The sequence below is a fragment of the Ipomoea nil genome, unplaced genomic scaffold, assembly GCF_001879475.1.
Source record: "Ipomoea nil cultivar Tokyo-kokei standard unplaced genomic scaffold, Asagao_1.1 scaffold3195, whole genome shotgun sequence".
NCBI classification, from domain to species: Eukaryota; Viridiplantae; Streptophyta; class Magnoliopsida; order Solanales; family Convolvulaceae; genus Ipomoea; species Ipomoea nil.
This window is the reverse complement of record NW_017619623.1, coordinates 4,100,978-4,173,066: the sequence shown is the minus strand read 5'-3', so window position 1 is coordinate 4,173,066 and position 72,089 is coordinate 4,100,978. Positions and strand designations below refer to the sequence as shown.

Here is a 72,089-nt window from a genome sequence, read left to right as displayed (position 1 = left end):
TGCTTACCTTTAGGCTTTTTGTAGACCGATCTTCTTTTTCCAATAGCTTCTCTTTTTGGTTGAAAGACTTTTTGTTGTTTCTTTTCCCACTCTTGATAATTGAAAGCTTCTCATTTTTGTGCTTTTTTTTTAGCAATCACTCGTACATCTTTGCTTTAACCTGTTGAATGCTTGTCTTGATACACCACTCTTGCAACATGAATTGGATTTGTTTTTGTTGTGACTGAACTTAGATAATTTGATTTCTAAGCTGCCTACGTACTCCTATGAAGGAGATCAAGTCAAACGTAGTTTAAATGATTTTTTTTTTTATATAAAGTAGAGCCGTTCACATTTTACACTCATGCAGGCCAGGAGCTCTATGATTTAGGCCCACTCATAGACAAAGTGAGATGCATTAGTTGTTTAACCACGTACAACATTTTTGGTGGATGAGTCATTCATCATATTTCCATGACTTGAGTTGACATCCTAAGTTTAAGGGTGGTAAAGCTTTAGAAACCTTCCATTAATTGGACCGATCTTCAAAACATCTTCACTAATTAGCTTATAAGCTCCACCAGTGTAAACTTCCAGAACCACGTAGGGACCATCCCACTTTGAAGTGAACTTGTGGCCAGTTTTTCTCATGACAATGATGGGCCTGCGAACAGCTAGAACTTTGTCCCCAATTTGAAAGGAACGAGTCCTTACCCTTTTATTAAAAGCTCTAGACATACGAGTTTAATAGCACTCCAAGCTTTGTTGCGCTTGCAGGCGTTTTTCATCCAAGGCTTCTAACTCAGCCAAACGTAACTTAGCATTTTCTTCATCAGTAAAGCCCTCTTATATAGCCAACCTTAAGGAAGGTATTTGGCACTCTAGAGGCAATACCGCTTCTACACCATATACCAAAGAGTATGGGGTGCTTTGAGTAGGTGTGCGGTATGTGGTGCCCACAACGCCTCTTCCATTCTGTCATGCCAGTCTCTTTTCAATTTTGAGACCACTTTCTTCAACAAATTGCATAGGGTCTTATTAAACGCTTCGGCAAGCCCATTTGCAGCTGCATAGTAAGCTGATGAGTTTCGCTGCTTAAAGTCAAAAAGCTTACAGATCTTGTCCATCAACTTGTTGTCAAAGGGTTTCCCGTTATCTGTCAAGGTATATCGCGAGATACCAAATCGATAGATGAGGTGTACACGGAGAAAGTCTGCAACGTTTTCTTTCTTCACCTCTTTCAATGCCACGGCTTCTGCCCATTTTGAAAAGTAGTCAGTGGCAGCTAATATGTATGCATGGCGTGCAGATGACTTGGCCGTAACTGGGCCAATCACATCAAGTCCCCAAGCATCAAATGGCCAAGATGCAACTGTTGGGTGTAGAGGTTCTGGTGGCTGATGGATAAAGTTTGCATGGAATTGGCAAGCTTGACATCTTCGAGCATAGTCTATGCAATCACTTACCATTGTAGGCCAATAATAGCTCATTCGCTTAATGTGGAAATGTAACTTGGGACCGGATTGATGTGCACCACAAACCCCAGAATGAGCTTCTTGCATAGCTTGTAAAGCTTCCTCTTCCCCTAGACATCGGAGAAATACTCCCTCAAATGAACGACGATACAACGTCTCTATAGTAGACGAAGCGATGAGCTTGACGCTTATATCCACCATCTTACGAGGATCTTCGGGTAACTTTCCATTAGTGAAGTAGTCAATCAGCGGTTGCCTCCAGTTATCCCTTCGTATATCATAAACTAAGGCAGTAGGGAGTTCAACAGTTTCATCAATTGAGCCATCTTCGTTGAAGATTGGTGGAACTACCCACTTTTGACATACTTGTACTCGGGCTGCAAGATGAGCAATAGTTGAAGCCAGTGCGGCTAAGGCGTCAGCTTGCTTGTTTTCTTTCCTCGGTACATGTTCAATTGTGACGTCCCCAACCATTGCATGAGTATCTTTGCATATAGTTGTTATATGGGCCTAACTCCGCCTTTTTCACTTCATATAGACCCAACACTTAGTTTATGATCAGCTTTGAATCTCCATAAATGTTAATTCTCAATTGTTTCATGTCAGCCGCTATTTCGAGCCCAAGTATCAATGCTTGATACTCGGCAACGCTGTTTGAACATTGCTCTGTCAAGGTGAATGAATATGGCAACACTTCACCTTCTGGAGTGACGAAGACAACTCCAGCTCTTGCCCCTTCTCCGTGCACAGCTCCATCAAAATACATTTTCCATGTGGGTAAGACCTCAATTACAAGCACTTCTTCATCGGGCAGATCATCAGACAACTCCCATTCAGTAGGTATTGGTGATTTGCTAAGAAATCGGCTAAGGTTTGCCCCTTGACAGACTTGTGTGGCACATAGATAATTTCAAACTGTTAAACAATAAGTACCACCTTGCAAGGCAATCGGGGAGAACAACCTTCGCCATAACATACTTCATTGGGCTCGCTTTGGAAACAAACCGGATGGTATGAGCCTCAAAGTAGTATTTAAGTTTTTTGATAGTGAACACGAGTGCTAGACATAGCTTCTCAATTGGGGAGTACTTTAGCTCGTTCAGGGTCATCATTCTACTAAGATAGTAGAGAGCATTCTCTTTCCCCTTGTCGTTTTCCTAAGCAAGCAAGGCACCCACAGAATTGTCTTGCGTGGAGATATAGAGGATTAGTGGATGACCGTGAACAGGAGCAATTAGCACAGGCGACTTCATCACGTATCACTTGATACTCTCAAATGCATTCTTGCATGCCTCATCCCATATGAACGAGATACTCTTCTTCATCAACCGACTAAAAGGTTGACATCTTCCTGCTAGGTTTGATATGAACCTTCGGATCTAAGCCAACTTCCCTTGTAAGCTTTTAAGCTCATGAAGGTTTTTTGGCTTAGACATCTTCATTATAGCGTCGATTTTAGCTTGTTCGATATCGATGCCCCTGTGTCGAACAGTAAACCGGATGAACTTTCCAGCAGCGACCCCGAAAGCACATTTCGAGGGGTTCATTTTGGGTTGAAACTTCCGTAGGTGGTCAAAGACTTGCCTTAAATGCACCAAGTGATTTGTATGCAATTTCGACTTCACAACCAGGTCATCTACATAGCATACCACCATTTTGTGAAGCATGTCATCAAATATTGTCTGCATAGCCCTTTGGTATGTAGCAGTTGCATTTTTCAAACCAAAGGGCATTACTTTGTAACAATAGATGCCTTTTGGCATTCCGAATGCTGTCAACTCCTCATCTTCCGGCGTCATGCGAATTTGATTGTATCCAGAGGAGCCATCCATGAATGACATGATCTCGTGTCCAGATACGTCATCTATCATTAACTATGTGATAGGAAGCGGGAAGTCATCTTTCGGGCATGCAACATTAAGATCCTAGAAGTCTACGCACACGGCGATCTAGCCATTCTTCTTGCGCACAAGCACAATGCTGGATATCCATGTTGGGTATTTAACTTCACGAATGAAGCAAGTCTCTATAAGCTTATTGACTTATGTTTCAATCGAGGGAATGAGCTCGGGGCGAAAGCGTCGTTGAGCTTGTTTGACTGGACGGCACCCCGTTTTCGCTGCCAAGCGGTGAACAGCTAACTTTGGGTCCAACCTTGGCATCTCCTTGTATGTCCACGCAAAGACATCAATATATTCCTTCAGCAATGTGACATAGGTTTCTTCATCTTCATCAGAGAGGAGTGCACTAATGAAGATAGGCCGATGATTTTCAAGAGTTCTTATATCAACTTCTTTCAATTCATCCACTACGGGTCGTACCCCTTCTTCTAACTCATGAAGTGTCTCCTCTGCATCTTCCCCCTCGATCGGGATCTCATCACATAAAGTGATATGGAACGACGATGCCACCTCGCCCTGAGTAGTTAGTGGTACGTCATCACTTGAGCCTACGCTTTCCTCATTTTCTTCTCTACATACACGAGTGTCTACAATGGTCTTCAGTTGGACTTTCAACACTTCACCACATGAAACATGGATATCCATTTCTCGTCTCATACAAGAATGAATCATGCTTCTAAGCCTTTTGGAAGATTTCACGTCAACAGGAAGATTGGTATTCTCTTTCGTAACTTGGACAGCTCCAAGTCGATCATGTATTGACTTTCTCTTGGGGGCTTTAGGATTTGACCCAGTCTGTCAAAGACTGAGCGTTGAGAGTCCGCCTTACCCATTCTATCGAAGACTAACTTCTTCTTGTTTTGCCCATTGTCACTGGCAGGAGTGAGTTTTGGATCATACTCACTTTTATCCGCGGATATACAATTACTTGCAGCCCTGTTTATAAGAATTCGCACGGGTTTAGGGGGACATAACCCAACCCTTTGCACGCTAGAGGTTCTTGGTGATTTGCTCTGCATTTACCACCTGCTTTTGGGATAAGTTTTCCCAATTTCTGTGGCTCATTGGGATTATAGCCAGCTTTGGCTAGAAGCTTATAGGCATTAGGTCCGAAACCCTCAGTAGGCTTGGTCGGGAGTACTTGGTCCGCCTTATCACCTCTTTTCCCCTCGGATAATTTTGCTGCATTTTCTTTTAAGTGTATCAATCCTTGCAAGCGGGGAGATGAGTTTTGTGTTGTATTGATCCTCCTCTACAACTTGCTTTTCCTTTGACTTTGGTTGGAAAGGTTGGTCGTCATTGCTTTCCTCAACATCTTCAACGATAACTTGCCTCTTAATGTAGAACTTTGCATCTGCAAAGTAAGACTCAGCCTCTGTGAAATGGCTTTCATCGGCGACTACCTTTTCAACCACGCCGTTCTTTTCAAACATGAGACACTGTTGCCATTATGAAGGTACCACCCCATTTTCATGTATCCAAGGCCTCCCAAGTAATAAGTTATAAGATGTCCTCGCATCTATGACATGGCAGAGGACACTTGAACTTAGGCCTCCAATCCTTAAGTCAAGTATGATGAAGCCGATTGCTCTTTGCCCTCCTTGGTTATAGCCTTGTATCATTAGAAGAATTTGGGTGAGCTCATTTGTAGACACGCCAAGATCCCTCACAGCTCGAAGGGATAAGATGTTGACGGCTGAGCCTTGATCAACCAGAACTCTTTTGAGCTTTTGCCCACAGGTGTAGCCTTCAACAAACAATGGGCGATTGTGTGGCGTGCTTCTAAGTAACAAGTCTTCATCCTTGAAGGTAATTTCTGTGGAGTAGGAAGCAGCCATATGCATTTGCACTTCCTCATCCCCGATGTGTTTAGGAAATGAACATTTTTCTCCATCTTCTGGCTTGTCATTTGTATTTAGGCAAGAGCTAGCATTGCCTGCCCCTTGAAGATTAAATCATTTGGGCATATATTGAGCCAAAGGAATTGGCGCTCGTGGCTGCTTGACATGCTCCTTCGTCTTTGATCTGTAGGCATGGGCATTTGTTGAGGTTTTCTCAACCCAACTTCTCTTCATGTGCTTAAGATGTCTCCCAGGCTCACTTTTCTTCTTTCTATGAGTGACAATCACCCATTTTCCTTCAGATGTGCTATCATTTTGCTGTGGTTTTGAACTTTGACCAGCAGCATGTTTAACAGTGAATGGGAGTGGACACCTCTGTTGCTCCCCATCTTCCTTCTCAGTACACAGCGGAGCGAACCATCCAAGTTAAATTGAGATTTGATTTGAGCTTGCATTAGCATCAGCAAGCTCAATTTTTTCATCCCTGGCAAGTGCCATGACTTTATCCTTGAAGATGAAGCACTTCTCAATCAGATGACCAAGAAGACGATGGTACTTGCAATAGTTTGAAGCATCCACCCTTGAACCTTCCTCAAGACGTTTCATTTCAGGCAACTCAATGATCCTAAGTTTGAGTAGCTCATCGAACATGGGAGATACGTCAGAAGCCATGAAAAGATAAGTCTTCTCCTGCCTTTCTTCAATTGTCGGCCTCCTATCACCCCTTGACGGGCAAGAAAATGATCTTGGCCTAGGCCTTTCAGTTGCCTTAGTGAAGACTGTCATTGGTGTAGGCGTGTAGCCTTCACATTCATCACTTCATTCTTTTCTTGCTTTGGAAATGGTTTGTTCCCTTTTTTGACTTCTTGTTTTCCAAGTGCATTGTAGGAGCTAAGAAAGATTAATATGTTGATTCCTCCACTAGCTTCGATGCTCAATTCCATATCGTGAGCATGACTAGACAACTCCTCAAAAGCCTTTGGCTTAATCCCTTCAGGATGTAGGAGAGTTCGAAATGCATGTCTTGGATGCACATCTCAATTGCATAACTTTGGGATATTCTTTCTGTGCAATTTAGGCATAGTTCCCTCCATCTTTCAATGTAAGCACCAGCGCACTCGCCCTTCCATTGGTGAGTTCCAAGAAGCTGATCGTTCTCCTTATACTACAAAAGCGAGTTAAGAACTCAAGTTCCATGTCATACCAGCTATTAATGCAACCGGGCTCGAGGTCGGTGTACTAATCAAACGTAGTTCCCTTTAATGAACAGACAAATTGCTTTACCAACAGATCGTCATAAGTCCCTGCATCATTGCATGTTTCCACAAAGTGGGCAATGTGCTGCCGAGGGTTTCCCTTGCCATCGAATTGCTGGAACTTAGGGGGTTGATAGCCGTAGGGCATTTTCAACTCCTCAATTCTTTGTCTGTAGGGCTTAGCATAGGAATATGAAGGTTGGCATTCATCCAACTTGCTTTTTATAGCTCCCATTATGTAGTCCTTCAATTGATCCACGGGTATCATACCTTTGGTAATTGGAATAGTTTTCTCAATCGCAGGTAAAAGGGAAGCAGCTTCTCCCATTGCATGGCTAACAGGGGTGGTGATTGCAGAGCAACCTCTTCTTGCCCCTCTGGTTGCTTTCCCGGACCACGACTTCCTTGTCCCTCCATGATGCTTCCCACCCTATCATCAAGGGTGTTAAGCCGTTTCTCTTGATTTTGAAGGATGACAGACATTCCTTCGAGAGACTTGGCAATTCTAGCTAATTGCTCCTCCACAGATTCTGTGTTTATCGTCATGGAAGGCATGACAATGTAGACATGCAACCACTCAGGTGCAGCCTTCCATAATGGATGTGGTAGAGATATAGGATAAGTGCTCCCACTACTGGCGTTCCCTTGCATAGAAGTTGGACTACCACCATCGGTAGCTCCCTTAGGAGAGGGTGGACTTCCAGCATGAACCGTTGCCTTTGAGGCGATAGGGGCCTTTTCGAGCCTTCGAACCACTCGTCGAGCCATGGACTGAGGTTAGGGCAGTTGGACCCCCAAGTTCTTTGCGCGATTCCTGGTCAGTGGACCTTGCATTTTTTGGGTAGTGCCAGAGCTAGCAACAAGCGTAGACATGGACTTGGTAGCTTGCACATAGGTTCTCCTCAACATGGGATTGTTCGATGCCATTGGATGCGCAGGTAGAGGTATATTGGTAGTAGAGAGATGAGAGTCAGAGCTGTCCCACTGGGCGTGCCAAAATATGTAAACGCGAAAAACTTGAATTTTATATATTCAAAATTTAAAGTATCGGTTACAAGTTACAAGTAGTATGTATCAAATGGGAAGGGGTACAGTCTCTGTATAGGAGAAGTCATCTGATTCTCTACTAGGAGTATTCCTATTAGAAGTGTGCCGAATTCAGAGTATGCCAAATTGGAGGTGTGCCGAGTTCAGAGTATGCTGAACTGGAAGTATGCCGAGTTCAGAGTATGCTGAACTGGAAGTATGCCGAGTTCGGAGTATGCCGAACTGGAAGTATGCCAAATTGGAAGTAGTTCCTTGTTGAAGGGCCTCTGGAGTTAAGTAGCTTGTTTTTCAATGAAGGGCTAATATGCAGCTTGATCCTCAAAGAAGGGCTTCCGGTGTTCAAATGGCGTGTTCCTTAGTGCAGCATAAGCAGTATAACTGTGGACATGTTCCTCAGCGCAATATAAACAATATAACTGCGGGTGTGTTCCAGACGATCTCCTAGCGTGACTCCGGTAGAGCTTCGGTATGCAGATCTTCAGAGTTCCCATTCTTGAAAATGAAACCACTATTTATAGTGGTGAGTGCAGAGAAGAAATCTCTAACCAACTCTATCCTTTGGATAATTCCCAAGGTTGCAAAACTCGGCCGCCTAGCCGCTAAGCGGCCCCGAGCCTTGGAGTTTTGGCCAAAACTCGGCCAAAACTCGGTCGGCCGCCTAGGCGGCCTGGGCGGCTGCTAGGCGGCCTAGGCGGCCAAACTCGGCCAACTCGGCCGAGTCGACCGATTTTGTCCGATTTTGACCGTTTTTGACCGATTTTGACCGATGTCGTCTTTCATTAATTATTGATTTTAATATTATTATGACATTATGACTTATAGATTATCATTATTTCATTTATTTAGATGTGTTATTTGAGTGAACGTTGAAAACAACCTCATTAAAATTGTCGAACTACAAGTCTGTTACTATTTTTTTTAATTTTTTTGGTGCCCGCCTAGCGCCGCCTAGAATCCGCCTAGACCGCCTAGGCGCTAGGCGCTGCCCGGCCGCCCGACTAGCGCCTAGCGCCTACTGCAACCATGATAATTCCTAATTTAATTTAATTATTTGAATTAAATTAATGAATGTATCGGGACACCATTGCGTCCAGATTTATGATTTCATCAAATTTCAAATAATATCAAATTATCTAAATTACCAGAACTATGTGGTCTAATGGTACCCGGGTTGGACTTCCATTTGGAAGATTATATGTTCGAGCCTCAGTGGAGGCGTTATTGGTTTTCAGTAGGTTGAGAACGTATATGAACAGATACTACAATGTAATAGAGCCAGTAGCTTTCAAAAAAAAAAGAAATCAAATTATCTAAATTCTTCCAAAATTATATAATCCACATATAATTTTGATGGGTCAAAACCAAGTCAAACATGCTAATTAGGCAACCCAATCAATCGTTATACCCTGCACCACGGCGCACATAGCACTGTGCGCCCCGCGCCTCCCAAAACGACGTCATTTTGGTAAATTATGTAGGGAATTGACGTGATTATGTATATTTGTTTATACAATTGTGTACATTTTTTATACAATCATGTATATCTTTTTTATACAATTATGTACATCCGAAACAGGAATTTTATGTGTATTATGTTAAGAGTTGATGTTTATTATGTTAAAGTTTATGTATATTATGTATTATGTTAGATTATATGTATTATCTTTTAAAAAAAAAAGTTTGTGTATTTTGTTATACAATTATGTATATTCATGTATATAATTATGTGTATTCTAGTATAAAATTATGTACATTTTTTAAACATGAGATTTTTTTTTAAAGAAAATTAACCGCCAATACAGGGTAGCGAAATTTCAAAAAAAAAAAATCTGAAATGTCGTCGTTTTGCATCAGGGCGCACAATGCAATGCGCGTCCTGGTGCAAGATATAAATTGCCCAACCCAATTAATCCAAGCAACCTGGTCCGACTTAATTAAATATTCCACTAACTTGGACCGGATAATCCAACATTCAATTACATTTAATTAAGTAATTAAACCAATTTATTATTCAATGGGCCATTTAATTAACCCAATTAAATAAATACTAGTCCAATTAACTTAATTAAAATAACCAATTTAATAATCAAATATCCACCACAGCCCAGTAGCATCATTTAAATTTTCAATGCTAACAAATATACATCATAGGATGAAATCATCTTACAGATTCGGATGACTAAATCGTAAATAGGTGTGGAAATACAAAATAAATTATACACTGTGATTTTGAAATAGGGATAGGATAGGTTACTTAGCTTAGTAGACATCCTTCGCTTGATTTGCCAACTGTTAACATTAACATCATCGTGCCATCGCCGTCAATACTAATTTAGACCTAAGAGGTAGACAACACCTCGCGTTTAGATATGCGATTTGGTGTATAAAAATCCATATTTCAGATACCAGATCATCAAAACGGAAAGTAGAGACAAAGAACACCGCAATTCGGACAGCTCTAGAGAGAAAGTGAGGTAGGTAGAGAGAAGACGAACCAACGATGTTAGGGGAGTAAACGATAGGTTAGATGATTTTTAATTGTTCATGGTTCGGGTTTGGTTTTGGGCTTTATTTTTGGGTTAGTTTATAGCCCAGAATTTTTTTATTATTATTATTTTATTGATTTTGAATGGGTCTACCACGATTGTAATGTATATATATATATATATATATGTTGTAAAAATTGTTAGGCGCCCCCAGACGCTCGGGGGCGCCTAGCGCCTAAGCGGCCGATTTGAGTAACAAGGAGTTTTCATGCAGCTAACTGGCTCACAATGCAAATTTCAATATTTCATCCATAATCAATTCATCATAGGCTCACAGCGCCACTACATTTTCATAGTCTTCAACACATGGCAGCTCAAATAAGCTAATATTTCACATCCTTGACACGTGCCCCTAGTGTTTCACTAACGTGGTAACGTGTAATCATTTTTCACATCAAATACTGCAGCTCGCATCCACAAATCACAATGCAGCTCCTCATCCAAATCTGGACTCCTCTCTTTAAATTATCAAAAATTCAAATCTGAACTCCTCATCGGCAAATCGATTTTGTCGCCGGCGTCTTCTTTCTAAAACTCCATCGTACATCTCTTCGGCTGCTAAATCGGCGACCACCTCTAGCCAACGTCTTCTTTCTAAAACTCCATTGTACATCTCTTCGGCTGCGAAATCGGCGACCACCTCTAGCTGGCTTCTTCTTTCTAAAACTTAACAAAGCCTCAAAAGACGACGATTTCTTATCTACTCAGTCTGTCTAGCATATGGTAGACTGGCCGGACTGGCGGAGTGGATTCAAAGGTAGAGGACTGGCATGTGGCGTCTTGCACTCGCGTCTGGCAACTCCGGCAACTTCGGCGAACAGATATAATCGGCCGGATAGGCAGTCTAGGCGGCGCCTAGACCGCTAACCGGCCGACTATGCGCTCGGCTGCGTAAATTTCCGATTCAAGCCTTATTCGACTCGGCTATATATATATATATATATATATATATATATATATATATATATATATATATATATATGGCTATTATTTAATTATATAATATATAATTATTAGCATATCGTTTTATAGTATACATCATATTATAAGATTATGGACATGTAATTATTAATAATCTTATTATATATGTTTAACTTGACAAATTACTGTATGGACAATAAGAGATTTATTATGCTTTAAAAATTCTAATAGTGATGATATGACTTTTGGGGGGAAAATTGTTGTCCTCCTATCTTTGGAGATCCTATAAAGTACTGAGGCTAACTAAGAATCTACGCCTAAGAGGCGTATAATCAGAGGTTGAAGCGCTAAAGAGATTGAAGAGTTTGCAAAATTGATAGCTAATATAGGCGATGAAGTAGTTGGTAATTCAACTGATGGTGAAGGAGATATTACAATTTCAAATCACTTATTGCTCAAGTCTAACGATGATCGTATTGGCTATTGTTGCAATTGTTGATAGCACATTCCCTTTGTTTCGATGCGGTATAAGTGATCTGTCATATCTTAAGAATAGTGCTATTTTGACTCTAACATTAGATGTTGTAGATAACATAATCAATACATGAATGATCATAATCGGGCCAAAGGTAAGACTTATTTGAGTTGTGATTCTGTTTGTATGTCCAATTCAAATGTAGATATGTTAGCGAATTTGCACATCCCAAAATTCTTGAATGGTTTGCAATGCTTCGAGTATCAAATCATGCTTTGACTTTAAAAGTGGGTTCACCTGTTATGCAAATATTGATCACACTCTAGGACTGTGTAATGGTATGAAGTTGATTGTTACAAGGTTGGCTAATCACGTGTTGGAAGCCTTCATGTGAGGTACAAATGCAGAAACAAAAGTTTTAATTCTCATCACTAACACCGTCAGATCCAAGATTGTCTTTCAAATTCCAACGAAAGCAATTTCTTTTGATGCTATCTTAAGCCATGACAATAAACAAGCACTTTCAAAAGTGAATTTTTTTTAAAAGACATCTTTAACCATGGTCAAATGTACATAGCTGTTTCAGAAGTTAGTAACCTAAAAGTTTAAAAATTTTAATTTGTGACAAAAATATACCATGTCTAAATACGACTAAAAATATTGTGTACAAAAGTCTTCAAATGTGTAATAAAATTACAAAGTTTATCATTTCAAATTTATTAAGTTTTCAAACGGTATATTTTTTCATCTGATTATATTATACTGTATATTCTATATACTATATATATAACCGTGCATCGCACAAGTACAACTACTAATTTCATATATAATCAACTGAAAGCAAACAACTAATTTACTAAATACATTTTTATAACCAACTAATAAATAGCTAACACAATCAGCTAAAGCTTACTGTCAAACACCCCAACTATCAACTAATTACCAATCATCCCCTATATATGTGTGCAAACTCTGCAACCCGCTAGGCATCGTAAAGTAAACAATTTACACAATAGTTAGGGGGGCCAATTTAGTATATTCATCAAAAAGACTGAAATCTGAACCTCATCAATCAAAATATTCGACTAATTTACAAGAAACAACATTTGATAATTACAAGCTTTGCAGTTGTTGATATTTGGAATGCAAACCTTCATTCACAAAAGAATTCAACATAGCTAACTGGCTGATAATTACAAGCTTTGCAGTTGTTGATATTTGGAATGCAAACCTTCATCACAAAAGAATTCAACATAGCTAACTGGCCTTGAAGCCGCACAACTGCTTCACAGGAGCACTATTGAGGCCTTAAGTACTTTTTTGTTCAAGCACAGAATCATCACACCACAAATTCAGTTGATGATTTATGTGCACGATTTTAAAATGATGCATTTTAGAGTGCTATATCTTTAAAAACTACACTGTGACAAGTGATACAAGGTTTGTGAGTATCACCTGGCATCATAGCCCTCTCTTTCTACTCAATATTTCCTGTTCTTTAAGCCGGTGTTGAAACCTTGCAAGGCAAGCTTGGAGGCTAACCAGGCTTGCAGCTTTGCGTGAGAGCACAATGCTCAACTGCGTCACATAATTATCAATATGACTCCCAGGCTGATCAACTTCAGCCAACAGTTTCATCTCCTGGTGGTAAAGGGAAAAGAAATAAGGTGGTGTTCACCTAAAAGAGTACTATGTACCCCTATAAATTTGTTGCATGACTAAGATGATTGTTGAATGTTTATGCAATCTATTAAGCTTACTTCACGAACAATCTCCATGGTGTCTTCAATTTCTCTTCTGTGGGCAGCAATCAAGGCCTCTTCTTCCTTTACAATACACAGAAGAAAACAGTTAATTGTGAAATATTCATAAGAAAATAGTTCTGGAGCAAAAGGCAGTAGCTTATTCATGACCAAACCTCCAATATCTCATTAATACTGTCATCCTCTGGTGATGACCCGACTTCTTGTTGTTTCGATCCCACACTTTTTATGCTAGGGATGCTTGTATTTTGTATGCTAGGGATGCCTGTACTTTTTGTACTAGGGATGCTTGTACTTTTAATGCTAGGGATGCCAGTCACGAAGGAATTTGAGTTAGAGACATGGTTTTTTGACCAGTTTCCTGGCCTTTCAGGGTTTTCAGGTTTTTCGTCCCTGAAAGCTCTCCGTCGTGGTGGAGAGACTTTCTGAGTTTTCTCTTCTGTATCCATCGAATTTTGTGAATATGATGTTGAAGAAGCCTTCTGACTAGGAGGACCACCATAAGTATTCTTAACTTCAAGCCTTTCCCTTTCTGTAACATCAGAAGTTGCCCCACTTTCCTCCAAAATCCTTCTACCCATATCTGATACTTTTGATCCTTGGACCTGCTTATTGATATCACCAGCATCAGCAGAAATGGCCAAAGACGGTGCTGAAGAAGTTTCCTTGTTCATAGGGGGTAAAGTGCTTGCATTCTGATCTTTCTTTGTGTTTCCACTTTTAGAGAGGCTTTTGACCCTGTTAATCAAATCTAGTCAGTTTAAAGCACCAAATGAGAGGTTAAAAGTATTGGACTAACCAAAAAAGGCAGACCTATCAGCATATCTCAATGTGTTGAGGGTGTGTTCGCATGAACCAGCATTAGGTGAAATGCAGGAAATCATGACAGTCCTCGAGTTACCAACAAATGAGTCACGAAGCACCTCGGTGAGTTTGCTCCCTCGGAATGGAATATGAATCTGGTCATTGTCAAGAGCTCGGATACACTCTTTAAGAGCTAACAAACTCTTGTTAATTTCTGCTCCCTCAATCCTGAAATGTAATTTCAAGGATATGACACCATCATGGTCATCATATTGCTTCTCCACAGTGCAAAATGCATTCCAATCGTATCAAATGTAAATCCAATAAATCAGGGAGAAGTGGGAAGGAAAGGGAAAAGCAAAGAGAGCAGTAATTTGACTATACTGCATTATTGCATTACCTATATTAGGATTACAATAAAGCATGTAAATGCTACAAATACTACACACACTACTAAAATTATTGACACTTCATTTTTGGTAAATACCAATTTGAAAATAGTTTGCACAACTGCACATGCATCATGGTTCAAAACAGATTTGGTTGTGGAGAAGTAGACAAATAAGTGAATAACACATGCAAAATGAAGCTTAGTTTCTAAAGAAATAGGAAGGTGCACTAATGTGGTGCCTCTTCCAGACTTCCAGTAAACCACCAAAGATTAATATGTCAAGAGAAATGAAAAGTTACAGTAATGAATGCTTACCTTGTTTGTCGGTCATTATCCGTTGTGTCAGCACCTCTTTCACTGCCAGCAAGGTCAATGAAAGAAATCTTCCCCACAACCTTTCCGCTCTTCATTTCATTTCCATCGTTATTTTGACGGGAGTCTTTTCCTTCAGTGTGCTTTTTGACAGCAAGCTGTAATATTGCATGTGATCTTGATGATTCTTCATTGGCACCAGTGGAACCAGTACTTCTTGCAGTGTTTCCCCTTTCAATATACTCTTTTACTATCTGTACATCCGAAACTTCAAATTCCTGTAGCCCAACAATGCAAACCTGTTGCCGCCCATCTTCTCTCATACAGAGTTTCCTACAAAATATTTGAGTAACTGGTATGAAGCCCGGGATGTAATTACATTTCAACTATCAATTTCACATTAATGCATGCATATATGTAGTTAAGACCCACATGCTCAAACATATTTAATAAGCAAGATATTATGCTCACAATCACCACACCTACTTAAGCATCAATCTACCAAGGATAGGTATCAAATTTCTTATATGTAGAAGTGTGCCTGTCAAATACTATAAAAACATATTCCAGGGTGATTTAATCATTCTTGACTAAAAATTCATATTGAATCAGCAAGAAGCATTTCACAAGGCCATAATGGAAAACCTAGGTTGATTAACATAGGAGAATTATTGGTCCTATGAAATAGTGCTAAATACTTGTACAAACTTCACAGTTCACATAGAAGTCACATTTCATCAAGAAATAAATCCACACAAGGAACAAGACTCTTAAGTCTTAAAGTGAAAAATTGAACATACTGACTTTCGATCACTGAGAAGATCAAAGAGTTTTCCGCCATATATTTCGAAGTAACTAAGCCACAACTTGAACCTCTGATTACAATAGATTGGCTGATGCAACAATCTAACAAGGTGTTCAGCTGCCCTAAGAGGTAATGGTTGCATTGTATATGTTTTACCACTTCCTGAGCAAAAAGGCAGTAAAACACGAGAAAAGGGGGTTAAGGGGAGTACACTAGCCCTTGAAAAAACAAGGTAAATATCTGCACTTCATATACAGTAACTAGTGGAGGAAGGAAGATCAACTTACCAGTCTGACCATATGCAAAGCATGTTGCCTTTGTGCGCTGAAAAATGGTTGGAATAATTGGTTCCACAGTGACACGATACACCTTCCAAAGATAGATGAGCATTCAAACACTGAGACACAGTACAATCTAACAGAATCCTTTGAAAACAGAAAAATAAGAAATTAAAGCAGACAAGTCCCAGTCCACAAGTAGGGGGAAATAAGAAGGAAAAAGGAGGAAGACATAGAGCAGTTTCTCAGTTATATCGGAAAGTGAAAGATCAAACAAGACATGTTGGCACATCTTCCACATGGAAAAGAAATGGAATATTAAGTGACTTTTTCAAATGTTACCATAAGAACAAATACATACCTCATCATTGGTTACATGCTCATCCAGAACAGCATCAAAACAAAACTCATGCTTCTCCACATAAGCAGTCAAGTCAACCTTCCAAATTAAAATGGAACTTAGTACACAAACCAATCAAGAGAAGTTCAAAGAAAATTTCAAGTACTCATTACCTCCAACCTCATATGTGATATGACATAAATATACGCCTTAAGTGCCAAATAGCATTCTAACCTTGAGTTTGGGCTCATGCACAGTGAGACAACAATCATCAGATGATACAGTGACAATGTCATCCTCCTTACGAGAAATTTCCTTCCTATTTAAAGGTCTTTTACGCACCTACAAAAAATGGCATTGTTCTATTAAAAAAATTCAAAACAATATAAGCAATTTCTAGTCAATGGTTAAACAATCAAGTGATGGCACAAAATGTTGGAAAATTTTGCTATGATATTAACAATGATTTAAGAGAATAAAACGAATAAGCCTTCAAGGCATGAACTTGGTTCACTTTGCTAAAAGTTTCTTATCAATCTTTTATCAAAGCAACAAAATAACATATAAGAACTTTTGAGATACAATGAATGTGTTACAATTGAATTTGGTTGCTTGACAAATTCAATCACAAGAGTGAAGCTAGAGGATATTTGTCAAAGTATGTTCTACAAAGAAGTACTAAGACTTCAATTACAACATTCTAGGCAAAGAATAGGAAATAAGAAAAAATAATTTCCCTCACAACTATTTCCTCTTAAGGAAATAAGGAAAAATAATTTTCCCTTTACATTTCCTCTACCGCGGTATTCTTTTGCCATTTCTGAAATGCATGAATGGACCACCTATTTATGGGTGTCAAATATGGCAATTAAGGGTTAATCAAAGCCACCACTGGACAAGAAGTTTAAATTATGAATTCAAAAAATATGATAAAATCTTATCCTTACAGTAGTGATGGCGATATGGGACCCCGGGGGGCCCATTTTAGTGGTAAAGGCAGCCCAACCGCCCAAACGGGGTGTCCATCTTTATGGGTGATGTGTTGGCCCAACAAGAATACTGGAATTCTATCAGGATAAGGAAAAAAAGGAAGTTTGGATCAAAATATTATTAGAATTATTACTAGGGGTATCGAACCCACGACCTCAAGCATAACAGCACAAGTCCCGAACCACCAAGCCAATCAAGATCTTATATACTAAAGGGTAGAAAGCTCCACTTATTTATGGGAGTGCGCTGGAAGCAAGGTAGTGGGAGGACACGTGTGTGGTCCAAAATGAAGGCGGCCAAATGCCGTCCATTTGTAAACCATCCGTAAATCCCTCAACAGTATAAACAGGCACCCTTCTCTCCCTTTTAAAGGCACCCCTTGGCTCACCAAACCCCTCCTGGTCCATTGGTCTAAGTCTTCAACCCCTGCTGGCATACCAGGGTTCGAATCCTATCGCTAACATATTTAGTTTTATTTCATTTATTAGTTCCCTTAGCTTGTTTAGTTATTATTTTGGGCCGCCATTCTGGGCCTGTACCTCGGGCTTTATACGTACTATTTTGGGCCTAGCGCCCCGAGTAATAAAGCTATTCTTTGCCTACCTCCGTTTTGTATTTCTATATTCGGTTTATGGTGGACCCGGTCCTATTAAAACCACCATTGGCGCCATCTGTGGGGATCGTTACGATTAGCCCATGTCTGTAGTCTCTATTATCTGAGCAAGATTTCGAGGTAATGCCCAAATAGCTGATTCGCAGGATGAGCTACCCTACGAGGTAACACACTTAGCACATTAAGACGCTATCCTGGTGAGTGCACTTTTACACTTAGTTCAGTAAAGATTATGTTTATTTTCCCGGACTATGTGCTCCTATGTGCTATGCATGCTTGGCCTGAGGCCACCTCAACGATGTGCTCCTATTTTCTATGCATGCTTGGCCTACGGCCATCTCAACTATGTGATCCTATGTGCTATGCATGCTAGGCCTGCGGCCACCTCAACGATGTGCTCCTATGTGCTATACATGTTTGGCCTACGGCTACCTCAACTATGTGTTCCTATGTGCTATGCATGTTAGCCCCACGGCCATTCGAATGATTGAGTACCGGATTCGCATGGCAAGGTAGGCAGTCCGTGTACAGTTGGTGGTTGGGGCATGTGGGTTATCGCAACCCACATGCGCGGACTTGCCGGACTTGGCAATCCGCATGGCGTTTGGTGGTTGGGGCATGTGGGTTATCGCAACCCACATGTGCGGACTTGGCAATCCACATGGCGTTTGGTGGTTGGGGCATATGGGTTATCGCAACCCACATGCGCGGATTTGCCGGACTTGGCAATCCGCATGGCGTTTGGTGGTTGGGGCATGTGGGTTATCGCAACCCACATGCGCGGACTTGCTGACCTTGACAATCCGCATGGCGTTTGGTGGCTGGGGCATGTGGGTTATCGCAACCCACATGCTTGGGAAGCAACAGCCAACAAATATCTGGAAAATTTGAGTTTGGAAAAGGGAGGAGGTGGTGGTATTGAATTATACTTCCTTCAGGATCCAGAGAAAGTGGGGGATGGCGATATGGGACCCCGGGGGCCCATTTTATTGGGAAAGTCGGCCCAACCGCTCAAACGGGGTGTCCATCTTTATGGGTGATGTGTTGGCCCAACAAGAATAATGGAATTCTATCGAGCTAAGGAAAGGGGAAGCTTGGAGCAAAATATTATTAGAATTATTACTAGGCGTATCGAACCCACGACCTCAAGCATAACAGCACAAGTCCTAAACCACCAAGCCAATCAAGATCTTGTGTACTAAAGGGTAGGAAGCTCCACTTATGCATGAGAGTTCACTGGAAGCAAGGTAGTGGGGGGACACGTGTGTGGTCTAGAATGAAGGCTGGCAAATGCCGTCCATTTGTCAACCATCCGCGAATCCCTCAATAGTATAAATAGGCACCCTTCCCTCCCTTTTAAAGACACCATTGGCTCACCAAACCCCTGTCGGTCCATTGGTCTGAGTCTTCAACCCCCTGCTGGCACACCAGGTTCGAGTCCTATCGGTAACATATAAGTTTTATTTCATTTATTAGTTCCCTTAGCTTGTTTAGTTATTATTTTGGGCCCTATTCCATTCCTTGGGCCATGATTTTTGTATTCGGGCCACCATTTCGATCATCACATGCACCATTTCCTCTCTTACTAAACTGAAGAGTTAATTACCAAAATGGTCCCTTGACTATAGCGGAATTACCAATTTGGTCCCGAGTAAAAGTACGTAACGGCTAAACAAACGGAAGACCAAATTTGTTAAGATTTTTAAAGTTGAAGACTTAATTAGGCAAAAAAAATAGTCAAGGACCAAATTGATAATTTCGCTATAGTCAAGGGACCATTTCGGTAATTAACTCCATTTCTTTTACTCCAACATTCGAGCATCAAATTGTTAAGCGATTTATTCAATGAAGATAAATTCCCTTGCAATTTCACAAGCTTATCGTGATAAAATAACTACCTCATGATTATAACTTCTTATTCATCATCTAACATTATATGTGATTATTTACACACAACACAACTCCAAATAACCACACAAATGTTAGATCACATGCACATAATTCATGAACAACATTTTCTCTATAAATTTTCCAACACAAAGTTGCCAAGGAAAACAACGCATAGAGGCAAACAAGGGGTCTTAGCAACCGAATTGACATACCACTACTTTGATCTTTGCCACATTGTTTTCCCTTGTAATGTTATCTTTTTCACTTCCAGGCACCCCAATAGAAGCATGTGCATCTATCTGTTCCTTTTGTTGCTGACTGTTCAGCACACCAAAGTCACTATCATATGCTTTGTTTACAGCAGGCATGAAAGGTGAGGGTTCAAATGGCTCAGTAACCACATTCTAAAGAAGCAAATAAACAACTTATTAGTCAGAAGTAACACATGCCCTAATGTCATGAATATGAAACCAGACATTCAACCTTATCAATATGACCAATTTAGGAACCTATGAATATAGGATAGCTTCAGAAGTGATTCCCTCTAAATAATGTCTGTTTAGGGTGTAGGAGGTGAATATTTTTTACCCATAAATTAAACACTTCTTTGAGTTCTTTCAGCCAAAATAAACATGTTTCATACCTCAGATAAGAGGTCTGTGTCATCCATAGCATGCAAATCCAAAAGTCCAGCTCCAAAATCACCCCTGAACTCTGGAGAATAAAAACCATCTGACACTGCAATAGCACCTGAACTTTGGGCAGTTGGAGTATATGGCTCAGACCCAGATTCACCATTAAAATTGAGGTTTCTCATTAATTTGAGAAGTCTCTGTTTCTCTTCTACAGATTGTGCTCCATATCCCTGAGACGGCATCACAAGGTCCAACATTACTACAAAACTATCAATATGCCAACATGCACCAAACATAAATGATATTATAAATGATGGTTTAATAATCCAAAAAGCAACAGTGTCAAAACTAAATAAAAAAATAACCCAACTACAATCACTGATTCACTGTGAAATTGCAGGCAGCCAAAACTATAACATAATTTTGCAGGAAGATATGACCCTACTACTTCAACCATAATGCACCTGACCATAAATCAACAATACATATTTATAACAAGAAGAAGGTTCACTGAGAGGAACAAAGTGCAAAATGCAGCACCATAGAAACAGTTGAAACAATCCAAAGTAAAATCATACTAAAGGAATTTCTCAAGTCCTATTCTACAACAGGATAAAGTTCCACCACATAATTTAAGGAAAACTGATGCTAATCATTGCCATATGTAAATAATTCAGAGACAATTTAGAACTAAGACCAATAGTTCAATACCTGCATAAGAAGGTTAGGTAGCAGCCGGTGGTCGACACCAGTGGACGCCAAGGGAGAGGCCAGATGCTGCAAGCCGGCGGACTGAAGCCACCGCGCCATGACGGCGTCCCCTGCATCACCGGCATGGCCAGCATTGCCGGGGTGATCGTACAGAGCTGTCGCTGCGGCACTGCTTTGCTGCATCTGGCCACCCATGTGGCGCTGAGACCGACGTTGCGGAGCCAATTTCAATATTTGCAATTCACTAGTCCAGAGAATCGAAAACTCCATCACAATTCAGATCCTAAGAATCACAGATCACCTTACGAAAACTGATCTGTAAAAACAAATGCAACTTACAAGTGGAAGAAAAATCAAAATGGAAGGCGCACATTCAAGCGTTGGCACCCGGTAACCAATTCAACTCGACCGAATCCAGAAAATCAACACAAATTGCTGGCGTAATCCCCGAAATGCACCGACCGTCCTTCAAACCATACCAATGCAGCTACGATACAAAAACCAAATCAAGCCCCCCAAAAAAAAAACATATAGAAATACATAGGAACAAAGACGAAGCAAGCGATATAGAAGGGGAGAAATTATCCGTACAATCGAATTGAAGAGTTTTGAAGGCCGGAAATAGATCTGAGAGAGAAGAAGAGGAAAGCAAAAACCCTAATCTTTTATTAGATATTATAGAAGAAAGGTTGAAAAATATATATAGGAATTGCTTGGAAGCGAAGATGATGATAACAGAGGGAGTAATTCAACCCTTCTTGACAGAGTAACTCCATATCCATATATGCATTCAAGTTTGTTCTTTAAAATAGAAAAGAAATAAGCTTTGCATTGGCCACGGAACATAATCTGAAAATGCAAATTCAATTAGGTCATTGAAGAAGAAAAAAATGTGTAATTCGGTCACTTTTTTTGTGAATTCATTACTGCAGAAAAGGGACAATAAAGTCTGGAGGGACGAAGTCCCAGCTTGAGAAATGATTTTAGACGCTAAAGAATGAGCAATAAAATTAACATGTCTAGACACTAAAAACAAAGAGAAATTAACTAAAGATGCTAGAATAGCCTTACAATCCTCAATAATTATGCCAACAAACGAACGAGGTGAGCTCTCGGTACCAGTGATATAGCGATGCAAGACCGAACAATCCGTAAGAATTGTGACTGATTCAACCACACTTCCCGTAACCATGCTAAGGCCTCCTTGTAGGCTAAGCCTTCCGCCATAAGTGCACACTCCGAAAACGGCAGTGGTCCGCTAGTGGCCTTGACGAACTGCCCATCGGCCGAGATTAAAACCGCGCCAAAGGTCGCCCTTCCCGTATCCGCGAAGAAGGATGAGTCGACATAGCAGTGGGTTCCGAAGGGCAATTGAGGCAGCAGCTGCTGCTGGCCAGCTTGAGCAGGTGTCGTGTTCCGCAGTAGCTCTCCAACTCTCCACGGCTGCAGCAGCGCAGCGCCAGACTCGGGAAGGCCGCGGCATGCACGCCTCCCAGACGGTTTCGTTTCTCGCACTCCAAAGGTAGTATATGACTGCAACCACTTTAACAAGAAAATATGATGTTAATAAATCCATAGCATTCAAGAACCACAATCAATAAGGCAATGCATAACATCTTCATGAAACACGATGGAGCTGTACTGAGCATGGGATGGAACACGATGGAAGGTCTCTATTCTGTTTCTGTCCGGGAAGCGGAAGCTGTGGGAGTGCGAGAGGCTTTGAGCTGGGTCAAGGGAAAGGGGTGGTCTCAAGTTGTTATTGAAATAGACGCCAAACTTGTCACTACAGCAGTTGCTGGAGGTTTGAATAATGATCCTTTTGGCCTTGTTATTCAAGATATAAAATCTTTGTTGAACCAGCTGCATCTGGTAAGCATACGTTTTGTCAAGAGGGAGGCAAATGGCCTTGCTCATGCTATTGCCAAGAAATCTTTAGATTACTCTATGATGGGCAAAGTTGAGTTTGTTGATTGTATTCCCTACTTTGTTGCTTGTATTGCTGGTTCGAACATGTTGGCTATCTAATATATCAGTTCGTTTGTTTGTTAAAAAAAAAAAAAAATCTTCATGAAACAAATCACACATTGGGCATGCCGGACTAATCTCCACTCTATTAAAAAGGAGGGATGTAGTGGTGGAGAGGATACCACTAATAGCTCTTCACAAAAAGGTCTTCCAACGAGGAGGGTTTTTAATTTCCACAATGCTGGCCATTTATTAAAACTCTGTTGGGATAGATCATAATCACCCATAATGCACCTATAACCACTCTTCACAGAATATGAACCATTGGGTTCCTTGTGCCCGTACCAAGAGTCCTCATAAGTTGGACACACAGGCACCCTTAGAATACGATTAACATCCTCTGGGTCAAAAATATCATGCAAAATAGATAAATCCCATGTATGAGTATCCTGATCAATCAAACCTGACACCCTTGCACCTTGTAATTGGACTGGCAAAGGGGTATGAATTTTCGCATCCCCATCCAATAGCCATGAGTGGCCCCGGATGAGCGTAGACTCACCATCATGGGCTGCCATTATACTCCTCCAACAGTAACTGGGATTGTTTCCTACAGATGCATAAAAAATGGTTTTAGGAAAATACCTTGCCTTTTACACACGAGCAGCAAGGGAATCTAGCTTAGTGATCTGTCGGGTTCTTTTTGTTACGGTTCTCATTTAGATTGCGTCGCCAAAAGATTAGATGTGCAAGGGTCGTGTAGGAATTTAAGATGTAATGTGAATAAAATGGGGGGAGTGAGAACCACCCCGAGTGTCGTACTCAAGGAGTGATAACTTGAAAGTGGCGAGTAAATTTTATAGTAAGGTCGTTTGGGTTTGAGGTTCTTGGTTGTGGAAGTGCATTAATTGGTTTAGGAGGAATGAGTGAAGGGGGGATAGAAAAAAGTGAAACAAAAGAAGTGAAAACGGGCTCGAATTGTGTGTCGATTATATCAAACAGGTGGCCATACCGAAGTATGAGTGATTAAAGAGTGTTGAGACACTAGTCGAGAGGAATGGCGTTGCTAGTGCGTAGCCAATTCGGTCTACACGCCGCTCGTAGGAATTCTCATTCTCTATGAGACATTTCATCGGACAGCTTGCCTACATTCCTTCCCGATCCTTGCCCTCTTGGATCGAAGGATATGGAATGTAAGAGAAGGGGCTAGGATTATATCTCAATCTCTTGACGACATAATTATTCCTAAACCTACAAGTATGTGGTGCACTCACATACAAGAGTTACAAGAGATTCCTCTTCCAACAAGACATTTTAAGCCAACAACAACAAGAATCACAAGTCAAATCAAGCAATACAATCTACACAACAATCCTTGCCCCTAGAATTTTAGCCACACATTATAAAGATCAAGATCAAGCAATTGTAAAAAATAGGTGAAACAAGATAGATAATCAATAAAAAGTCAAGGAATAGATTTCACCCAAATCCAAGCTAGATCTCTTCAATGGCGGGTAGGAAATGAAGATCCAAGCTACAAATTACTCCAAATCTTCAATCCTCCTTGCAAAACAAGTAGATCTTGGCTAAAACCCTAGAAAGACAAAAATGTAAACTAACCTAAACCTAAAACTTCTCACTAGAAAATGTTCCACCCCCTCAAATCAGAATTTTTGCCCTTAAAAAGTCTATTTTCTTCGGCCTCCTATTCACGCATGGCGTCGCGACGTGAGGCCGGCGTGAATAGATTTGAACTCTCTTCTGCGTCTGGCTTTGTTCGGCATCCTTATTTCGGATTCACGCGAGTCTTCACGCCGTGAGGCTCCCGTGAATGAGAAATAAGTCTTCTCCCTTTGTTGCTCTGGCTCCGTGCTTTCCTCACGCTACTCTCACGCGTGAGGCAGGCGTGAATGGGAAATAATTCCCTTTTCTTCCTCCTCACGGTGTGGCTTTGTGGTCTTGTGTGCGCCTTTTTTCTCAACTTTACTTCTTTCGACCTTTTTACCACGTTTTCTGTCTAAAAATACCTAAAAACATATAAAATGCAATCAGGAAGATAATTCCGTACTAAATCGTGCTTTTCGGACAATTTCCCCTAAAATGCAAGACTTTCCTATCAAAACATGCGCAAAACTCCTTAAATTGGTTCCTAAAAACTAGCATATTTTGAGGCTTATCATGAGGAAACGCCATGCTTGCTTGCCTAGCATGGCCAAATTAAAAGCACGCAAGTCCTTGAAACCCAATCCTCCAACTGCCTTGGGCTTACAAAGCTTATCCCAGTCCATCCAATGGATAGAACTCCCATTGGCTCCTCCCTTAGACCACCAATACCTATTCATACATCTTTCAATAGCCAAACATAAAGAATCAGTTAGCAGGAAAACACTCATAGAAAAGGTAGGCATAGACTGAGCCACACTTTTTAAGAGTATTTCCTGGCCAGCTTGAGACAGAAGCTTCTTATTCCAGGATCCTATTCTTTGCTTAATCTTCTCCTCAATGTAAGAAAAAACCAATCGCTTATTTCTTCCAACAAACAATGGGAGACTGAGATATTTCCCAAAGTCCGATGCCTGAACAACCCCTAACATGCCAACCACTGCATTTTTCTCATCTTCCCCAGTATTCTTGCTAAAACAGACACTAGACTTATGATAGTTAACAGACTGACCTGAAAGGAGCTCATAAGTGTAACACCCCCTAATTTCCATGCAGAATTAAACCTTAAACATGCAGATAACTAACCAAAACATCAAACACAGCGGAAGACTAAACAAGGATTATATAAACAGGAAATAAAAAGGGTGATATGCCACGCCCACCCAAAGGTGAACGCACAGGCTAAACATCTGCATAATCCACAATCTAAATCCATACCACACAAGAGTACTAATGTCTATCCTTGGCTCACAGGCCACAACAACTCAAAACAAAGGGATCTACACTAACAGGTTCTAGACCGCGCTCTCGTCTACACATCACCTGAAAGAAACACATAAAAGATGGGACGACGCCCGGTCAGCGAATAATGCTGGTAACCCACCAATACATGTGAAATATCATACATAGATATGATATCCGTATGTAAAATCATTTGCGAAATGGAGTACATATATATATATGTTCAAAACCAAGAGCAGAAGTCAACACAAGGCTCTATGCACTCACCACTAGCATTCGGGAACACATCCCAAGACCACAAGAAGTACAACGACACAAAAGAACAACTCAAGGTATAATCTACCATCACACAGTAGATTAACACCCGACATGCATAACACAAGAGAGAGTAAAGACACAACCATTGGCAACACATGCCTTTGTGACATCACACGTCACAAATAAAGAAATACACAACAACGGTTACACAAGCCTTCGTGACATCACCCATCACGAATTGATATGCCTTCCTTATGCCCGGTTCCAACCTTATGGCTACCCCCAACCTTATATCTAGTTCCAACCTTTACCTCCAGGACCCCTATACACCAAGTCCAACCTTATCCCTCCGAGGACCGTCGTCCCCTCTCCAACAGGTCTCCAACAGAACCACCGATTTCATAGTACACGAGGGTACCGAACACACACGGCAACAAAAGCCTCCCAAGAAATACGTGAACCTTACACAAAGGTCACAAACTCCATAATCGCGTCATGGCCACCACGAGGACCACTGTCGTACCTTAGTGACTAGTGTCCCATACCACTAATCGTGCAATCCAGGTACAACCACCACACCACACCTCAACAGGAATCAATCAACGGATCACAACGAAGATATGAAACCATACTCAATCAAGGAATGGATCACAGTCCAACAACAACGATGATTAACACAAGTCATCATCAACAATAGGAAAGGACAAACAACACACACGCTAGCATTTAAACATCGAACTAGCATACTTATCAAACGGGTAAACCAAACATATTTCCGAGGAACACACAAGACTCATCATAGTTCAACGAATCACAATGTTGAACACTTAGCACGATTCAAGACACCAAAACCTACATGGATTCCTACCATATAGTTCTAGACACACGAAACATCAAGAAGACACTCAAATAGTTCCACAAAAGAACTTCGGGAAGTCAAAAGACCAATACTGAGTCAAAATAATCACGCGGGTCCAACATGGTTCCCCGCGGGTGAACCCACGGGTAGACCCCCACCCGTGGTTCCGCCCGCGGGTACACACCCACAAGCCACCTTGTACCCCACGGGTGGGGCGGCGGGTGGTGCACTACCCGCCGTTCCGCCCGCGGGTACATACCTGTACACCAAAATAATCCCTTCGGGGATTTTCAACACCAAGCTCAAATTCAAGTCCAAAACATGCCAAATCTCACCAAATACAACAAAATGACTTGAATCAAAGGAATAGCCAAGCAATGGCATACAAGAACCCTAAATACAAGCTCTAGATATGCATTTTCACAAGACAATGCATAAACACTCACATTTCATAGCAAAATCATATGTAGAATCCAACAAATCATCATATAGGTAAGCAAAATAGATTTTGTAGAGCATGGGTTACCTCATTCGCTTATCCAACCAAAACCAACGCCAACATAGGCTAGGCTCAACACAAAAACCAAGCTACCGGGAACCTGTGAATCAAACGGTCCTTTACTCATTAAAACAAGTTATTAAAACATTAATAGCCACTAAGGGGATTTGAACCCTAACTTATCTCAAAATTAACCCTAAGTTCAACCATCTAAGCTAAATATACTTTTGTTAACCTAATCACAACATTAACAAACTAATGATAATCCAATTAACCAAGACTTAAAGTAAAACTAATAACTAAAGCTTAACTAATTAAGTCAAAATAAAAAATTGAACCCTAGCTCACTCACTAATATAACCACCCGCCTAACCACCAGACAACGCTACACTTAGAAACCTTACTTAAAAAAATTCTCCTAATACTAAACTAAACATCAAAGCAAAGAAGCAACTCACCATCCATCATCTTCTTCGTCTTCTACAAGTTGTCTAAGCCGCGGGTGGAACCACGGCAAAGTCACCACCCGCCAGCACCTCAACATCCAAGCTGCACCATGACAACTCCAAAGCCCACACGAAGCCAGAGGTTCACATCGGAGCTGCTACCACACCTGCTGCTGCTTGTCTTCCGCCAACACCACTCCGAAACCCACCACCGGAGGTGGACTATATCGCCGGTGCAGCCACTGATCTTGATCATCGACTTGCTTAGTGTCGGGGTTTCTACTGGTTCGAACTCGACCGGTGAGAAGGGAGGTTGCATCTAATCTTCTTTGGCTTGGGGGGGGGGGGGGAAGCAAAGACCGAGAGAGACAAGATATACAAAAGAGGGTTGTTTGGTCTCGGTGAAGGAAGGGAGAAATGAAAGAGGTGCTTGGCTGCTGACTAAGAGAGTAACGAAAGGAAGGCAAAGCTTCATAGTGGCGGTGGTTGACGATGGAAGGAGAGACATGAAGGGAAGGGTTGCCGGTTGCTCGTTCACGCCAAAGCCGAGAGGGTGAGGGAGGGTGTTTGGCTACTGAACGTTGAAGTCTAGAATGGGATGATACAACACACACATTCACACTATAGGTAGTAGGGTTACTCAATGAGTGGGCTAAGTTAGACTTGGGTCAAAAGCTTGGGTTGGGTATCATAGGTTGGGTTTAAACACTTTGGGCTCACAAAATAACACACACACACACACACACACACACACACACACACACACACACACACACACACACACACACACACACACACACACATATATATATATATATATATATATATATATATATATATATATATATATATATATATATATATTATAAAGGCTTGATGTAGATGATGGGTCCAAAATTACTCACTCATAGGTTACACATATATTTGGGCTTAGGAACAATTACTAGGCTTTTAGGAATTAAAACCATTTTGGGTCTAGGCATATTTTGTACAAAAATATTGGTTCACCATAATAAGTAGACCCGAGCCCGTTTTAAAATAAATAGCTATATAAATATTTTTATTAAAATATTTAATATCGGGACTATAATTTATTTTTAGGAAAATACGGGGTGTCACAATAAGTCTGTAAGCACTATTTCACCACACCAGTTTCTGCAAGTTAGCTTTAAAGAATAGTAGACTATCATCTGCTAAAAACAGATGAGAGATAGATGGGGCTCCTCTGGCCACCCTACACCCATAAATCAAGCCCTAAGACTGAACATTCTACAATAAGAGGGACAGACCTTCTGCAAAGCATAATCAAATGAACCCACCTATCAGCAAAACCAAGGGCAACAACCATACGACGCAGAAAATACCACTCCATTTTGTCATAAGCTTTAGCCATATCTATCTTCAATGCACCCCACCCAACCTGGCCACATTGCTTCTTATTCAAGTAATGCCCCACCTCTGCGGCAATAAGGATATTATCCGTAATCAACCTGTCAGGGATAAAAGCACTCTGGGACTCTGAGATTACTCCATCCAATAAGGGTTTCATTCTATTGGCAAGCACTTTAGCTATTATCTTATACACCACATTACAGATAGCAATAGGCCTTAAATCAGACACCATCTCAGGGACTATTTTCTTGGGGATTAGTAAAATATTAGTTTCATTGAGCCCATCCGGGAAATCACCAGAATTCAGACAATCAAGCACAAAGGAGGTCACATCATCCCCTACCACATCCCAGAAATGCTGGTAAAAACCCGGGTTCATCCCATCCGGCCCAGGAGCCTTGTCTGGAAACATAGAGAAAAGGGTCGCCTTAACCTCATCCGCCTCAAAAGGACAGAGAAGCAAGTCATTATGAGATTGTGAGACTCTAGACGGAACATTAGCAAAGAAATCCTCCCCACCACCCGACATGCCATTAGATTTAAAAATATCCACAAAGTAATCCAAAATCACAACATTCATAGCATTCTTACTAGTCCACGCCCCATTAGAATCTTTTAATCTGTGAATTGTATTTTTACGCTTACGGGAGGAAGCATACCTGTGACAGAATTTAGTATTGGCATTAGCTCCCCGAAGCCAGTGCTGCTTAGCTCTTTGCCTCCAATAGATATCTTCTTATGCCTCAAGGCGGCTCAAGTCAGCCTCAATAGCTCGGTACTCATTCAGACCAGCCTCATCCGTGTGACCCCGCAAGGCCATCAATTTATCACGCATCAGTTTGATCTGCTTGCCAAATAAATGGAAACGATCACCCCACCCCCCACTCCTGGAGCCGATCACCTGTCAGTCTCACACTATCCATCAATCCGCCACTCCCCTTCTCAGTCCATGCTTGCTCAACCACTCCTCTACACCCACCATTCATCAGCCAGGCCATCTCGAACCGAAAACTACGCTTCCCACCCCCAACTCATCCACTTTGGTCAGAAAGACCAAGGAAAAGGGTCGAATTGTCAGATGTTCACGTCAATAAATTCACTACTCTGGCCTCCTCCATCAAACCACGCCAACTAGTACTTGCAACCAGCCTATCCAACCGCTCTTCCACCCAGGCATCACTACCACCACCCCGCTCCTATGTAAACAGATAACCAACCGTGGGTAATTGAGACATGCCACAACCATCAAGAGTCTCCCCAAAACCACGAAGGAGGCTCTCTAGGTGAGACACCCTTCCACGCTTCTTAGATTGATATAGGAGATCATTGAAATCATCAACAACAACCCAAGAAAGGTGCGAATGGGTAGCCAGAAGATGCATAAAGTCCCAGGATTCCCGCCTCCTACTCCTCTCCGGGAATCCATAATAACAAGTCATCCGCCAAGGCTCCATACCATCCAAGCACACCTGTACGTCCACATGATTCCGCGAATAACTAATAAGACTAGCAGTATTATTTTTCCTCCATAGTAGTTGTGACAACGCAAAATTTAATTTTATAAATTCGATTTTAAGAAAATCCAAAATAGCCATTTTTCACTCTTTCAAAATTTTTACGATAAACACGGTGTTTGAATAAATATTTTGTGTGACTTTTTAAATAAATTCAACACCGAAAGTTATCCATTTCTAAAAATCCAAAATTCCCGGGTACATTGCGTACCATGTTTTGAACTGAAAATTTATTCTGAGTGAAACCAGGAGAAATCTGAGAAGCCTAAACCAAGTATTTATCTAGAAATCATTTTTTTGGAAATTCATTTTAACCCCCAAACTATTTTCCAATCCTAAATCTAGACATGGTCCATGAAGCTTGGTGGACCACAAGCATCCAACCCATTGTTTGATACATTTCTTAGCCAAGCTTTTACCATTTTGCCCTCCACCAATCATTGTTGATTCTCCTAGGGTTTAGTGCCCCTATAAATTAGAAAGCTATCAGACTCTGCCTCTTGATTCCACCCTTGTCTTCCCCACCAAGCTCTTTGCAAACACAAAGAAGAAAACACAATAAGTTTTCTAGGCAAATCTCATCCATTCATCTTCATTTCTTTTCTTCCTAGCTTACATCTCTGAGAACTTAGTCTTAAGGTGGTTGTGTGGTTTGTTTGAGGTATTTAGGAGGTGAAGGAGGTTGTAGCTGACTTGGGAAGAAGGATGAATCCCAACAAGAGAAGGAAACAACAAAGGTATAACCCCATGGACTCCCTCTTAGCTTTAACAGACTCTGTGAAGTCTAAATATGAGATGAAATGTTAGAAATGCTAGATTATTATTATGTTTGAGCTTTTAAGTGATCTATTGTTAAACTATGATGTGTTGTTGAGGATTTGGGAGTATTAGATTGCTTGAATTTGCTTTTACAAGTGAAGAAGAAGCTATCTGGTGCACACTGTTTGTGCACCAGACAAGCTCACGGGACTAACCAACGGTCCTAGGCAGGGGCCGTTGGCGAGCGCTGTGGAGAGGCGGCCTTGGGGCACGACCCATGGTTAGGGCCGTGGCCCTGAGCCGCTGCTTGGCGGAGCCAAGCGGCAGGCCTCCTCAAGCCCCGCCGCAAGCTCCGCCAGGTTAAAACAGTCTAGTAGCCGAGCCTTTTGTGGCTCAGCTACGTGTCGTTCGAACCGGGACTCGCGGGCCCTTGAGGCTCGGACACTCGGGATCGTCACGACGCACTAGTAGAATTTGATTTCGTTAAATTTGGAGTTGAAATGAGGATTTTACAATAGAAGTATGTAGAGTTTTGCTATAGAAATGTGCTGTGCTTTGTTTCCAGTGAATAAAATTTTGAAGTCTATGAGCCTAATTCTTTGAGTAAAAAGCTAGATCAATATTTGATAAGTCTTGCTAGAAAAGCATGCCTAAATATCTATTATGACTTGTTGAGAATTCTTGCCAAATTTTAGACATGATGAAATGTATAGAGCTTGTTTTATTGATTCTCATTTTACAGTGAATGAGTTCATGAAGTGTATTTTGAGTAAAAGAGCATGTGTCATACTTGCTAAGTGTTTGCTAAGGAGTTTTCCTAAGTATTAAAGTAGTAAGCATGTAGTAGCATATTGTATGCTTGACTTACAATCAAAAAGAAGTTTGAGATACTCCTGTTAATAAAGAGCATGTATCGTATATCATGTGTTTAAAGTGCATCATTGGCTCTAAATAAGCCTAAGTATTATTTCAAAAACTTATATCTATTTTGGGAAAATCATTATCTAGTTGCATTGAGAAGTTGCATGATATTTGATTTCCAATTCGTGAGAAAAGAGAAGTTGTTGAGAAACTATGTGCATAAGTTGCATAAGTAAAGTTGTTGCATGAGTTTGCAATGCATGAGTTATATTTATATGTATCTAGTGTGAGTAATCCGAGGTTTTTGGAGGCCCGTTAGGACTATGTCTTTTCGGAAGAAAAGAGAAAGAAAGAAACGGACATTGTGATCCGATATGAAGTAACGAGGTCGATATTCCTGAGTTACTAGGTTGGAAACTTCCCGCCAGGGTTGGAATCCTGGTCAGGGGGTGTGCACACTGATAGTTCAATACCTGATTCCACAGAGTTTGAGAAAAGAACCAAGAGAGTGGTTCTGTGGGCGAGGTGAGTATTAGGCTGGCTAGATGCTGAGCCCGGATAGGTCTGTTCACATTATGGTGAAGTTCCTACCTCGCCCACGAGTACAAAGAAAGAAAGAAAGAAAGCGAGTCATTGAGACTCTAGAAAGAAGGAAGAGAAAAAGCGAGTCATTGTGACTCTAAGAAACCTCTACAGAAAAAGTGTTCCTTTTTACAAAAGTGCGAGTATATATGTATATCTATCTATATACCTATACCTAAAGCATCATGTTCATTTTATTGCATGATTAAATTAATTGCACGTGTTGCATGATAGTGAGATAAGAAGCATGACTTTATATTGTCATTTATATTATATGATAGCATGAGATTGGTTATTGAGTTATATGATAGCATGAGGTTGCTTATTGAGTTATATGATAGCATGAGATTGCTTATTGAGTTATATGATAGCATGAGATTGCTTATTGAGTTATGTGATAGCATGAGGTTGCTTATTGAGTTATATGATAGCATGAGATTGCTTATTGAGTTATGTGATGGCATAAGACTGATCATTGAGATATTGTTGACATAAGTTTGTTGATGAGATAAATGATAGAGAATGTATGCCTATTTTTGATAACTAGGTTGCAAGAATCTAGAACTTGTTGTGAGTAGGTTAAAGTATTGTTAAACTGATTAAGTTACTTGATCTAAGTGTATTTGGTAAATGTTTTCCAAAAGTATATACTGTAGTATTTTACAAGGTTGAACGTCGTTATACTTAGCTTCGTGCTAACGGGTTGCTTTCTATTTGTTTTGTTTGTTAACCCCTTTCAGGTGGGCCCCGTTCTTGAGAGCGTTCGAGTCAGACTAGATTAGCTTAGTTTGCTAGTTGTAGTCTAAACTCTTATCAGTTATGTTGTTTTGAGACTTGGTAGTAGACTTATCTAGTGGTTTTTGATGGTGCTGGACACCGGGGTTTTATCCCCTAGTTTCTTTGATGTTAGTAAAACTTGACATGTTTACATGTTTTTCCTTTGCCTGTGCAATCACCGTGTATGGTGGTTGTGGCGGTGACACCTCTTATTGATGTTTAGTAGTTTTATATTGCTTGTTAGCAATCATTTTTAAGTTAAGTATTTGATTATAAGATTTTAGAAATGTGGGGTGTTATAGTAGCGCCAAACCTCCACTCAACCCCACACTGTCAACATAGAACATTCCTTCAAAACCAAGCTTGACCCGCAATCGTTTGACATGATCACGTTTCACCTTAGTTTCCATCAAAAACACAAAATCGGGCTTCTTACAGGACACCATGTCCACCATCTCACGAATTGTTCGTGGATTACCCAAGCCACGACAGTTCCAGCTTAAAGTACTCATGATGACGGGCGGGCCTGTGAACCAGAACCCGCCAAGGACAAGTTTTTTGACTGATCAGGTATAGCTACATCATTGTCGCCACCACCCACACACCTACCGCCAACGGCCGAAGCCTCCCTATGCCGTTTCGACGCTGCCACCACCACCGGACTCCCCTCACGCCGTTCAACCGACACTGTCTCTACCTCGATAAACTTCTCTCCCACCCCGACTACCTCACCTCCCTCGTCTTGCGGCCCTGTAACTGGAATGAGCCAAGGGTCGCCCACCGCCTGAGGGCCAAACCCGCCACCCGCCCGAAGTCCCTCCCCATAAGGGTATAGTTCAACCGGGAGCAGAGAATCTCGGGCCTTCAAACATAACTTATGAACATGTCCCATCATGCCACAGAAAAAGCAGAATGTATGCAACCTCTCGTACTTGAACGACACCCAACAAGTAGACTTCTCATGTTTTAAGAGTTTCATACGCCACCTTATGGGCCTTAACACTGGCACCGAGACCCAAATATGATAAAAAGTCCTCCAAGGGGCCCCTACAAACTGGTCATCACAACGGATAAAAGTACCTAGAAAATTCTCAATCTGCTCAAGTATGACCTCAGACGTATAACCCATAGGGAGGTCATGACACTGAACCCACATGTCCATAGAATCCAACACCACCTGTCCTGGCATAACCCCATCCTTGACTTGCCTACAAACCAATGTGAAATTATCAAAGGACCACAGACCCTCCTCTAGCACACGTTCCATATTAGTCTTATGACCGAACACGAACAAGAAAAGGTTGGTTTGCAGCTCAGAGACCTGAACACCCCTTATCAGTTTCCATACGGATGCCATGACCTGCCGCATGAACTCAACTTTCACTAACTTGGACGTCAAGAAACGACCAACAATCGTCCATCTCTCCTCAACCTCACAAGCCGCACCCACCACGTCGCCGACTGGCTCGAAGGCAACCTCCTCCTCCTCCTCCTCTTCGAGAACCAAATCCGCCCACCGCCATCACACCATCAACCGACGACGAGCCTGCCATGCTTTACCTTAAAGTGAGAAGTCGAGATGCTACCCCGGAGAAAATCAACGTGAACGCCGGAGAGAACTGCCAAGAAACGACCGGAAAAGCATAGAAACCCTAAGAGAGAAGCTGGAAACCCTAGAGACCATAAGGAGAGAATTTTTTCTTTGAGTTTTTAATGTGTAATTAGGTCATTGAACACTCTAAATGTATGCAATTTCACCTGATAGCAGGTTACCATCAATTTCAGCAAGTTACTTGCTTACGTGGCAGCTGAGTTGGCATTTTTAATAATTTTTAATAAATTTTAATAATAAATTAAAAAAAACGATGGGGACCACCTCTTCCTTTGTCTCCGGTGGAGACGAAGGAAGGGGTGGCCGGCCACCCCGTCGTTTTTTTTTTTAAATTTATTATTAAAAATTATTTAAAAATGCCAACTCAGCTGCAATGTAAGCAGGTAACATGCTATCCAGTGAAATTGCATACATTTGGAGTATTCAGTGGCCTAATTGCACGTTTTTGGAGTGTTCAGTTGCCTAATTGTACTTTTTTTTTTTTTTTTTTTTTTTTCGTTCAGTGGCCTATTTGCATTTTCAAGTTACGTTCAGTGGCCAATTTGAACCTTATTCCAAAATAAAAATAAAATTATTTTCCAAATCATATTTTTTGCTTTTTCTTTTTAAATGTTTATAAACGACCTTTATATCGTGCACCATGGCACACAATGCATTGTGCGCCCTAGTGCAATACGACGTCGTTTTGTTTGCTTCAACTAAGTTTTTTTTTTTTAAAGACTGTTCTCTGTTTATGTCGTTAACATCTAAAAAAAATACCTATTCCATATTTCATTCCTTCGCATTTTTCGAATTGGCGGTTTCTCTGTCGAGCTGATCTTCGCGATTTGCTCTCTATTTCGTATCTATTGGATTTCCAGACATGGATGAAGTGATTGCGCAGCAGGTGGTGGCAGTGACAGACAATGGCAATGCTCCGGTTGGATTTGTTCTTGATGCATATAATTGAATTCGTATGTGATATTCGTTCATTGAATTATATGAGAATCGTTCTAGAATTGTTGTTGTAAATTTTGTTTGATTGTGTTTGTATTGGAGGTGCATATTTTCTAATGAGTTTCTGTATATGGTGTTATTATTTTATGTACATTATGGTTATGATTTGTGCGTATTCGACTATGCAGTCATGTACATTACATGTATTATAATATACAGCTCTGTCAATAATGAATTTCAATTCCATAGACATAAATGGTGTTTATAAAACTTGTATTTATGTGTATTCTGTTATGTAATTTTGTACATTATGAATTTCAATGCCATAACCCACTGGACAAAAAAGATATTTCGTAGATTTATGATTATGTGTATTACGTTAGGTGTTTATGTGTATTATGGCCATAGTTTCTGTACATTCATCTTAGGGGTACTTAAACCAACATGGTTGGCGTGGTGGTTCTGTAACACCCCCGATTTTCATGACATTTTTAAAACTTAAATACGTAAGGCAAAGCAACTAACAGGTATCATAAAACGTAAGCAACATCGGAAGTCTTAGATTAAAACGGGGAAAACCAGGGAGTGCTATGCCACATCCACCTCAACGTGGATGCACAGGCAAGTCTAAAACCAACAATCTATCTTGTTTAACATAACCTTGGCACACAGGCCCAAAACACTATCTACGATGTTGAAGGGAGCTACACTACTACCAATAGCTAGCGCACTCGCCATATCTACTCAGGACCTGTAAAGCACATAAAGAAAGGGAACGACGCCCGGTCAGCGAATATTGCTGGTAACGCATCAATACGCATTAAATAGCATATATAGATAGTATATTACAAAAATCATTTTCGAAGGGTATTTTAATCTTTATACCACTTCTTTCCTTCCCAACTCCAATAATTCTATTTTTCCCTACCAAACAACGTAATTTGAATTCCTACTTTATTCTCACCTTATTCTTTTCTCACCGAATTACAATTCCTTTTCCCCCTAATTCATTCATTCCAACCAAACACCCCGTCAAAGATTACAAGTCCAAATTCCCACAAATCAGAATAAGATTTATCCTGGACAGTCCTCACACTTCTTTTCATTGGATATCCTTTCAGGCAACAATTTGTTGTCGATGACTTGAAGTTTTGAATTGAGGAAGTTGAAGCACATGAGGTAGTAATGGTTATGGCGCAAGATATTGAAGAATATTTGTAATTAATAATCACAAGAAATATAACAGATTGCATTATATACATAATTCAAATTAATAATGTACAGAATTTAAATATTTAGGGTATCGAGATTTTTTACTTACAAGCTTTGCATCGTACCTGTTTCCATGTGCCTCATGGACTATATGCCACAGTTTACTAGGTTGTCTTCGATTTTCCATGGCATATGCACGTACTCCACTTGCATATTTTTCACCTTCCTAGCAAGGGGATTTTTTTTTTTTGTTTTTTTTTTTTGTTTTTTGTTCTGGAGGTACTTGTAGAATGCAGCCAACTGCAGAATATAGTTATAGAATATAGTAGTGTTTAATTGATTTGAGAACTATAGATATTAAATTTTAGGGTGTAGATACAAAATATTAGTAAAACCATATCTTACTAATTTCTTTGGACAGTCCTCGTACTTGTTTTCATTTGATATCCCTTCAGGCAACAATTTGTTGTCGATGACTTGAAGTTTTGAATTAGGAAGTTGAAGCACATGAGGTAGTGATGGTCATGGCGCAAGATATTGAAGAAGATATGTAATGAATAATCACAAGAAATATAACAGATTGCATTATATACAGAATTCAAATTAATAATGTACAGAATTTACATATTTATGGTACAGAGATTTTTTACTTACAAGCTTTGTGTCAGTTATATCAACATAAATGATACTCAATTGGTAGTCAAGGTTAGCACAGAAGTCGCATTTAGATTTCAAGCTTTCAATTGAACTACTTCAAGTAGCATCAGTAAAGAAATGATTGTTTGTTATATAATGCGTTGTTTAAAAAAAAAGATTAGGTTAAGATGTTTACTTACATAAGTAACCTCTGAGAAAAGGACCTTTTTTGGTTGATCTATTCGTCTTCTCATATCAATCACATTCATTCTCTGGCTCCAGATTTGTAGAATGCTGGTAAATACCTGCCCGACTGCCAATGTTGCAAAGTCATCCCTTGTGGCAAACAAATCGTTGCCAGAAAACAACATTTCACTGCAAAAAATAAAAAATAAATTAATATTACACATAAACTCTTAACATAATATGCATAAACAGAAGTCTAATAAATATCATTTCGGCTTACTCAGGTATGGAAGTGAAATCCATAATGTACAGAATTATATAGTTGAATACACACAAAGGCCCTGTTTGGTAAATGGCAGTTAGCTGATAGTTGTTTCTGTGGACTTAAGGTGTGTGGTGATTTGTGTATTTAAGATGCGTCATGTTAATGATTAAGGTGCGTCCAACCGCACAACCGCACGGGAAGCCATCACCGCAGCTGAACCCTTCCATATATATATATATATATATATATATATATATATATATATATATATATATATATATATATATATATATATATATATATATATATATATATTGTTGAATATTAGGAAAGTTGTCTTAGTTTCCTATTCTTATTAGTAGTTTCCTAGACTAATTTAGTATCTAGTTTAGTATATATAGAGGTCCATTGAAGTATAGAACATATATACAGAGAGACAATCTATTGTAATCTTCCACCATAATATATTCTCTTTATTCTCTTGTTCTTTGGTTCTCATATATTTTGCTTCCGCCTAACTGGCGGGTGGTGGTTATTCTCCACCCGCCATGTAACACCCCCAAAGAAACATGCTAATTTAAAACCTTAAACATGCAGATAACTAAACCAAACACCAAACACAGCGGAAGACTGAAAGATAGATAGATATAAACAAACTGGAATACGGGGTGCTATGCCACGTTCACCAAAGGGATGAACGCACAGGCAACATCCGCAATGTTTAAATCTAAACCAAATGTCTCATTGTTCTACATCTAAGCTGGCTCACAGGCCACAAAATGTAAGGGAGAAGCTATACTAGAAAGCACTAGACCGCGCACTCGTCTAGACATCACCTGAAAGAACACAATAAACATGAGACGACGCCCGGTCAACGAATAATGCTGGTAACCCACCAATACATGTGAAATATCATACATAGGTAAGATATAAGTTTAAAAAACCATTTTCGAAACAGAATACATATATATAAGTAAAAAACCAAGAGTAATAGCCAACACTAGACTCAACACTCTCAACAAGAACACGGGAACATATCCCAAGACCATAAAGAACAATAACGACTCACAAGAAGTCTCAAGGTATGGTCTATCATCACACAATAGACCAACACCCGACATGCATAACTCAAAGGAATAAGACACGACAAACGGCAACACATGCCAAGGAAACACATGCCCTTGTGACTACACACGTCACAAGAAGAGAACTCATAACAACGGCTACACAAGCCCTCATGACATCACCCATCACGAGTTGATATGCCTTCCTTATGCCCAGTTCCAACCTTATGGCTACCCCCAACATTGAATCTTCTTCCAACCATTACCTCCAGGACCCCTGTACTTCTTAGTCCAACCTTTTCCCTCCTGGGACCATCACCCCCCACCAACAAACCACCAACAAGACCACCAATTTCATAGTACACGGGGGTACCGATCACACACACGGCAACACATGCCACCCAAGAAATACGTGGACCCATCACTCAGACCACAAACTCCATAATCACGTCATGGCCACCACGAGGACCACTGCAATACCTTGGTGACTAGTGTCCCATACCACTAATCGTGCAATCCAGGTAAAGCCACACACGCATCACACCACAACAGGAATCAAATAACGGATCACAACGAAGATATGAATCCATACTCAATCAAGGAATGGATCACAGTCCAACAATAACAACGATGAATAACACAAGTTATCATCAACCAATAGGAAGGTACAAACAACACACACGATAGCATTTAAACACCAAACTAGCATGCTTATCAAACGGGTAAACCAAGCGTAGTTCCGAAGAACACACAAGACTCATCACGGTTCAACGAAACACAATGTTGAACACTTAGCACGATTCACGACACCAAAACCTACATGGAATCCTACCATATAGTTCTAGACATACGAAACATAAAGAAGACACTCAAATAGTTCCACAAAAGAACAACGGGAAGTCAAAAGACCAAATACCGAGTCAAAAGAATCACAGGGAACAAATCCCCACACAACCACACTGTGTACCCCACGGGTGGGCCCACGGGTACAAGCCCTTCCACAATATGTACCCCGCGGGTGGGCGGCGGGTTGGACCCCTACCCGCCGTTCCGCCCGCGGTGTACCACAATAAATCACTTCGCGGATTTTCATCTCCAAACTCAAATTCAAGTCCAAAACATGCCAAAACTCACCAAATACAACAAAATGACTTGACTCAAAGGAATAGCCAAGCAATGAAATACAAGAACCCTAAACACAAGCTCTATATATGCATTTTCACAAGATCATGCATCAACACTCACATTTCATAGCAAAACACATGTAGAATCCAATAAATATTCACATAGGTAAGCAAAATAGATTTTGTAGAGCATGGGTTACCTCTTGTAGACCAAAAACCTTCACTTAACACCACACCAAGCTCCTATCAAAGCCCACCTTCCAAACCCACTTCAAAAACACACCAAAAGATCATAAAGATCCTATCTTTAAGAAAAGACACCTAAGAGAACACTAAAAACACAAGATGAACATGGATCTTACTCTCCTAGATGCCCAAATATATGAAAGGTTGAATATTGGAAGCAACTCTTGAAGTCTTGACAAAGTTTCAACTTGGCTTGGAAGAAAAGCTACCCACCTTTTTCGAGAGAAGATGGAGCTAGGATTTTGGAAAGTGTAAGGATAGAAATGAGGTGTTCTCACTAGGTTAGGTTATAATACTAACACATGGTGAAAGGTCAAGAATACCCTTACTAACATGGAAAGGTGTAAGGAACAAGGGAACTCCTTACAATGCTTAAGGTACAACTTTGACTTTGGGGTTGACTAGTCAATTACTAGTCCCCGACTATTAAATTTCAGGAATTTAAGGAATTAAATTACAAATTGAGATAGGATTAATTACTTAATTAATCCCTTAACCGAATTTGGATTTCGGGGTGTCACACGCCAGACCTATCAATCCCTCAATTTCAACATGGTATCAGAGCCTACTTTCCTAGGCTATTTTTCTTCCAATATTTCCGGCAGCACTTATTTTCCGGCGAACCTGTGATTGTTTTCTCTTGTTCCGACGTGTCTTGTGGTTGTTCTCCAAATCTTACACCACAGGACCTCTCGATCATCGTCACGAGCCTACGCCTGGAATCTCGTCACCATCTGCCGCCACGCGCTGGCACGCGCCACCATCGCTGACGGACTGCTTTAGTTTTTCCGGTCAGATCTCCTCTTCTCCAGTGATTTTGTGATCTCACCTCCTACACCAATGGATTCCTCTCCCTCTTGTGACCTTATCTGGAAAATTTCATCGCTTTCCTCCACCGCCGTCGTCCTCACGCGCCACCGCCGCCGTCACGCGCTGGCGATCTTCCTCACGCGCCGGCGCGTGAGTATTCCTCCAACGAGATTTTTCAGATTGTTTTGCCCTTCTTTCGACTTGTTGGTGAAATTTGAAGGCTTCTTTGGGTTTGTTGCCGAACTTTTCCCATGGTGTTTGTGTTTTGGTATAACCGTATTTGTTTCTTTATCTCCGGTATGCCTTATCCCCATGGATGTTCAGTTTCAGCACTACTATAAAGGCCTTAGATTATTTCCCATGTTTCAAGTAAGGGGGAGTGTGACTATCTACAATCAGTGTGCTATCCTTTACTATCATTTGCTATTTTATCAATTATGGGCTCTACTGCGTCCTTTGCTATTCTTTGCTCCCGTTTTGCCTCTACCGCTCTCTTGTGTTAACGGGAGGTTGTTCATGTTTAACTCTATCCTTGGTGTGTTCATCTTCATTCCCGAGGTTCATGTTCAATTCCGTCCTCGGTGTTCATTCCCAAGATCGTGTTAGCTTCGTCCTTGGTGTCTTCGTCTTTATTCCCAAGGATTGTGTTCCGCTCCGCTCTTGGTGCCTTCGTCTTCATTCCCAAGGAAGGGTCAGACATAACGCAATCTCTTTTGAAGTCATCCATCCTAGAGTGCTTATGTTGCTATGATGGTGTTCGTGTTTTCCCTTGGTGCCTCCATTCCTAAGGATGTTCGTGACAAGCTTTGCCCCTGGCGTGTTCATTCCCAAGGGTTGCATTGTCCCTCCGAAGCCATCTCGCATTGTTATCCTCTAGTTGCATTTAATTTTCATTTATAATTTTGAGTGAGGTAGAGTGCTTGTTTTAATCCAAGCTTGGAACTTCCAGATGTTCCAGCTTTAGGGGGAGTGTTGAATATTAGGAAAGTTGTCTTAGTTTCCTAGACTAATTTAGTATCTAGTGTAGTATATATAGAGGTCCATTGAAGTATAGAACATATATATACAGAGAGACAATCTATTGTAATCTTCCACTATAATATATTCTCTTTATTCTCTTGTTCTTTGGTTCTCACATATTTTGCTTCCGCCTAACTGGCGGGTAGTGGTTATTCTCCACCCGCCAGAATTATCAATCCCTCAATTTCAACACACACACACACACACACACACACACACACACACACACACACACACACACATATATATATATATATATATATATATATATATATATATATATATATATATATATATATATATATTGAGAAGAAAACGAAGATATCATTAAAAACGATTAGAGTTCAGAACATGAGATAAAAAAGGAAAAGGGACCGTAAAACAGTCCGAACAATCTAACCTAGAAATGGCATTCCTAGCTAAAGTGTGGGCTACCATATGCGCAGACCGTTTGACAAACGAAAAGTTGAGATCAATAAATTCTCCAACTGCATCCTTAATATCATTAACCAAAAGACCAAAAGAGGAAATAAGATCGTTGTTTTGGATAGCAGTGATAAGTTGCAAGCAATCTGATTCCAGCTGCACCCTGCCTAGATTAAAATTTTTAAGTCATTCTAGCGCTTCCCGAATAGTAAGAGTTTCCGCCTCTGATGGACAATTTTTATTAAGTCCTCGCAAGTGCACGAGTCATTGTAGCAATAGCGTGCAAAGGCAAGGGTCAATCCCACAGGGAATTGTACGATGCAATTTAATAGCTTAAAATTAAATTAACGAACTTGATAATTTAAAATGCTCAAAAACCAACTAACAATCAAAATGAATTGAACTAAATAGATACGCAGTAGGAAGCAAGGTAAGAAAGACAATAAAACAACGGCAAAGGAAAAAAACAAAACTAATATAGCAGACAACTAACAGGAGAATAAAATCTTAGGAACATAAATACAATGCAATAACCTTGAATTTAAACTAATTAAAAGGGCTTAAAATAAATATCAAAGATGGAGACCAATTCAAATGATAACATAATTAAACCAAAATTTAAAGAGCTAAGCAATTAAATTATCTACCATTCCTAGTTTTGCACTTAACTTGATTGGCAAAATTAAACACAAACTAATGCAAAAGCTTCATAATACTCTCATCATATTCCTAGAAATCTTAAAACTAGCAGCATATTTGATAAACACGTAGAGAAAAAGCAATGTAAAAAAACTAGGCAAACTAATAACATTAATGACGAAACAATGGAAAATTGACAACAAGTGAAGAAAGGAGAACTCTTAAGCCAACACGCTGCCAACTATGGAATTTCGTCACCCAATGTGCGTACTGCGATTGATCAAAAATTCTCACGCCCACACCTCTCAGCCGACCAGTTTCGTTGCCACGCCGAACACCAAAATCCAGCCGTGTCGACCGCAGTTGTTGCTCGGAGAAGAAACTATCCGGCCACCGCCTCCGGACTTGCTCCGGGGTGAGTTGATATCAAGCCTCCTTCCATTGCCCTCTATTTATATTGCCTCAGACTCAACCTCTGCTCCGCACTTCCGCTACTCATTCGGATCGCCAGAGAAATTGATATGCAAAATATGATTCTGCGCCTTTTATCTCGTAGGAATTTGACTAGCTAACAAAATCTATTAAATAATAATAATAATAATAATAATAATAATAATAATAATAATAATAATAATAATAATAATAATAATAATAATAATAATAATAATAATAATAATAAAAATAAAAAGTTATTAGAGACCATATATAACTAATCTACATCTATTAAACTCCTGCTGATCATGTAATACTATAACTATTGTTATTATGAAATTAAGATCAATAATTACTGGACCAACAAAAATCAAATAATAAACAAATATAATAATAAAAACAACCTAAAATTGGAAAATATTAACAAAGCTATTAAAAACAATAATAAATAAAAATAAATATAAAATCAATCAATTATTGCAAATTAACTATAAAAAGATTATTTAAAATAACACTAAAAAATAATGTTTATCAGCCTCCCCGGGTTCATAAGTACCAGTCCAAGGGATCATTCTAGCAGCAACAAACTCCCCCATGGAGTCCCTAATAACGATACCAAGCCCCATTTGCATGTTGATACTATCCAGAGCTGCATCGACATTTACCTTTAAATAATCAGGAGGGGGTTTTGTCCATTTTGTGGGGTGAGCAACTACAGTAGTAGAATCCTGAATATCAGAGTTAATATTGGACCATTCCTGAAAGAAGATGTTGGCTTGATCAACCACTGCAGCAGCAGAAGTGACATGATGGTTCCAGACCTTATCATTTCGAGCTTCCCAGATACGTAAACAAATCATAATAAGCTTGCAGAGGGTAATATCATCCAAAGAGTTAAAACAATAGTCCATCCACTCATGAAGGGATTAAAAGCTGCTATAATGTATTCTTCCACATAAGTCCCACCTTTCCTTTGTAAAACTATAGCACACAAACAAGTGGTAACTTGACTCATCCTCATTGCTACAAAGCTGACAGATGTTAGGTGTTTGAACCTATCTAGATCTCAGCATTCCATAGTTTGGGAGGGAGTTAGTGTAACACCCCCGATTTTCATGCCATTTTAAAACTTAAATACACAAGGCAAACTAACCAACATATAACATAAAACATAAGCACAGCGGAAGTCTAATATAGAAACCGGGAAAACCAAGGAGTGTTATGCCACATTCACCTCAACGTGAATGCACAGGCAAATCTAAAACCATCAATCTAATTGTTCAACAAATGTGGCACACAGGCCAAAACGCTAAGTACAAAGTCAAGGGATCTAAACTATCCACGGCTAACGCCTCGCCATGTCTACTCAGGACCTGTAAAGCACATAAAGAAAGGGGACGACGCCCGGTCAGCGAATATTGCTGGTAACCCATCAATACGCGTTCAATAGCATATATAGATAGTTTAATACAAAATCATTTTCGAAACGGAATACAGTATATATCAATTTAAAACCGTAAAGAGAGAAGTCAACTGCAAAGACTCTATTTCACTCTGAAAAGAACAAGGGAAATCAACATCCCAAGACAACATCAAGACAAGAACAACAACAGAACAACTCAACACCGCTCAAGATGTAATCTACCTATCACGAAGCAGAAAACATCACGACAAAGACAACAACAACAGAAGTACCACTCGAGGTGTATTCTACTGATCACAAAGGATAACACCGCTCGACATGCTCATCAGAAAGGATAGACTATCACACATTGGCACTACATGCCACCGTGACACTTCATGCCACAAGTTCTAACCTTATGCCTACCCCCGACCTTATTACATTTCCAACCATTACCTCCGAGAACCCCTGTACTTCTGAGTCCAACCTTATGCCTCCGGGAACCGTCGTTCCCCACCAACAACCACCAAATCGTCAACCACCGATTTCAAAGTACACAAGGGTACCGATCATTTCAATCACACAACCACCAATCACATGAGCCTGAAGCCCAGATCACATGAGCCTGAAGCCCAATTTACAACTCCATTATCATTTCATGGCCACCACGAGGACCACATCTGTACCTTGGTGATTAATGTCCCATACCATTAATCGTGCAATCCAGGTACAGCCAATACACACACATTCATCATAGGAATCAATCAATGGATCACAACACCAAGTCCAAATTCAAGTCCGAAACACCCATAATCTCACAAAATACAACAATATGACTTGAATCAAAGGAATAGCCAAGCAATGGAATACAAGAACCCTAATAACAAGCTCTAGATATGCATTCTCACAAGACAATGCGTCAAATCTCACATTTCATAGCAAAAATCACAAGTAGAAGTTAAGAAATCATCATATAGGTAAGAAAATAGATTTTGTAAAGCATGGGTTACCTCTTGTAGCCTAAACCTTCACTTTTCACACCCTTAAAGCTTCTCCTAAAGCTCTCCTTCAACTTCAACTTTAAGAACACACCAAAAGACAACAAAGATTCTATATTTTAGAAAAGACACCTAAAAAGGTATTAAAAACACTACGGAACCATGGATCTTACCCCCCCTTATGCTCAAGGTTAAGAAAGTTTGAATCTTGGAGACCAACTTGAAGAATCTTGGATTGCCCAAACTTGGCTTGAAGAAGAAGCTAGCTATTTTCTAGAGAGAATGAGGATCTTTTCTTTTTAGGGTGTTAGGGAAAAGAAATGAAAGATGACTCTAGGTTAGCTTGGAATACAAACATAAGGTGAAAAGTCTTATTTACCCTTACTAAAATGAAAAAGTGTAAGGAGACAAGGGAACAATTCACAAAGCATAGAGTACAACCCATTGACTTGGATTGACTGGTCAATTTCTAGTCCTCCGACTATTGAATTTTCAGGATTTTAGGAATTAAGTTATCAATTAAGCTAAAATTAATTATCTAATTAATCCTTAAATAGAATTTGGATTTACGGGGTGTCACAGTTAGAATTCAATTGCCAAAAAAATGTTTTAACCTTAGGAGGTAGTCGAAATTTCCACATTTTGGCCCAGGTAGGAGCATCTGCTTCATGGTGGATATTTTGTAGCATTTTGTAGCAACTCTTCACAGTGAAGTTACCTCTTGGTTCACCCATCTAGATGACTTTGTCAGCAAACCTTGTCTCAGCAATTGGGATCTTCATAATCTGGACCATATCTTCCTCAACAAAGAGATCCTTAAGGATATCAGTTTCCCACCCCTTCTTCTGAATGTCCAAGTGGGATTCCACCTTAATATCAGATAGTTGTTCAATCACTGTAGTTTGAATAAAAGGAATAGAAGCATTAGGAATCCAAGGTTCATACCACACATTAATAGAAGAACCATCACCCACCCTCCATCTATAATCTCTTTGAATAATGCTTTGAGATTCAAAAATACTGCGCCATATAAAAGAAGGATTACTTCTCAAGGTAGTAGTAAGAAAAGATCCCCTAGGATAGTATCTAGCTTTATATATTTTAGCAGCCTAGGAGTTGGGTTGTTGGATGAGACGCCAGGCTCGTTTAACCAACATGGATAAGTTGAAGTCTCGAATTTTCCTAAACCCCATGCCACCGCATTTCTTAGGAACACAGACACTACAAAAAAATGCTCAAAGGAATTTTCCGTCGCTAGAAAGGGAAAATCCCGTCGCTAAACAGTATAGCGACAGATTAGAGACGGATTTGGCCCGTCGCTAAAAGTCGCCTCGCTAAAATTTTGCGACACAATTTCAGTCCGTCGCTACATTTAGCGACGGGTTTTTCTGTCGCTAAACTAAAAAAAATCCGTCGCTATTTTCCTCTGGGCGACGATTTAAATAAAAATTTTGCAAGGGAATAGCGACGGAATTTTCTATCACTAGATTTAACAACGGATTTTTTTGTAACTAAATCTGTCTCTAAATATAGCTACGGAAAATTCCGTCGCTAATTTGTTTCTATTGGATACCATTTTGCTACAGCTTAGAGACGAAAATACCCATCGCTAAATTTAGCGACAAATAATTCCATCGTTATTTGGTTGTCATTCTTTGTTATTAAAAGATATTTAGCTACGAATTTACTACGATTTATGTCAGGACTCTAAGAAGAAAAGAACAACATAAATAATTGTGTCAAAACTCGAAAATATTCCATTAATACAAGTAATAAACCAAAACAATTTGGAAATAGTTTTTCAAAACTATCAAACTCAAGAAGGGACACAATTTATGCATGTCCAAATATTCCTAAAAATTATTCCAATACATCAGAAAATATTAATTAGTGGTGGAGTTTAACAGTCGTTTGAATCAGACTCTGCAGGTTTGTAATTTGTGAAAGGACGAGCTTTGAGAGCTCGCTGATTGCAGCTTGAACCTGATAATTGTCTCGGTCCCTCTGCCGTGACTATCTAGATGTTTGTGAACTGAATCTGTTATATTCACTTGCAACTACTTATGTGTTTTTTGATGTTGATATAACTCTGTCCAAATCCCTTTGTGATAATGGCCTCGGCTCCTGTAAGTGAGGAAGAAACTATCAAGCCTACCATCCCTCTACCACTTCAAAATCATTCTCACCAAGTCTTAATAGCAATAGAATACAATGGGATTTGAAATGGTTACCTGCAGTATCCCATAACCCAAGGTTAACGGTAGCAATGACACATTTTAGTCATTTAATCATTACACTACATAGGTCATAATCAATAACGGAATAATGTGAGTGACTCTCTTTGGCATAAAACGTTTAATGTAAAAAAAACAAAAAGCTACAATCATACATGCAATGAAAATTCAACTGGACTTAAATCTGATTTTGAAATGTTAAACTCTCACAAAACAAATCAACATCCTTTCGTGAAAACTTTTGAGATATAAATTTAACAATTTTTACCTGTTTTATGCAGTAAGTCACAGCAAGAACTGCACAAGGCATCATGCCAAATCTGCATTTTATGAAAACTTTCACATCAAAGTGCTTACCAATACGAGAAAACAGTTCCATACCCTGCAATAAAAAGAACCTCTATATTTTAAGAAAATATTCTTGCATTACAATGTTGATTACTGAACACTGTATTGAACAGATCATTCTATGTTACAGTTTAATTATTTTCTCCTCAAAACTAAAAATCTATACAGCACAGGTATGCCTCCAATATCAGTTATAAATAAACAAGCAGGTCAAAGCAACGCGCATCGAGTTATAAATCAAATAAACTAAAAGATGTAAAAAAATATGTAGTGAAATTCCATTCCCATTGGGACTTAAAGCAACTATGCAGACATAAATAAGTTAAAATACATGTAATCAGCAAAAATATTGAATGAATCGGTACCGATCAGTCTCAGGAATTAAGGAGCGGCGAGTGAAGTCGAGGTTCGATAAGGCTTCGCATCGAATAGGGCAAACGAAAGACCGGTCGTTTTCGGAATGAGGGTGGGAATCGAGAAAACCGAGGAGCCCCAGTGCTAGTACTTGTGCGGCGCTGAAATCCCCTCTCTCGCAGAATCGCAGGGGAGGCGCAGGTGGTCGCAGAGTCGTAGGAGAGGCGGACGAGGTGTGTCACTGTGGCTATGTCCTTTGATATTAGGTTTTCAATGGTAAATCCCAATGTTATTATTATTAAAAAAAAATAGCGAGGGATCAGATCCGTCGCTAAAATATAAAATAATTCTAGCTTTATATACGATAGCAACAGATTAAATGATCCGTCGCTAAAGTATAAACACAAAATTCTCGCCTGGTATATTTAGCGACGAATATGAGATTCCCTAGCTATATTTAGCGACGGATTTCATAATCCGTCGCTAACATAGAAAACAAAATTATCACCTTGTATGTTTAGCGACGGATTTAATAATCCATCGCTAAATATAGTGATGGATTCACAAATCCGTCGCTAAACTGTAGCAATTAAGATTATTAAAAATTTTGGAGCTCACCCGCGAAAATTCCGTCACGAATCCGTCGCTATTTTCTTGCTCTAAAATTAGCTACGTATTTAACGACGGAAATATTTTGTCGCAATATCCATCGCAAATTCCTCACTAATCCGTTGCTAAATGTAAATCTAACAACAAAATTAAAATCTGTCGCTAAGTTGTCTCTATTCCGTAGCTAATTTAGCTACAGAAATTGTCCGTCGCTAAATCCGTCGTTATATAGGCATTTTTCTTTTTTTTTTTTGTAGTGAGAGAGCCTCCCAACATTTCCACATGATACCTCTATTCCTTTCTCAATCGCAGCCCCACCTTTTCGTTAATGTAGCTCAAAACCTCTCTCTTATTTATGCCAATAAGGAAGGCCAGCCCAAGATAATTTCCATTAAGATTTCCTTCTCTCATTCCAAGAAGGGAGCAGAGACTATCCTTAAGGTCAGAATTCACTTTAGAGCTAAAGCTGGTAGTAGATTTAGCATGATTAACAATCTGTCCAGATGCACAGACAAAATCATCAATAGTACTTTTTAGAGTACTACATTGATCAGCCACATTAGCCCTGCAAAATAGGTAACAATCCTCTACAAAAAAGTGGTTAGAAACTTCAGGAACTCCTCTAGCTACCTGAATCCCATGAAACACTCCATTCCTTTTATGTTTCAGTAGCATGACCTCCAGAACCTCAAGGATTAGGATGAAAAGTATGGAGAGATGGGGTCTCCCTGTTTGATACCTCTACTAGGTTGAATAAAACCAGTCTCTCTACCCTCAAGGAGGATTTTATAGTCAACAGAGGATATAAGCTCCCATATGAGGTTAACAAAATGGGCTCCAAACCCCATTTTCCTGAGAATATCAATGAGAAAGTTCTAGTCTACCCGGTCGTAAGCTTTACTTAGATCCAGTTTGATTCAAACATAGCCCACCCTCCCATGTCTCTTTCTTTTCAAATAATGGTTTATCTCATAGGCCACCATGACATTGTCTGTAATTAACGTTCCCGGGACAAAGGCTGATTGGGTTTCAGAAACAAGCTAGTTTAGAAGGAGTTTGATTCTATTTGAGAGAATTTTAGAAACAAGCTTGTAGAGGACATTGCATAAGGCTATGGGGCTAAGATACCCTAAGAGTTTAGGATTCTGTTTCTTAGGTATGAAGATGATATGGGTAAAGTTTATACCCTTAGGCATTCTACCAGTTTGAATACACTCCGAGCAGAACTTCACCACCTCTCCCCCTATTCCAGAAATACAGAAAAAAAAACCCTAGGCTCAAACCATCAGGACCTCAGGGATTTATCGGTCTTCATACCAAATAGGCCACTTGACTCGACTGCTTCACGGAAACCTTCTATATGCCTACTAGGTTGGGGGATACCACCACGCTTCTCCTAAGGGATAAGGATATCGTTAAAGTGCCCCATGACCACCCAAGGGAGGGGGTTGAGGGAGGATAGAAGCTTCAATAGTGACCATGATTGTTGCTGGCGGTGTCTCTCGGGCACCCCATAGAATTCGGTGAATCTCCAATTAGGGTCGCCAATATTGAGACAGATTTTGGAGTCAATGTGATTCTCAGAGTAAGAGTTAATACTGACTTCTATACCTTCCTTCCATAAGAGGGCTAGGCCACCTTTGACCCACGCTATTCATGACAAACAGGCCAGCGAAACCAAGTTTAGATTTAATGGGCTGGAGTTTATTCAAGTTCAACAGAGTCTCACATAAAAACACCACATTGGGCTTCTTAGAAGGGACTAGGTTCATTAATACTTGAACCATCGCTGGGTTCCCAAGCCCGCGATAGTTCTAGGCTAAGATACTCATTGTTTTGGGCAGGCCTGTTCCACAGGACCCGCAAAAGACAAGTTTTTTGGCAAAACATCAGCAGGGGAAGAAATGGGCTGATTGTTTAAAGCAGTGGTTGGGCTCAAGTAATCCACTTTCCTACGTTTCTGATCCAAAAGAAACAGGCCCAAACACTCAAAGCCTTCTTGTTGCTAGCCCATGTCAACATCACGTGGCAAGGCCTCGTTGTTTGTCAGCATGCTAGAACAGAAGGGGCGCACATGTCCTCCATTGAGATTACCCGTACGCTGCACAGAATTGTACGAAGACTATGGTACGTCATCCGCACATCTACTATGACCAGTCGTGGTACCATCCGTACCCTGGTTGTACGACCCTTTTGTCTCATTACTGCGAGGCGACTCTGGGAATAACCACCCACTGCCGACCGTCGGTGGTCTATGCCGGTTTGCCGCTCTTAGCTAGGCACCGTAAGGCTTCTCCTCGTTGATCTTGGTACCCTCGAAGAGCTTAGGACAGAACTTTTCAGTGTGACCAAGTGTAACAACCCAAAATTTCATTTTATAAATCCGGTATTAAGAAATTTCAAAATATCCATTTTCACTCCATTAAAAAATTTTGCGATCAATTGGTGTTTGAATAAAATATTTTCGTCACATTTTAAATTAATTCGACACCGAAGAAATAAATTCCATTCGAAAATCCCTAAGTTTTCGGGTACTTCGCATACCAAGATTTAAATCGAGAATTTTATCTGAATGAGACCGGGAGAGTTCAAAAAGGATTTTTGAACAAGTGTTCATCCAAATAGTTTTTGGAAAAATTCACTTTCAACCCCAAAGTAATAAAAGATAGTATTTCTAGCCTATGGTTCATGTTACATGGTGGACCACAAGACATACAAAATCCCTTATTGATTCATCTTTTAGCTTGGGAAATTACCCCTTTGCCCTCAACCAATCATTGTGAATCATCCTAGGGTTTTGAACTCTATATAAACCACCTTATTTCAATTTATTTTCCTGATCTCATTCCTGCCTCTTCCTCAGCATTTGTCTACCAAGAACAAGGAGAGAAACAACAATCTAGTAAGCTTGTTCATCCTTCATTCTAGTCTCTTTCTCTTCTAGTTTCCTTTAGTCTTTGAGGTTCTGGACTAGGGATAGAAGGTGTGTTTGGGAAGTATAGGAGGTGAAGGAGGCTCAAGCTAGGCCAAGAGGAAGAAGAGAGCCAAGCAAGAAGATTAGACAACAAGAGGTATAACCCCATGGATTCCTCTTTAAATTTGGCTCTGTGAAGCCTAGTTTTGAGTAGAAATGAGTAGAAACTACGAGCATTTGATGTGTTTATGCTTAGAAGTGTTTTAGTATGTGTTTGTGAGTTGTTGAGATTGTTTTGGACTTGTTTGGATGAGATTTTGCAGGAGAAATGCCATCTGGTGCACAACACAGTGTACACCAGATCAGAGCGGCGGCCCTAGCCGCAACCCATCAGAAGGGTCGCCGGCTAGAGCCGTGGTGGCTTGGGCACGGCCCTAGAGGAGGGCCGTTGCCTAGTCTCGGCGCTTCAATGGGGCTCCAGGGGCGGACCATGAAGAGTCCCGCCCCAGGTCCCTGAGTATTGTCTGTGAAGGATTTGTGCAGTGCCCGGGCCCTTGTGGCTCAGCTACGTGTCATTTTGGACCGAGTGTTACAGTCCCTTGTGGCTCGGCTCTTCGGGATCGTCCCAACACATGTTTTGGCTTTGATTTCATTGAATTCGGATTAAAAACAAGAATGTTATGAAGGATTTTGTGAAGAATTGCTACACAGTGAATAATTTGCTAGTTTACTGTGTGTGAAGAATTATTTGATTATTGTGATCTGATGATATTTTATTGAGTAATGAAGCATGATCCTTTGAGAATATGATTTATTATGAAAGCATGATTAAATTGTATTATTTGATCACTGAGAATAGAAGCATATTTGTTGAGTGAAATGTATAGAAATTGCTATGTTGCAAACCGAGCATGATGATAAATTCTTGAATACTTCATGTTAGTTTATACATGATTTAGAAGCATGTTATATAGCATTTTGACATTTCACATGTGTCATATTTCAAAAATGCATAAGGGGCCAACGTGAGTCCAAGAATACTTTCAAAAACCATAAGCATGTGGTATATCATTCTTTGATGCATTGAGAAGTAATAAAATTGTTGCATGCATGAGATTGATGCATGAGAGATATATTTATGTATTATCTATATCGGTGAGGTTTTGGAGGATACCGTTTGGACTATGTTCCTCTCGGGAGATTATTATGGACATTGCAGTCCCTGTATATGTAACGCGGCGTATTCCCACGTTACGAGGTTGGAAACTTCCCGCCGGGCTTGGAATCTTGGTTAGGGGGTGTGCACACTAATAGTTCGATACCTGATTCCACAGAGTTTGAACTACGAGATTGGTTCCGTAGACGGTAGGAGATATTGGGTCGAAATTATGCCGTTCCCGATGGGGTAATTCACACTTCTGTGAAACCCTAAGCCGTCTTCGAGTATAAGAGAAAGAAAGAGAGTCAACAGAGACTCAAGAAAGAGAGTCAATAAAGACTCAAGAAAGAGAGTAAATAAAGACTCAAGAAAGAGAGTCAATAAAGACTCGAGAGAAAGAAAGAGAGTCAAGAGAGACTCGAGAAAGTAACAAAGAGACCTCCACAGAAAGTACTCTAATTTATAAAAGAGTGTATGAGTATATTATTGCACTAGATTTCATATGAGTATGAGTATATTGTTGCACTAGATCGGATAAGAGTATGATTATATTGTTGCACGAGATTGCATAAGAGTATGATTATATTGTTGCACTAGATTGCATATGAGTATATTGTTGCACGAGATTGCATAAGAGTATGATTATATTGTTGCATGAGATTGCATAAGAGTATGATTATATTGTTGCACTAGATTGCATATGAGTATGAGTATATTGTTGCACGAGATTGCATAAGAGAATGATTATATTGTTGCACGAGATTGCATATGAGTATGAATGTATTATTGCATTAGATTGCATTAGAAGTATGATCATAATGTTATACGTTATTTCATGCGAATAGAGCATCGTAAGAGATTGCATAACGGGAAGTTTGACTTAAGATATTCCTTTGAGCATTATTATAATGTTGTATTAGAAGCTCTACTTATCAAGTTATGTGGTAAGAATGTGAAAGCACGTACACACCTGTTATATGGTCTTTTAACTTGATTAAATCCGTAAGCATGAGTTGCTTGTTAAGTTATCTGAGAAGTTTATAAGCTATTGAATCTATGTGAACAGTCTTGTACATACATAAGCATGCCAGCTGATATTATAGGGTGCAAACATCTAGAAAGAATGTGATAAATCTTAAGATGATTTGAGATTAGCTTATTTCTGTAAAGATATCAAATGTTTTCAAAGTATATGCTAGAATACTTTACTGGGTTGAGTGTGGTTATACTTAGCTTCGAGCTAACGGGTGTTTTCCTGTTTGTCTGTGTGTTGCTTGCAAAACCCCTTTCAGGTGGGCCTAACAGTGAGAAGAGATCGAGTTAGATTAGTCTCTTAGTTTGAGATGTCTAAACTATAGTTTTAATTATGATCATGTTATGGATTTAGACTTATGACTTTATGTTTGAGGATTGATGTAGACTGTGTTGGGTTGATGTTTTTCCCCCTTATATTTCCAGTATTTATTTTAGTACCCAGGCTTAATCTTATTTCTAGTTTTACCCCTTTTAGCCTGTGCAATCACCAAAGAGTGGTGGTTGTGGCGGTGACACTCCCACTACTTATCTTCTAGTTTTCCGCTGCTTAGTTTATGTTAATTACTGTTTAGAGATGTAATTAAGAGTTAGAAAAGTGGGGTGTTACAAATTGGTATCAGAGCGGTACGAACCGCGGGAGACTTAGGAAGTTTGAACCTTAAGATTGAGTATAGAAACTCTCAGTGAAAGTCCTAGGAAGGACAAGTTAAGGAAAGACCTCTAAGTTGAAGTCTTAAGAAAGACAAGATAAGAAGAGAATATTAGGTGGAAATCCTAAGAAGGATAATATTAGGGAAAGAGCCCTAAGTTATGAAGATTGAGATACGAAAGACTCTAAGTTCAGTGACTAAGTATGAGAATCAGAGTTAAGAGAAGCTCTAAGTATCAGTTAGGAACACGGTGAGGTTGTGAGTTCCCTTGCGTTTGCCTATCTGTTTATGTGCTTTATCAACGTGTTTAAAGTGCTAATGTAAAAGTATAAGAGTTTATACATGCGCCTTGTTTATATGATTTATCAATGTGCTTGTTATGCCTTTATTATCTGTTTCGAGTAAAGTAGACAAGTAAAGAGAGAAGTTGAAAGAGAAAAACCAAGAGTTCCAATGTTGAAAGTTAAAAGCTAGAAGTTGAGACTTTGAAAGCTAAAGTTTGAAAATGGAAGTTTTGTAAAAGTTGTTAGTGTGAAAAGTATAAGAGCTTATACTTGATTCTTGTTTATGTACCTTACTTGTTGTAAGCCTTGCTTAAAGAATAGAGAAGTTAAAAGTAGTTAATTCCTGAGTATCTTGTTATGCTCATTGTGCCAACTTCCATTCCAAATCCCTTGTTGTTAATGACATGATAATTCTTGAAATTTTATCATCGAGTTTGAGCTTATGCTTCTGGAAATTTTCTCGTAGCTTGATATTGATCCCTGAGTCATTTTGACTACTTTCAGTTTGCTTTCAATATCTATCGAAGCTATCTAATGTCTAGAGTTGAGTATGAGAAGTTGTTTTGTTTGAGTTGAGCCGTGAATCATTGCTAATGTCTATTCTTGACATTCCAAGATTTATTGTTGAATCTGTATCTAGAATGCTTATAAATTCTTTCTAAGTATTCTTGTGAGCTTCCATTGACTTGCAATGCTAGTATAATTGAATCTTGAAGCTAGTAATATCTTGTTGAAAGCCTTATTCTTGGGATCTCATTGTATTTGAATTAAGTTTATATCCCTTGAAATCCATATTGTTGGAATCTATTGAGACGTTGAGCCAAGATCTATTCGTTGTTGTTATGCCGTTGGAATCCATATTTGTTGAGTAATTCCTATGAGCTTGTATTTATTGAGTATTCTTGAAAGTGTTTTGTTCTTGAAGAGCTATTTTATTGACCATGTGTTCTTTTTTGTACACTCGGATCAAGTTGCCATAGTATTGAGATCGTCCAGTGTGACATCCTTTCCTTGTTATTGAGCTATTAATTCTAGATCATCTCTCTTTTATACCTCCATTTGGAATCCACTAATGTTGATCTATTGTTTTGAGATTAAATCCTTATTGCATCTTTATTTGGAATTCGTTAGTATTAAATCATTTCATTGAGATTATTTGTTGTTGTGTCCTTCTCTTGGAATTTGATCCACAGCTTTCATTTCATAAGACTTTGTTGAATCTTGGAAAATCTTGACGTTGATAAGCAGAACTTGGGTTGTAATCCGTAGTACTCTTGAGTTTCAAGTTTAGAAACCTCTTACTTTCTTCTTCTGTGGAGTCAATTTCCTTCAAATCAAGTGTACACCTATTTGGTGAATTCAAGTTTGTTGATAAGAAGTTTCTTTGCCCAGTCTTGTTATCATCCTTGAAACGTGAAAGTTGAAAGTTGAAAGTCGAAAATCAAAAGTTGAAAGTTTAAAAGTTATGTGAAAGTTGATAATGTGATAAGTATAAGAGTTATGCTTATATTCTGTTTGTGTGCTTTGCTTGTGTGATCTTTGCTGTTGAGAAAAGAAAGTTAGAAGTGAATAGATCTTTTGTTGCGAAGAAGCAAAGTAGTAGCGTGGATATCCAGACAATCGAAGAACATGATGAAGAGTTTACTCCACGTGCAGTTTGGAGTCAGTTGCAGCTGTTCTTGCTCGAAAAGAGAGGCATCCTCGCACGTGCAGCACCGTCTGCAAGACCTAAGCAAACCCCAAAATTTGAAGAGAATCTTCGTGCAATTGAAGACAAATATGAAGAAAAAAATGCAACGAGAGCTTAAAGACGAAGGTTTAAAGGTTCTCAATCGTGAATGCTGATGCAACCAGAAGGAAACAAATTACGCCAAGTGGATGCTTTCGAGATCAATGGTGAAGGAACCTTCAAAGATCAAACTTGAAGATTAAAGGTTAAACCAAAGGGTAAGAGTTAAACTCGGGAAATAGAAGACTTGGAACTTAGGATTGGGTTACACAAACAGAAGGCAGTACCATCTACCTTTAAGAAGATAAGAAGGAGATGAGCTAGGATTTGTGAACTCCAAAGGTGTGAAAGTCTAAGACGATGAATGGTAACTTTGGGCGATGAAAGATATAAAGATAGTAAGAAGTGTTGTCAGTAAGTTGTGGGTCCCCATGAGGTGTGAAGAAGCTAAGGAAAGAACTAAGCAAAAAGGGACAAGTAAAAGAATGTAAATTTAAAGGAGGATAAGTTATGTGAGAACTTAAAGAAGAATGTTAGTAATGAGAATGAAACAAGAAGCAGTTGAACTTATGATAGAATGATTGTGTAATTGAAGGAATGAGATTGGCAGAATTAAATCTAAACAATTAGCACAATCGTTTAACTTTCTTGAAGAAGAATGAGACTTGGCATTGAAGGACTTCTGAAAGGATGAACGTCGCTAAGGCAAGGAAGAAAGTAACGATAAGAGTTTCGTATAAAAGCGATGGTAAATATTAGTAAGAAGGGGAATAATCAAGTCGGAGTCACTACAAGAAAAATTACAATTCGCGACGGACAAATTCTGTCGCGAAAACGCGAAATTCAATTGTAAATCACGTTTTGTGACGGAATTTTACATTTTCACGACAGAATCCATTCCGTAGTGACAAGGCTTGTCGTATTTCATTTCACGACGGAAATAATATGTCGCAAGCGGTGGCGACGGAAAATGGTGACGGAAAATTCCGTCGCAAAGTAGGCGACGGAAATTACTCTGTCGTGAGTCTGTCGGAATTTTGGCAACGGAAATGTTTCTTTCTGTCGCCATCGCGTGAAAAAATATTCCTTCGCGAAACTCATATTCCGTTGAATATTTCTGTCTTGAATTATAACGACGGAAATAATTATTGTCGCAATTCCGTCGCTAACCTTTCCGTTGCAAATTTGTATTACGTTATAAAATTCCGTCATTAAAAAACAACAGAACAAATTTTCGTCGCAAATCCGTCGCTAACTTTTCCGTTGCAAATTTTGCCTTACGTCGTGTTTTGGGCGACAAAAATCTTTCCGTCACCAATTTCGTCGCCATAATGACATCACTATTCTATCGCTAAAAACACATTTCATCGCGACTATGCTAAATTTTTATTATTATTTAAATATTTTGGAAATTGTTATTATTTTGTTCAAATTCTAATATTTGTATTTAAAATGTTAATATGCAAACTAAAATATAATATAATTTGCAATATAAAAGTGATACTACTTTATAGTTCAAAAAATTAAATGTTTTACTTAATACCAAATTCATGTCTAAACAACAATATAGTAATCCATAAAAGAAAAATCAATATTTTATTTTTGAAAGGAGATAAATCAATATTTAGTTGAATTCGGTTGTGATGAACGTGATGATGAAGTATTGGCTCTCTTACTCTCAAGATCTAATCTTTGTTGCATAAGAACCATAGAAGTCTTCAAATTCTCAATATCATCTTGCATCTTTGCAGAATTAGCATTATCTGATGGCTGCGAGGTTGATGTTATATTGTCTGATGTGTTAGCATTTATTGGACCACGAATGAAGGTACCATATGAGCCGATCCCATAAACTCTTCTTTTCTTATCATGCCCACCAGGCCAATTGCATCAGAGTACAATTGACTCTCATCTACTTCCACTCCATTTTGTGTTAATATCTCCCGTTGCAATGCAACTTGCTCATGCAAAAATCAAAAAATTTAGTATAATTTTTATCAAAATTCATAATATTCAACAAAAATCAAGATAAATAAACGTACACGGATTTGTTTGTCTTTTTCAACTATAAATGTTTGGGCATCATTTTTTTTTGGTATGTGTATGCCTAAACAATTCAAAATATGATGGAGATGACTGAATTGCTCTTCCTAAAAATTAGTTCAAATGGAAACAAAATAAAACAAAAGTTAAGACAAATTAGACTATAATATATAATACAAATATTTCAAACATCAACTCAATAAGTAGAATATAACATATTCACAATGTTTTTATCGCAATAGTCTCAATAAAAGCTTCTACCAACACAAAAATACATAATTATAATTTTAAAACAGACAAAATTCTAAAAAAAAAAAAAAAATCAGCAATGTTTCCTTTATAAATAAAACTATCTCTCTGCTTAATATATATAACACAAACATCTCAAACATCAACTCAATATGCACAATAAAATAAAATCACAATAATCTCAATAAAAGTTTCTACCAACACAATAACATATAATTCAAACAACCCAAACATAATCAATTGTAACTTAAACAATTCAAATAGACTTACAAGTTGAATGACAACTTGGCAAGAGGTGTTGATCCCGTGGTATGTGTGTGAATTGGGAAACTCCATCTAAAACACCTCCGCAGCTATTTCACATAGTCAATTATGATTTTACTTTGTCTGAAGATACAAAGTACAATTTACCTAAAAGAAATAAATCTTTTTATTATTATTATTATTATTATTATTATTATTATTATTATTATTATTATTATTATTATTATATTAGATTAGATTATCATCTTTTAACTAAAATGATGTCAACTTGATAGACACTGCACACAAATATGGGAAACACAGATTTCATGTGCATGAAAAGAGAACAGAACGTATAGATTTAGGAAAGAAGGTGAAGTGGGAGATTGGATTGAAGAGTGTTCGAGGTTGGTTCAAAGTACAGGGAGGCAGAAAAGAGCGTTTTAAGAAAAAAATAGCAAAGTGTGCGCACGAGGTAAGATTGGAAGGAAAGATCCAAATATATAGCGAGAGAGAGAGAGAGAGAGAGATAGCTTGCAAAATAGTGAAATGCGGGGTCAAAGGAGAATAGGAAGATATTCACAAACATGGTCCATCACTGCGAGAGATTAATCTCCACTCTGCACAATGATACAACAAATATATACATAAACAAATTAAAAAAGCCAGAATGAAAACACAAAATGAGAAAGTACAAAAGGAAAAGGCTTGAAAAAAGCCTTAGATTCCTCCATCCTCCAATCAACGCTACTTCAAAAACTACAACTCACCATAAAATAAGAATATGTAATATAATGCTAATAATCATCTATTATATATTTTGATCAACATTTTTATTCATCCATTCCAATTAGATTTGGTAGTTTGAGTTGTGTATTAACATAATTTAGTTTAGCTAGCTAACCTAGTTTAGCTGGTTTGAGCACTAATACTACATTAAATATTGCAATACATTTTACTACATGCATTTTGCATTATATATATTTGTTTAATTTATACTGAACTACTGGTTGAGTTTTATACTCATAGATTGTATTACTTGTTACAAAAAGGAATGTCTATATTTTACAGGTATTGCGATATTAAATTGTCAGCATAATACTATGGTCCTATCCAAACTGATTTGGTTAAAAGATGATAGTCTAATCTTCATGTTTTGTTTTACACTTCAAGATTTATGTTTTCTACTCAGCAGCCAAAGAAAGAGGGAAATAATAACACTGAACGCACTCATCAACAATTACGTTTGGTAGAAAACATGAATGGAAGAAGAAAATGAAACATGCAAAACCTCAGAAAATGCAATCTCCTATTACACTAACAAGTTATTTTTCTCAACAAGCAACATGCAAAGTTCTCTTCCTTAATAATGACCTCTACACTATTCGATCATAAGAAGCAAAAGAACAAACACCTGAAGTGCATGTTTACTGAGTCATTGTATAGGAAATTTCAAAGAAATCAAGGGTTCAAAGTTATATTATTCAACAACAAATTAGCATGCAAATTTAGGGAGATGAGTGAGAATCATCGAAAAGCAGTAAAATGCTTACCTATTTCGTCTATGCAACTAACACGATCTGTAACAATTTGGGGTTACAGGATATCATTAAATTTCCACATTTTTTTTAATAATCAAAATAATGAAATTAGAAAATTAGGAAAGATTTGGATAAAAAATACCTAGTTTAGGTTCTACTTGCGTCGGCAAGGGAGGACGACGACGTCTCCAGCTTCTAGATCTGGTTCTGCTTGCGTCGGCAGTGGAGGACGGTGGCATCTCCAGCTTCTAGTTCTGGCTCTGTTTGCGTCGGCAGGGGAGGCGACAAGAGAGGACGGAAGATGGCGGCTCTGTTTAGGAAATTTCAAAGAAATCAAGGGTTCAAAGTTATATTATTCAACAACAAATTAGCATGCAAATTTAGGGAGATGAGTGAGAATCATCGAAAAGCAGTAAAATGCTTACCTATTTCGTCTATGCAGCTAACACGATCTGTAAGAATTTGGGGTTACAGGATATCATTAAATTTCCACAAATTTTTTTTAATAATCAAAATAATGAAATTAGAAAATTAGGAAAGATTTGGATAAAAAATACCTAGTTTAGGTTCTACTTGCGTCGGCAAGGGAGGACGACGACGTCTCCGGCTTCTAGATCTGGTTCTGCTTGCGTCGGCAGTGGAGGACGGTGGCATCTCCAGCTTCTAGTTCTGGCTCTGTTTGCGTCGGCAGGGGAGGCGACAAGAGAGGACGGAAGATGGCGGCTCTAGCTTTTGCTTCGACAGAAAGGGAGAGGCGGCATGGGGAAGAACTGCATTGTTAAGGGTTACTCGGTTAGAATTATTATTTAGGACTTTGGAATTTTAAGTTTTAATTTAAATTTTTAATTGTTAAATTTAGGATTTAGGAATTTTTAATTGTTAAAGGTTAGCTTTTTAAATTATAATATTATTATATTATATACGGAATATATTTTAATATAGATTTTAAGAATTAAAAATTTTGGGTTTAAATTTTATTTATTTTTTATTGTTAAAAGGTTAAATTTTAAAATTAAATATACATACATACATACATACATACATATGTGTGTGAAACTTATAAAAACTATGTGGTTTTGAATTAATGATTATAGTAAATATACTTCAAAAATAATTGAGAAAATTAATTATTTAATTATTTTTAAAACTTTTGTATGATCAAAAAAATTTATACTTAGATATTTATACAAACATTAATTATTATCTTTAGAAGTGTGTAAAATTCGGTGAAAATTTGTTAAACGATCAAATCAAATAATTCAATTAATAAATTTTTAAATAAAATATTTCAATTCGGTCAATGATTAAAGATTTTTACAAATGTTAGTTACTGATAGTCTGGTTATAAAGTATTTGTTAATTGAATTAACAGATCAATTAAGTGTATAGTTTGTGTGTGTGTCTGTGTGTCCAACACTAAATCTAACACGAAAGGTAAAATAGATAAATGTTTAGTACAATTTTAAACATAAAATGAAAATGATTATTTTTATATAATCAAAATGAGTATTTTAAATTTCTAGTCTAGTAAAAGATGAATATTGTTGTAGATAGTTATAATCAATAATAAAAATGATATCCTAACAATTGTTTATATTAGAATAAATTAAATTTATAATTTAATATTGATTAAACAGTAAAACTTAACTTAATTTTTGTTAAAAATGAAATTTAGTTTATTATAATAAGTTTACTGATTTTTTGAAAGACTCCATATGTCCCTAATTCCTTGTCACATTTGCTTTTAGCACGATTTTTAATGTAAGAAAATAAGTTTTTCTAACTTTTCAATTATGCCCTTTAAAATAGGTGTCATTTGTATAAAATACAATTGTACTTATCTCATTAATTGTCTAAAAATTTGAACAAGTAAAAAGGGCAATTTGAAAAATGTAAAATAATAGACTACTAGTTATGTTCAATTTTGGAAAGAATACATTATTTCGAGACAAACTTAAAAAGAAAGTAAGGCATGTAAAATGGGATGGAGGGAGTAGTGATGAAAGAGTTATGCAATTTAGTTATAGCATATGAATTTAATGCTAAGCCTTATGCAAAATTTGACAATTAAAAAATTATAAACTTTAGTTAAAGAATAAAATAATCTCGCAACAGAAATAACTACCGTCGCAAATTTCGTCACACGGGTGGGTTGTCGGGTTTTGGCTAGTTGGGTCGGATTAGATTTGAGCTAGATTTAATATCAGAATAGTTAATGTTATTATAATGGACTGGATTATTTTTGTTCTCAAAATTTATAAGTTGGACCTTAACATATAATATTTTATGGAATTTATTTTTAAATAAGATAAAGATTTTTATTTTATACATCTAATTTAGATTTGTAAAAATAATTGTATTGTAATAATGTGTGCTTAATCATATTAAATATGGTTAAGTTTTAATTAATTTATGAAATAAATACTATGCCATGGATGATGCATTGCCCGAGTAGAATTATTTTGCTAGGTCAAATTAAATTTAAATTATATAATTATATTCTATAAATTTTGCCAAAAAAAGGTCCCAAATTTTTAATTTTTTGATGATTCTACAAATTGTAATTCAATTACTAAAGTAATTTATTAAGAAATTCTTAAAATTTTTTAATTTTAAATACTTTGTATTAATCATTTAATATATTTTATTATTTTAGTAATTACTCAGATAAAATATCAATTCTTATTGTAATTTAATTTCAAATATTTATGTTCATAACTTTATCTTAACAAATCAACATAATTATTAAATATAACTTTATAAATGAATAAACCTTATATTTCATTTATATATATAAAATTTAATAAAATTAATAATTTTAAATAATTCATATGCAATTTCAATTTTACATTAAATTTTGAAAATTTTCCACATGTAATACCAAACCTAATGCAAAATTTGACCATTAAAAAGTTATAAATTCTACTTAAAAAATTAAATATTCCCGCGACGGAAAACAACGACCGTCGCAAGTTCCGTCGCCAAACTCAAACGTGAAATCTATCTTTGCGCCAAACATCACAACAAAATTAATTTTGGTTGTTGATTACATCGTCATAGCGTGACGAGCATGTGGGGCATCACATGTTCTTTTGCCAATGTGTTAACATATTTGGCGACGGAATCGATTCCGTTGTCTTATTCTGTAGCGAAAATAAACTTTACATAAAAATTTAAATATTTAGTGACGGAAATAACGATCGTCGCACGTTCCACCGCTAACGACAAACGTCAAATCTATCTTTGCGCAAAACATCGCAACGCAACTAATTTCCGTTGTTGATTCCGTCGTCGTAGCATGACGGACATGTGGGGCGTCGCATTTTCTATCGCCAATGTGTTAACATATTGGCGACGGAATTGATTTCGTCGTCTCATTTTGTAGCAAAAATAAACTTTACTTAAAAAATTAAATATTTTAGTGACGGAAAGAACGATCGTCGCATGTTCCGTCGCCAAGCTCAAACGTCAAATCTATCTTTGCGCCAAACATCGCAACAGAATTACTTTATGTTGCTGATTCAATCGCCATTGCACGACAAACATGTAGGGCGTCGCATTTTATGTCGCCAACGTGTCAAAATATTTGCGTCGGAATTGATTCCGTCTTCCTTTTCTATAGCAAAAATAAACTTTACTTCAAAAGTTAAATATTTTCGCGACAGAAAATTACCCATCGCAATTTCCATCGTCAGCCTCCGTCGTCAATTCCTTGGTGTTAAGATTATGTGGGAATATTTTCCACTTTGCGCCAAATATCACAACAGAATTTATTATCGTCGTCAATTCTGTCGCAAAACCACGTTGGAACCATCGACCGTTGCCTTTTCCATCGCCATTGTGGTGACAGAACTTAATTTTGTCGCAAAATCCGTCACCAAAATGTGGGCGCCAAAATTTTCTGCGTGTTTTCTCACTTTAAGCCAAAACTTACTACGGAATTCAATTTCGTCACCATTTTCGACGCAAAATCGTGACGGAACACGTTCCGTAGCAAAAACCGTCGCGAATCGACAACGGATTACGTTCCGTCGCGACGTTTCCGTCGCGATTCGTGATTTTTCTTATAGTGAGTTTAACGAACTATAATAAGTTTTGTAAAAGACTTAGTAAAAGAGACTTATAAGTTGGCACTGATGACTAACGTAGACAAAGATTTAAAGTGTAGAGGGGTGTATTATTGTATTTCTCGTGTGGGGAATCCCTTGAGGTAGAGATGGTGAACAAGGCTAGCAAGAGATAAGTAACAAGTTGAGAAAAGTAACAAGGATAGTTAAGTAGTATCAAGAAGTTTTATAACGAAGTGCTTGGTAAAGGGATAAGTTATACCATGGAATTAGTAAGGAAGCCGTAAAGGAATACACCGAACCAGATTGAAAGAGAATTGCTACATTTTGGTCTACAATAAAGAGAACTAAGAGTGAGTTTGATCACATTACGTGGTCAGAAGGGTTGATATATCCTTAAGATGAGTACCCATGTATGGTATGAAAGAAGGACTACGACATTATGTCTAGTATAATAGTAGAAATCGAATGATGAACTTGAGAAGTGAAAGTGGTAATGAAGGTTGATTTTGTTTGTTATCAATAGTTAAAGGATTAAGTAATCGATGAGGAAGTGATGACGTCAAATGAAAGGATCGAGGTAGTTGAAGTTTATCAACTACGATCAGAGTGAACGTAATAGTGTTATTAGAATTAGATCTCATTACGTGTAACCTATCCTTGAAGGGTGAGAATAGTAAACAGTATGTAAGGAAGTATATAGTAGTTCAAGCAAGAGAGGTTGAGATCGGTTTTAGTTTGAACTTTGTGGGTATCTGACCCTAGTAAAGACAAGCAAGATGCTACTGAATAAGAAAGAAAAGTGTTTGTGAAACACTCTCAGTTTTCATGAGAGAAAACGTAGAAGTTCAAGTATGGAGACTAAAGAAGTGGTAAGAGCGATAAGAATAAGAGAAGTAACAAAGAAACTTTGAGTTAGTGCATTCTAGCAGTTAGAATAAGTTTAGCGCCTTAGTTGCTTCGGTGCTTGTTTGGAAATCAGAGATTCCATTTCTTCTTAGTATTTCAAGAGAAACTTCTAAGCCAATCCTTGAGATTCTTACCATCTTTTCGAAAGCTTTCGTTTTGAAAAAATCGATCCGTTCCTTCTAAGTTTCAGGACGAAACTTCCTTTAAGGGGGTTAGAGTGTAACAACCCAAAATTTCATTTTATAAATCCGGTATTAAGAAATTTCAAAATAGCCATTTTTCACTCCATTAAAAAAAAATTGCGTTCAATCGGTGTTTGAATAAAATATTTTCGTCACATTTTAAATTAATTCGACACCGAAGAAATAAATTCCATTCGAAAATCCCTAAGTTTTCGGGTACTTCGCGTACCAAGATTTAAATTGAGAATTCTATTTGAGTGAGACCGGGAGAATTCAAAAAGGATTTTGAACAAGTGTTCATCCATATAGCTTTTGGGAAAATTCACTTTCAACCCCAAAGTAATAAAATATAACATTTCTAGCCTATGGTTCATGTTACATGGTGGACCACAAGACATCCAGAAATCCCTTATTGATTCATCTTTTAGCTTGGAAAATTACCCCTTTGCCCTCAACCAATCATTGTGAATCATCCTAGGGTTTTGAACCCTATATAAACCACCTTATTTCATCTCATTTTCCTGATCTCATTCTTTGCCTCTTCCTCACATTTTTGTCAGCCAAGAACAAGAAGAGAGACAACAACCTAGTAAGCTTGTTCATCCTTCATTCTAGTCTCTTTTCTCTTCTAGTTTCCTTTAGTCTTTGAGGTTTTAGGCTAAGGATAGAAGGTGTGTTTGGGAAGTGTAGGTGGTGAAGGAGGTTCAAGCTAGGTCAAGAGGAAGAAGAGATCCAAGCAAGAAAATTAGACTACAAGAGGTATAACCCCATGGATTCCTCTTTAAATTTGGCTCTGTGAAACCTAGTTTTGAGTAGAAATGAGTAGAAACTATGAGCTTTTGTTGTGTTTATGCTTAGAAGTGATTTAGTATGTGTTTGTGAGTTGCTGAGATTGTTTTGGACTTGTTTGGATGAGATTTTGCAGGAGAAATGCCATCTGGTGCACAACACAGTGTGCACCAGATCAGAGTGGCAGCCCTAGCCGCGGCCCATCAGAAGGGCCGCCGGCTAGAGCCGTGGTGGCACGGGACTAGGACACGGCCCTAGAGGAGGGCCGTTGCCTAGTCCCGGCGCTTCAATGGGGCTCCAGGGGCGGACCATGAAGAGTCCCGCCCCAGGTCCCTGAGTATTGTCTGTGAAGGATTTTTGTGTAGTGGCCGGGCCCTTGTGGCTTAGCTATGTGTCGTTCCGGACCGAGTATTACGGACCCTTGTGGCTCGGCTCTTCGAGATCGTCTCGATGCACGTTTTGGCTTTGACTTCGTTGAATTTGGTTTTAAAATGAATAAGATGTGAATGATTTATTGAAGAATTGTTACACAGTGCATATTTTGCTAAGTTCTCTGTGTTTGAGAAATTGTTGATTTTGTGATCAGATAATGTTTTTATTGAGTAAAGAAGCATGGTCCTTTGAGACTATGATTTATTATGAAAGTATGATTAAATTGTATTATTTGATCAATGAGAATAGAAGCATATTTGTTGAGTGAAATGTATAGAAATTGCTATGTTGCAAACCGAGCATGATGATATATTCTTGAATACTTCATGTTAGTTTATACATGATTTAAAAGCATGTTATAGAGCACTTTGACATTTCACATTATTTATATTTCAAAAATGCATAAGGAGCCAACGTAAGTTCATGAATACTTTCAAAAACCATAAGCATGTAGTATATCATTCTTTGATGCATTGAGAAGAAGTAGAATTGTTGCATGCATGAGATTGATGCATGAGAGATATATTTATGTATTATCTATATCGGTGAGGTTTTAGAGGATACCGTTTGGACTATGTTCCTCTCGGGAAATATTTATGGACATTGCGGTCCCAGTATATGTAACGCGGTGCATTCCCACGTTACGAGGTTGGAAACTTCCCGCCAGGCTTGGAATCCTGGTTAGGGGGTGTGCACACTAATATTTCAATACCTGATTCCATAGAGTTTGAACCACGAGATTGGTTCCGTAGACGGTAGGAGATATTGGGTCGAAATTATGCCATTCCCGATGGGGTGAGTCACACTTCTGTGAAACCCTAAGCCGTCTACGAGTATAAGAGAAAGAAAGAGAGTCAACAGAGACTCAAGAAAGAGAGTCAACAGAGACTCAAGTATGAGAGTCAATAAAGACTCGAGAGAAAGAAAGAGAGTCAAGAGAGACTCGAGAAAGTAACAAAGAAACCTCCACAGAAAGTACTCTAATTTCTAAATGAGTGTATGATTATATTATTGCACTAGATTGCATAAGAGTATGATTACATTGTTGCACGAGATTGCATAAGAGTATGATTACATTATTGCACGAGATTGCATAAGAGTATGATTACATTGTTGCACGAGATTGCATAAGAGTATGATTATATTCTTGCACTAGATTGCATAAGAGTATGATTACATTGTTGCACGAGATTGCATAAGAGTATGATTACATTGTTGCACGAGATTGCATAAGAGTATGATTACATTGTTGTACTAGATTACATAAGAGTATGACTACATTGTTGCACTAGATTGCCTAAGAGTATGATTATATTGTTGTACGAGATTGCATAAGAGTATGATTATATTGTTGCACTAGATTGCATATGAGTATGAATATATTGTTGCACTAGATTGCATAAGAAGTATGATCATAATGTTATACATTATTGTATGTGAATAGAGCATCGTAAAAGATTGTTTAATGAGAAGTTTAACTTGAGATATCCTTAAGCATGATTATTGAGTTGTATTATAAGCTCCACTTATCATGTTATGTGATAAGATAATGAAAGCATGTAAAATCCTGTTATATGGTCTTTTAGTATGAACCTATCTGTAAGCACGAATTGCTTGATAAGCTATTTGAGAAGTCTATATGCTGATGTATCTATGTGATCAGTCTTATACATATATGAGCACGCCAGCTGATATTATAGGGTGAAAGCATTTAGAAAGAATGTGATAAATCTTAAGATGACTTGAGATTAGCTTATTGTTATAAAGATATCAAATGTTTTCAAAGTATATGCTAGAATGCTTTACAAGGTTTAGTGTGGTTATACTTAGCTTCATGCTAACGGGTGTTTTTCCTGTTGTCTATGTGTTGCTTGCAAAACCCCTTTCTGGTGGGCCCAGCGGTGAGAAGAGATCGAGTTAGATTAGTCTCTTAGTTTGAGATGTCTAAACTCTAGTTTTAATTATGATCATGTTATGGATTTAGACTTATGACTTTATGTTTGAGGATTGATGTAGGCTGTGTTGCGGTGATGTTTTTCCCCCTTACATTTCCAGTATTTATTATTAGTACCCAAACTTAATCTTATTTGTAGTTTTACCCCTTTTTGCCTGTGCAATCACGAAAGAGTGGTTGTTGTGGTGGTGACACTCCCACTACTTATCTTCTAGTTTTCCGCTGCTTAGTTTATGTTTATGTCTGTTTAGAGATGTAATTAAAAGTTAGAAAAGTGGGGTGTTACACCAGCAGCTGCGTCGTAGGCTTCAGTCAAAGTAGCAAACCTCGTCGTGGAGAAAGACTTCTGAGCATCATAGTGCAACCCTCGGATAAACTTGCAAGCCCTACTAGCCTCATCAGGTGCCAAGGTAGGAGCAAATCGTGACAGTGCCACAAAGCGGGCATGATACTCCTGGACAGTCGAGCTTCCTTGCTCAAAATGCAAGAACTCCTCATACTTGGCAGCCTTGACATGCTCCGGATAGAACCTCTCCCTCAACACCATCTTGAACATCTCCCAGTCAAACCCTTCTCTCGCCTGAACAGTCGGTCCCTCCATTACTCACCAATAATCGGCCTCTCCCTGTAGGTAGTACACCGCATTCTCTACTCGCTGATCCTCCGGGCATCCTACCACGCCAAACAGCTTGTCAAACGTGCGGATCTAACTCTCGAGAACCTCTGGATCTTCCTAGCCCAAGAAACACGGTGGATTGCGTCCCGTGATCTTCCTAGACTTATCACCACCACCATTATTCCCATTGAGTACGGCAGCTCCTATGGTCTGAGTCAATTGGGTGAGCTGGCGCAGGCTCTCGGTCAAGTCAGTAGATGATGACACTCCTGGTCCTGAGGAGCGAGGAGATTCCTCTCTAACTCTTCGCGGCGGCATCGCGATGTCCTTTGAACATGACCAGAACAGATCATTCTTTTTAGCACGACTAATGGTTAGTTGATTATAACTTCTCTATTCTTAAGACAAAACTCACCACAAGCAAGGCACACAAACAAACAAAGGCACTTCTTTTCAACTACTTTAACATCTTAACAAAGACAAACTTATCTTCTATGCTTTAACTTTCAAACTCTTGGTTTTCTTCTTTCAACTTCTCACTTTTAACTTCTCTACTTTGCTCACAAAAGATAGATAAAAGCATAAAAGGCACATTGGTAAATCACATAAGCAATTAAGAACAAGGTAAGGAAACTCACGACCTCACTGCGTTCCTAACTGATACTTAGAGTTTCTTTTAACTCTGATTCTCATACTTAACCACTAAACTTAGAGTCTTTCTCACCTCGGTTTCCATAACTTAGGGCTCTGTCCCTTTTCTTATCCTTCCTAGGATTTCACTTACGGGCCGTTTGGTTCACGGAATGAATTTGGAGGGAATAGGAATGCTATTCCATAGGGAATAGAATAGGCAAGGAATAGAATATGAATTGTATTCTGTTGTTTGGTTCGCTAAAGGAATAGACATTGGGAACTGTATTCCAATGTTTGGTTGGTTAAGGAATAGGA

At 38.7% G+C, this 72,089-nt stretch overlaps 2 protein-coding genes and 2 long non-coding RNA genes across 7 annotated transcripts; all 4 read right to left on the bottom strand.

Annotated features, from left to right (window-relative positions):
* Positions 1–12,293: 12,293 nt before the first annotated feature.
* LOC109168319 (kinesin-like protein KIN-13A) lies at positions 12,294–21,759 on the bottom strand. Of its 2 annotated transcripts, XR_002052067.1 has the most exons (15): positions 21,565–21,759; positions 21,313–21,460; positions 20,974–21,217; positions 20,271–20,492; positions 19,840–20,031; positions 16,369–16,476; positions 16,156–16,233; positions 15,804–15,885; positions 15,516–15,678; positions 14,715–15,044; positions 14,018–14,236; positions 13,360–13,942; positions 13,202–13,267; positions 12,673–13,082; positions 12,294–12,592 (listed from the first exon to the last, which is right to left on the bottom strand). XR_002052067.1 is itself a non-coding variant. In XM_019317334.1 (14 exons), exons 3-14 carry the CDS (start codon positions 21,166–21,168, stop codon positions 12,903–12,905), a joined length of 2,418 nt encoding a protein of 805 aa, XP_019172879.1. In that variant the 5' UTR covers positions 21,169–21,217; positions 21,313–21,460; positions 21,565–21,759; the 3' UTR covers positions 12,294–12,902. The 2 variants fall into 2 exon arrangements, 1 of the variants encoding a protein (XP_019172879.1); XM_019317334.1 differs by having other exon boundaries at positions 12,294–13,082.
* A 2,765-nt stretch (positions 21,760–24,524) lies between these two features.
* LOC109168321 lies at positions 24,525–42,190 on the bottom strand. The gene is made up of 3 exons (XR_002052071.1): positions 42,051–42,190; positions 30,234–30,240; positions 24,525–24,535 (listed from the first exon to the last, which is right to left on the bottom strand). It is a non-coding gene; the product is annotated as an uncharacterized LOC109168321 (long non-coding RNA).
* Positions 42,191–43,230: 1,040 nt separating this feature from the next.
* On the bottom strand, positions 43,231–45,311 carry LOC109168295. The gene is made up of 2 exons (XM_019317311.1): positions 44,957–45,311; positions 43,231–43,496 (listed from the first exon to the last, which is right to left on the bottom strand). Exons 1-2 carry the CDS (start codon positions 45,309–45,311, stop codon positions 43,231–43,233), a joined length of 621 nt encoding a protein of 206 aa, XP_019172856.1.
* A 3,234-nt stretch (positions 45,312–48,545) lies between these two features.
* LOC109168320 lies at positions 48,546–50,579 on the bottom strand. Of its 3 annotated transcripts, none has more exons than XR_002052070.1 (3): positions 49,748–50,579; positions 49,303–49,416; positions 48,546–49,096 (listed from the first exon to the last, which is right to left on the bottom strand). It is a non-coding gene; the product is annotated as an uncharacterized LOC109168320 (long non-coding RNA). The 3 variants fall into 3 exon arrangements; XR_002052069.1 differs by having other exon boundaries at positions 48,546–49,031; XR_002052068.1 differs by having other exon boundaries at positions 48,546–48,924.
* Positions 50,580–72,089: the final 21,510 nt, after the last annotated feature.

Coding starts and splice junctions, on each gene's coding strand:
- LOC109168295 (XM_019317311.1), bottom strand. CDS start 45,311: ATGGACTATTGTTTTAACTCTTTGGATGATATTACCCTCTGCAAGCTT. Junction 43,497..44,956: donor TAGAATGATCCCTTGGACTG/GTACTTATGAAC, acceptor ATTTTAATCTAG/GCAGGGTGCAGCTGGAATCA.
- LOC109168319 (XM_019317334.1), bottom strand. CDS start 21,168: ATGGGTGGCCAGATGCAGCAAAGCAGTGCCGCAGCGACAGCTCTGTAC. Junction 20,032..20,270: donor ACACAGACCTCTTATCTGAG/GTATGAAACATG, acceptor TTGCTTCTTTAG/AATGTGGTTACTGAGCCATT. Junction 15,886..16,155: donor AGCATGTAACCAATGATGAG/GTATGTATTTGT, acceptor TATCTTTGGAAG/GTGTATCGTGTCACTGTGGA.